General features: G+C 43.3%; 1 protein-coding gene across 1 annotated transcript; it reads right to left on the bottom strand.

Annotated features, from left to right (window-relative positions):
• Positions 1-9,832: 9,832 nt before the first annotated feature.
• Positions 9,833-51,927, bottom strand: LOC139556969 (cadherin-like protein 26). Its single transcript, XM_071371179.1, has 19 exons — positions 51,530-51,927; positions 41,878-41,949; positions 41,688-41,780; positions 41,311-41,469; positions 41,060-41,207; positions 40,687-40,859; positions 40,409-40,537; positions 40,070-40,255; positions 39,477-39,757; positions 37,752-37,897; positions 35,766-35,993; positions 35,312-35,533; positions 33,223-33,353; positions 32,204-32,296; positions 28,931-28,999; positions 26,911-27,018; positions 12,931-12,969; positions 12,706-12,777; positions 9,833-11,542 (listed from the first exon to the last, which is right to left on the bottom strand). Exons 1-19 carry the CDS (start codon positions 51,557-51,559, stop codon positions 11,357-11,359), a joined length of 2,565 nt encoding a protein of 854 aa, XP_071227280.1. The 5' UTR covers positions 51,560-51,927; the 3' UTR covers positions 9,833-11,356.
• Positions 51,928-69,974: the final 18,047 nt, after the last annotated feature.

Below are 69,974 nucleotides of genomic sequence, written 5' to 3'. Positions count from 1 at the left end.
AACGAAACGGGAATGAACATACCTGAATTTGTCCAATAGAAACTTTCTTGCAACTGTTGGCCTAAGCTAGATGCAGGTGAGAGTCTGCAAGGCGGTATTGAATGTGTCATTGTCTGTCACCTTGACTATTAAAAATTCTCTCGACCTGTGCAACTACATTGTAGACTTTCATTCATAGGCTAGGTTGTAGCAACCTCATGATGGGAACAGGAAAAATGTTAGTATCATGTAGGAGCCTAAACCTATCGACGTTACATTGAGCTGGATGAATGGAATATGAATGACAGTCATCCAATATGCTGTAATAGAAATAAGGCCATGTTCATAAAAATAGTGATCATCCTCCCTCATCTTAACCGGCACTGAACTCCACTGATCTCAACAACTCACCAGTGCTATTCGGTATTCTTGGGATGTCCTCACCTTAAACCCTAACCCTAATCTTAACCCCTTACCTAACTTTAACCCTAACCTGAACCTAACTCTAACCTTACTCTTACCTTAACCATTTAAAATGTCAACTTCAATGGGGTAGTGACGTCCCTAGGATCTGAATAGCATGGACCACAACATATTTCAAACTGTACAAACCACTGTGATAAGTGTTAGCCAATTGAAAACTGACCACCTCATTGACATAACTCATTGACATAAAAAAGGGCTCTGGAGTCTGATGCCCAGGCCTAATGGCAAAGACGGGTTTACAAACGGTTCACTTAAAAAAAATATTTTAAATTGTTAAAAACATTTTAACGGTGCATTTGACAATTGGTCAATTACTTTAACCATCAATAAAAAAAATTGACACATTAATAAACAGTTATGGTTAAAAGTTTGAGATAATCATTCCTGTTTGCCAAATTGTGAGCCTATTAAGCTTGGTTAAGTAATGGTTTAAAATGATAAGCCAAACTCTTATTCCATCATGTAACCTTGCAAGGGTTTAACTGTTGAGGAAAATTTGCACTTTTGGATGGGATGCATTGGGGCAATTATTTACTTATATCAGGGATTAAGGCATCATGTCAAGATCTGCACAACACCCTCTAAATAAGGACGACCTCGAATGTGCCCAAGTCTTAACACTGACGTCATGTGACAGTGCACAAAGAACAAGGTTGTGAACATCAGTGTGCAAAGTGTTGGTCAAAAAGGTCAACACAGTAGAGAGAAAGTATGTTTTTCATGCAATTTGATTAGCTTTTTTGGATACATCTGCTGGACAATTTTGCATAGGTATAGCTAGCTAGCATTTGCTAGCTAGCTAGCCTACAGTGTTGGCTAGCCAGTTGACTGTAGCTAGCTAGCAAACTTTAGCTGGCATTTTTGATCTGCCTACCAACTAGGCTAGCTTAGTTTACTAACCACAGAATAGACTTTCTATGCAATCTGTTGAGTTGTTTGGGATTAGCTAACAATAAGGTGACCAGATTTCTGAAATGAAAACCGGGGACATTTCCAGTTCGGTGGTCAATATATAATTAAAATAGCCAATGTTATATTATCTATGAAATAAAAAAGGGGGTTTCATGTATTTAGTCTAACAGGCACACTGTGATAGAGAAAACAGCTATATTACAGAAACACTACAGACAAGACAGAACTGTCTGATCTGAACAGCCATTCAGTGGTCCTGGTAGAATTAGAGCAGAAGAGAACATGAGCAAAATTGAAAAAACAGACAACAGTATATGTGAAATACTTAACATAATAAAGAAATAATAGGCTGATGAGATTGGTAACTACGTAATATACTTATACCAACCTAATCTGTATATTTCTCAGAAGAATGTATCTTCTTCAGGATTGCTCTGTCTTTGGCCAGCTACTCCATGAACTCCTGGCAGGGGAGGTTGAAGTTTATCTTCACAATAAGCATGGCCTTGATGGTAGGAACAGTGAACCTATTTCTTGCTGCTGTCCATATATCATTAATTTGGGAGAACACTCTCTCGACTGGTGTATTACTTCCAGGTAAGCACATGACAACAGACGCTAATCTAGCCAGGTTAGTGTGTGGGATGTCGTTCTCTTTGAAGTGGGTAACTCCATCTCTGACTAAGCGGTGTCTCCAATGTTTTCCATTCTTCAAGCGATCCCCCCCTTTAGGAACTCTTGCAGGCCAGTAACCTCGTCAAACAATGCATCCTCATTGATGGTCACATGGGGGCATTTTTCCTGCAGTGTGGCTGCTACCTTCTGGTTCTCTTCACGCTGAGGTTGCCTTTTTAAAAGGAGACAATGTACATTTTTTAGATTATCTGCGTGCTTTCCCAATGCCTGCAAGTAGTTCACAGCCGTAGTGAAGAATGATTGTGATGTTTTGAGAAAGCTCTCTTTAGACATTGCACCATTTCCCTCTAGCTCTCTCAGAAGTCCTCTGACCAAAACTGGAATGATGTTGTCATCACGTCTTGCAGTCAATTTTGCATCAATGTTTCTCAGAATTGCAGCGGACTCCACAGCACAGCGGTCCTGGCCTTCAAGCATCTTGATCGTGTCTCTGAATACGGTCAAGTTTCCATGGACAAAGTCCAGCCAAAGTTCAGTCAGTGGATCTTCGAACATTGTTTGCAGGACAACAGGGCATTTGTCTTCAGAAAGAAAAAAGGATTTCAATGGCACATACATTTTCAGCACTCTTTCTAGAGCAGGGAGCATGGACAGCCAGCAAACATTGCTGTGTCCAAAAATGTTATGGTACTCCTGGCCAACAAACTCACAAAAGCTCTTCAGTCTTTCTACTCTGACGGTGAAAATATTAACATATCTTTGTGAGCAGGTACTCAACATCAAGGGGAATCATATCCAAAGCTGTTCTGGCCATGTTATGAATGATGTGGGCAGGACAACCTAAGCCAATCACCTCCCGCTGCAGAGCATTTTTAACTTTGGTATGGACATTGACCTTCCCCAGCCTATTCAGTCCTCCAAAGTTGGTATTTGTGTTGTCGGCAGAGAATGCCACGACTTTGTTTTGCAGGTTACAATTTTGGATGACCACCAGGACCTCAGCTGCAATCTCCTCTGCTGTTTCTCCTTTCAATTCAACAAAATCAAGCAGTTTTGTTTCCACATATATCTGACTACTATTGGCAGCAGCTTTACATGTCCATGATTGGACACATCAATGGCCAGGGACACAAATTCAACCTGGTCTAGGTCCTGTGTTACCAAAGTAGTTGCCCATGGTGCTAACACGTTACTCACTGTGGCGTCACATTTTGTCCTAGCACATGTAAACTTCGGCTCACAAAGCTTCCGTGTCAGTTGTGCTGTGCAGCCCAGAGATCTGTAACTATGATTGTGTCGCATAGTGTGGTATGCAAAGACACCCTCCTGCACAGCTAAACCATATTCTTCTTGGGAAGGCTCTACCCTCTTGAAGAATGTGGTGACAGAGGGCATACCAACACGGGCAATCAGAGGCTTTATGCTTTTTTGTCTGCTGATGTTCTACCACTGCCATTCTTCTCCGGCTGCCAATTGAATAAGAGGAATTACAAAGGGTGCAGTTAACCATTCTATCGTCTTGACCTGAGCGTATAAATGGAAATTCTCTCATCATGTTGTCATTAAAATGGCATTTCCGTTTCTTGGAAAGAGCCATTGTATCTCCTCTGTCTGTTCTTCTTCACTCTCCTTGTGTCACTCTTCTTACTCTCTTAACTTTTTCTTCTCCTCAAATCTTTCTCCTTCTCTTTTCTTCACTCGTCTTCCTTTCCTTCACCTCTCCATCTCACTCTTCTACACTCTCCTTGCTTCACTCTTTTTACTCCCTTCATTTTTCCTTCTCCTTCCTCTCCAATCTGTATTAATAAACAGCATACTATTAGATAAAATACTTTGGTTAACAGATTCCCATTGCTCGCCTCATTTTTGTATTTGATCTCAAAAACATTGTTTGGAATAATAAATTGGCAGGCTCTGTAACCATATATTTACCTTTCCTCCTCTGTCTCCTTCACTCTTCTTCCTCCTCTCCTTTCTCTCCACTACTAATGTTATCCATGAACATTTCTAAATATATTTTCACACTACTTATTATAAATGCCAAACCATTACAATTGTAATCTCCAAAAATATTCTCCGAATTAATTGTGCATTCATTTAATATAATCATATTTTCAAAACAGCCCGCCCACTGCATGTTTACATGTGAACGTTTTTTAACCTAGCTACCTTAACAGTAGCTAGCTAACTTAGTCTACATAGCTAACGTTAGCTAGCATAACCTATTTAAAACCTTATAGAGCAGATCATCTATCTATATAATAAATTGTGACATAACATCATTAGCTAGTATCTCAAGCGATGGTAACTTACCTGGCTTGAAAAATACGTTTCTGGTGATGTTGTGGATTCACTTGACACTTGCTAGCTTCTGGCCGAGTTTTCCACAGCAGTTTTCTCTAAAACTATCACGAGCAAGTAGTTAGTAGAAGAAGAGTGAATGAAGCTGCTAATGCGAGCAGCCCCCTCTGCTGGAAAAAACAAGCACAACGCGATTGAGACGTCAACCGGTAGGCTCTGCTGCCCGGTCTTTCTTGCCAAGTAACATATTTCACTTTGTTCTGTTTTTAACGCACAGTTAAAAACGGGACATTTCCGGGGACAGCTCTAGCCGGGGACAGGCCACCAACAACGGGGACGTCTGGTCACCCTACAAGCTACCTGAAGCTGGCAATTATGCTATGGTCGCTACTAGCTAGCTAACGTTAACTGGGCCCGATGGTCTTATCTTCCCTGAAACTTGTTTACAGGGTATCCGTACCCCAAGGGTTATACGTGAGACACACCCAGCATGTTAACATTAGCTAGCTACTTGTGTCAACACACTACGCGTAACATTCCTTTTCAATGTAGCTAAACGCTAGGTAAGCACTATTATTGCTAGTGGGATAACACAACAACTAGCTAGGTATGCCTAAACTATAGAAATCATGATGATGAGTGTCTATGCAAAATTGTCATATATAATATTTCTCTACCACAGACTTTCTACAAGGTCTCAGTCTCCAGGATGGGGAAATTCAAGAAAGAAACAGATGAAGACAGAGACAGTTGTAGATTTCCATTTTGTAAGATCAATGTCTGCTGAAATTTAATTTGCATAATGCAAAAATCCCCATAAAAATCTGTCAGTTTAAGCTAAAGATCTCAGTTTTGCATTGGATGCGTCTTAATCCACCTCATCCACCTATGTAACACTTCCTCATCTGCGGTGAAAGGCAACAAAGCTAAAGCAGTGTTTGTCAGTGTAACGGTCGTCTTGTGGTGAATGAGCGGACCAAGGCGCAGCGGGTGATGAATACGTAATGAAATTTATTAACAGAACGACGAAACACGAAAACTCTTTAACAAACTACAAAACAAATAAACGACGTAGACTGACCTAAAACATGAGAACTTACAAATACACGAAGAACGCACGAACAGGTACAGACTACAAACAAACGCTACAGTCCCGTGTGGTACGAACATACATACAGACACGGAAGACAATCACCCACAAACAAACAGTGTGAAACAGCCTACCTATATATGATTCTCAATCAGAGGAAATGAATAACACCTGTCCCTGATTGAGAACCATATAAGGCATAGAAACATAGAAACACATAACAAAGAATGCCCACCCCAACTCACGCCCTGACCAACTAAACACATACAAAAACAAGAGAAAACAGGTCAGGAACGTGACAGTCAGACCATGAGACGAAAATCAGTCTCCTCCCAAATCCTCTGGTAGGGTGACCAGACGTCCCCGTTTTCCGGGGACAGTCCCCGTTTTTAGTGGCCTGTCCCCGGCTGGAGCTGTCCCCGGAAATGTCCCCGTTTTTAACTGTGCGTTAAAAACAGACTGCAAAGTGAAATAATATTTTACGTGGCAAGAAAGACCGGTTATCAGAGTCTACCGGTTGACGTCTCAATCTTGTTGTGCTTGTTTTGTCCAGCAGAGGGGGCCGCTCGCTATATCAGCTTCATTCACTCTTCTACTTCTTCTAACTACCTGCTCGCGCTAGTTTTAGAGAAAACTGCTGTGGAAAACTCGGCCAGAAGCTAGCAAGTGTCAACTGAATCCATAACATCACCACAAACGTATTTTCAAGCCAGGTAAATTACACTGATTTGAGATACTAGCTAATGATGTTCTTTCACAACTTATTTTATAGTTAAATGGTCTGCGTTATATGGTTTTAAATAGGTTATGCTAGCTAACATTAGCTATGTCGACTAAGTTATCTAGCTAGGTTAGCCAGCTACTGTCATGGTAGCTAGGTTAAAAAACGTTCACATGTAAACATGCAATGGACGGGCTATTTTGAAAATATGATTATTTTAAATGAATGCACAATTATGAGAATATTTATTTGTAGATTACAATTTTAATGGTTTGGCATTATATGTAGTGTGAAAATATATTTTGACATTTTCATGGATAACATTAGCATAATGTTTTCTGTTAAGAGAGTTGAGAGGAAGGAGAGGAGGAAGACTGGATAGGAAGAAGAGTGAGATAGAGGAGGAAAGGTAAATATATGATTACAGAGCCTGCCAATTTATTATTCCAAACAATGTTTTTGAGATAAATTAAAAAATGAGGCAAGCAATGGGAATCTGTTAACCAAAGTATTTTATCTAATAGTGTACTATTTATTATTAAAGATTGGAGAAGGAAAAATTAAGGGAGTAAAAAGAGTGAAGCGAGGAGAGTGTGGAAGAGTGAGGTGGAAAGGTAAAGAGAAGGAAAGGAAGAAAGATCAGGAAGATGATTGGAGGAGAAGAAAAAGTTAAGAGAGTAAGAAGAGTGACACAAGGCGAGTGAAGAAGAGCAGACAGAGGAGGTACAATGGCTCTTTCCAAGAAACAGAAATGCCATTTTAATAACATGATGAGAGAATTGTTCACTGCACCCTTTGTAATTCCTCTTTTTCAAATGGCAGCGGGGGAAGAACGGCAGTGGTAGAACATCAACAGACAAAAAAAGCATAAAACCTCTCTGATTGCCCGTGTTGATATGCCCTCTGTCACCACATTCTTCAAGAAGGTAGAGCCTTCCCAAGAAGAATATGGTTTAGCTGTGCATGAGGGTGTCTTTGCATAACACACTATGCGACACAATCATAGTTACAGATCTATGGACTGCACAGCACAACTGACACGGAAGCTTTGTGAGCCAAAGTCTACATGTGCTAGGACAAAATGTGACGCCACAGTGAGTAACGTGTTAGCACCATGGGCAACTACTTTGGTAACACAGGACCTAGACCAGGTAGAATTTGTGTCCCTGGCCATTGATGCGTCCAATCATGGACATGTAAAGCTGCTGCCAATAGTAGTCAGATATATGTGGAAACAAAACTGCTTGATTTTGTTGAATTGAAAGGAGAAACAGCAGAGGAGGTTGCAGCTGAGGTCCTGGTGGTCATCCAAAAATGTAACCTGCAAAACAAAGTCGTGGCATTCTCTGCCGACAACACAAATACCAACTTTGGAGGACTGAATAGGCTGGGGAGGGTCAATGTCCATACCAAAGTTAAAAATGCTCACCGTCAGAGTAGAAAGACTGAAGAGCTTTTGTGAGTTTGTTGGCCAGGAGTACCATAACATTTTTGGACACAGCAATGTTTGCTGGCTGTCCATGCTCCCTGCTCTAGAAAGAGTGCTGAAAATTGTATGTGCCATTTAAATCATTTTTTCTTTCTGAAGACAAATGCCCTGTTGTCCTGCGAACAAAGTTCGAAGATCCACTGACTGAACTTTGGCTGGACTTTGTCCATGGAAACTTGACCGTATTCAGTGACACGATCAAGATGCTTGAAGGCCAGGACCGCTGTGCTGTGGAGTCCGCTGCAATTCTGAGAAACATTGATGCAAAATTGACTGCAAGACGTGATGACAACTTCATTCCAGTTTTGGTCAGAGGACTTCTGAGAGAGCTAGAGGAAAATGGAGCAATGTCTAAAGAGTGCTTTCTCAAAACATCCCAATCATTCTTCACTACGGCTGTGAACTACTTGCAGGCATTGGGGAAAGCACACAGATAATCTAAAAAATGTACATTGTCTCCTTTTAAAAAGGCAACCTCAGCGTAAAGAGATCCAGAAGGCAGCAGGCACACTGCAGGAAAAATGCCCCCATGTGACCATCAATGAGGATGCATTGTGTGACGAGGTTACTGGCCTGCAAGAGTTCCTAAAGGGGGGGATCGCTTGAAGAATGGAAAACATTGGAGACACCGCTTAGTCAGAGATGGGGCACGGTGGTTACCCACTTCAAAGAGAACGACATCCCACACACTAACCTGGCTAGATTAGCGTCTGTTGTCATGTGCTTACCTGGAAGTAATGCACCAGCCGAGAGAGTGTTCTCCCAAATGAATGATATATGGGCAGCAGCAAGAAATAGGTTCACTGTTCCTGCCATCAAGGCCATGCTTATTGTGAAGATAAACTTCAACCTCCCCTGCCAGGAGTTCATGGAGAAGCTGGCCAAAGACAGAGCAATCCTGAATAAAATACATTCTTCTGAGAAATATACAGATTAGGTTGGCATAAGTGGTAACTACATAATATAATTTCATCACCGTCTTTTTTCTTTATTATGTTCAGTATTTCACATAGACTATTGTCTGTTTTTTCAAATTTTCTCATGTTCTCTTCTGATCTTGTTCTACCCAGACTACCAGGACCACTGACTGGCTGTTCAGATCGGACAGTTCTGTCTTGTCTGTAGTGTTTCTGTAATATAGTTGTTTTCTCTATCACAGTGTGCCTGTTAGACTAAATACATGAAACTGGAATTGTCACCCTTTTTTATTTCATAGATAATAACATTGGCTATTTTAATTATTTATTGACCGCCGAACTGGAAATGTCCCCGGTTTTCATTTCAGAAATCTGGTCACCTTACTGTAGCGTCTACAAACTATTATTACCCCTCTATGGAAAGATAAGACTCCCGAGCACGATGGTGTTGTCCGTTTTGCACTATGTGACAGTGCACAAAGAACAGGGTAACCTCCACAAGCGTCTTGGGACCAACTTCTGTCTGTAGCGTCCGAACAGTTTGGACAACACAATAATATGACCCATCTATGTAAAGGTGAGACTCTCACGAACACTTACATGTTTTGCTCTATGATGCCCACAGGCCTAACAAGACTCGTTTGAAAGTTCCACAGTATCAGTTGAAAAAAATGAATGGAAGTACAGTATACTGTATATGGAGACTGCTTAGATACAAAGAATAACTAATGTGTCCCGCCCTGACCATAGTTTGCTTTGTATGTTTATATGTTTTGTTTGGTCAGGGTGTGATCTGAGTGGGCATTCTATGTTGTATGTCTAGTTTGTCTGTTTCTGTGTTTGGCCTGATATGGTTCTCAATCAGAGGCAGGTGTTAGTCGTTGTCTCTGATTGGGAACCATATTTAGGTAGCCTGTTTTGTCATTGTGGGTTGTGGGTGATTGTCTATGTTAGTTGCTTGTGTCAGCACATTTCTCATATAGCTTCACGTTCGTTGTTCGTTTATTGTTTTGTATAGTTTGTTCAGTGTTCTCTGTTTATTAAATTCATGATAAACACATACCACGCTGCATTTTGGTCCTCCGATCCTTCCAACTACTCCTCCTCAGACGAGGAGGACGAAGAACGTGACATAATGTTTCCTGATCATTCTTTATATCTCTCAGATATAGGACAGACAATTCAGAACAAACTTCATTTTGATTTTTTTGGGGGGGACTGTTGTTCCGTGTAGTGAATCTGTTATTCAATGTGTTTGTATGGGATAATAGCACAATAGGAATAAGACCCAAACATTTTTTTCATCAAATAATGTATTTATTTATATTTTTGATACATCAAATGGTCTTAAAATTCAAAATCAAAAAGCTTCGTAAATGATCCTTGGTATGACCTCCCCCCCTTAGACTCTTAAGGGTTATTCAAAAGCGAAGAAAAATACAATCATGTTGTTCTAACTTAACTATCTAGGTCAGTGTTTCCCAACTCCAGTTCTCGAGTATCCCAAACAGTACACATTTTTATTAAAGCCCCAGGCAAACACTACCTGATTCAACTTGCCAACTAATCGTCAAGCCCTCTGAGTTGAGTCAGGTTTCTCCAGGGCTACAACACATGTTTAATGTTGGGGATAGTCCAGGACTGGAGTTGGGCAACAATGATCTAAGCTACTCACCAAACTGTAGGCCACATATTTATGTTATTGAGGAGGCCTATATGTTTGTTTCATCTAATTAATCAATTTATTAACAATATAAATCCTTATTATTTGGTAGGAAATGTAAGGTATTTTTTTTAGATGTTGCAATAAAGTTAACTAAAGTAGAAGCTCATATGTTTGTAGGTATTTTCACTTGGTAATGAGTAGTAAGTAATTACATTAAAATACACTTCACTTAAACTAGCTAAATCCGGTGTAACGCCTATTAATTAATTGTACTTATGCAGATATTGCATGTACTCTGTGGCATACTAATGTGTTTATTTTCTCACTTAGGTGGGGCTTCCAGAAGCTTTAAATTGAGGGCCAGGTTGTCAGGATGGGTAATGTACTATATAAGTACACATTAATTACAAGTAAGTACCCCTCATGATACACTTCATTTTAACTAGCTAAATTCTGTGTAACACCTAGTAATTACATTGTACTTATGTAGATATTACATCTACTCTGTGGTGGGTTGTCATAATGGCTAATGTACACATTAATTCCAGGAATGTTTTTGTAATTAATATTTTAAGCAACTTGGGTAAATCCATATCCATAACCTAAGCAGAAAAAGGCCATAAAAAGTATGATACACACAATGCTAATGTTCCCACAGAAGTGATGTTGACATTTCGACATTTCTATCGAATCCCATTCTGGCATAACCAGTAGATCAAGAGATTATACAATTCTGTTGAAAATACTGCGAAGCGTGGCGATGATAAAAAAACACATAACATAACAAAACAAATTGCCATATAAACACAACCCAGCCCTGTCAAAACCAAAGTCCATAAAGCCATCCGAGCATGATACAAACCGTATCAGTACAGTAAGTTCATCATTCATTGTGTCAGACAAAAATATCAGACAAAAATATCAGAATATCAGTCCTTCTTCTGGGTAAAAGCCAATCCAAAACAGTTTCGGTCTGTAAGAAAATGCCCCACTTATGTCGATAATGCAAAGCTTGTTCTAAAATCAAAATGGAGGAAGTTTGGTGTAGCTGTGTCCTTTTCTCCAACTGATAGGTCATCCCCCCCAGTCTAATGTGGCTAATAAGCACCATTTCCCAGTCCAGCCAGGTGTGTGTGTCTACACCCTAAATGTTCCTCTCCTACATGTCCTGGTGACAGATGCCCCCCAGGGTGTTGAACTTTGACCCCAGGTCCTCTAGGAACTTCAAGTCATCCCCCAGGTTACTTAGCGATAGCTCATCCAGCGACTGGCACGTGCTGCCTCTCCCCTCGTATCTGTACTCGTAGGGTTGGTCGTCCACCTCATCTCCAATCATATACACCCTCTGGGGAACCAATACGCCAACGTTAGAGGATGTTAACTATTAAACTTTTCAAGAATTACACTTCTACAAGATCTTAAAAAACTCTCAATACTAGTAACTAATTAAGTCTTTATAATATATCCAACTGGGGGATATTTCTTACATTAAAGAATGTACACTGCTCAAAAAAATAAAGGGACCATATGCTGACACATGCACATTTGTGGCCTGCTGGAGGTCATTTTGCAGGGCTCTGGCAGTGCACCTCCTTGCACAAAGGCGGAGGTAGCGGTCCTGCTGCTGGGTTGTTGCCCTCCTACGGCCTCCTCCACGTCTCCTGATGTACTGGCCTGTCTCCTGGTAGCGCCTTCATGCTCTGGACACTACGCTGACAGACACAGCAAACCTTTTTGCCACAGCTCGCATTGATGTGCCATCCTGGATGAACTGCACTACCTGAGCCACTTGTGTGGGTTGTAGACTCCGTCTCATGCTACCACTAGAGTGAAAGCACCGCCAGCATTCAAAAGTGACCAAAACATCAGCCAGGAAGCATAGGAACTGAGAAGTGGTCTGTGGTCACCACCTGCAGAATCACTCCTTTTTTGGGGGTGTCTTGCTAATTGCCTATAATTTCCACCTTTTGTCTATTCCATTTGCACAACAGCATGTGAAATTTATTGTCAATCAGTGTTGCTTCCTAAGTGGACAGTTTGATTTCACAGAAGTGTGATTGACTTGGAGTTACATTGTGTTGTTTAAGTGTTCCCTTTATTTTTTTGAGCAGTGTATATAGTAGTGAAAAGACATATCACCACCAGAGTTATTGTTTTCAAGACCACATGGTGCATCATTTACATCTTGACGTAATTGTCAGTCTCTGTTTTCACAGCACAGGCTATTTGTGACATTTTCTACATGTCACATACGTGTCAGGTCTGACGTTTTAAGCCCTCGTACTGTACAAACACCTGGTGTTACACAGTACTCTACCACGCTAATACAAAGGAGTTGTGCTAAAATGCCTCTTAGTGAGGATTACGGGTCTCATTATGTGATTACACAGGGGCTGGCCTGAGGTGGTTCCCCCTCTGGGACCCACAGTTCCCTCTCTGGGGCCCTTGGGCCAGTGTCCACACAACCGGTTCTGTAATAGCTGCTTTGCTTGGGGACAGGTATCTTACCCGGTCTATGTGCTCTGAAATGTGCTGGTCCGACAGCAGGCCGAAGGAGCGGGAGTACTTCGAAGAGTTACTCTAAGGAGAGAGCAGAGGAGCCGTGAAAACACAGGAAAACAAACATGAAGGCTTGATGGAGGAAACAACATTTTATGTAGTGCGTATGTGTCAATGGTGTGGTGTGGTGTCAAGTAGACACGATTCTGATAGTTAGTGCACAGCAACACTTACCCTCATGGTATTGTTCCTGCTTATAGTCCACGCCTGGTACTGCAATTGGAAAATTCATATTCACATTGTTGATATGAGAATGATCGACTGCATTAACGCACCCACTTCACTGTATAAAACCTTGATCATCTGTAGTTAAATATGTAATAACCTGTCATAGATTGCATCTATACAACTGTCGAATCATATACAGGGCCTCCAGAAAGTTTTCACACCTCTTGACTTGTTCCACATTTTGTTGTATTACAGCCTGAATTTAAAAACTCATTTAAAAACAAAATCAATTCTCACCAGTCTATACACAATACCCCATAATGACAAAGTGAAAACATATCGAGAATTTCTTGCAAATTTCTTGATAGTGAAATACAGAAATATCTCAATTACATTAGTATCCACAACCTGAGTCAATACATGCTATAATCACCTTTGGCAGCGATCACAGCGGTGAGTCTTTCTGGGTCTCTAAGCTTTGCACATCTAGATTGTACAATATTTGCACAACCAACAACTTCCGTCAAGTTGGTTGTGGATCATTGCTAGGCAGCCATTTTCAAGTCTTGCCATAGATTTTCAAGGAGGTTCAAGTAAAAACTGTAACTAGGCCACTCAGGAACATTCCATGTCGTCTTGATAAGAGACTCCAAGCTCATCATTAAGCTCTGGGCCCTGGGTCGGAAGACTGCCCTGTGCAACTGGATCCTGGACTTCCTGACAGGCTGCCCCCAGGTGGTGAAGGTAGGAAACAACACCTCCACTACACTGTTCCTCAACACAGGGGCCCCACAAGGGTGCATGCTCAGCCTCCTCCTGTACTCCCTGTCCAACCATGACTGCGCGGCCACGCACGCCTCCAACTCAGTCATCAAGTTTGCAGACGACACAACAGTAGTAGGCCTGATTACCAGCAATGACGAGAGCCTACAGGGAGGAGGTGAGGGCCCTGGCGGTGTGATGCCAGGAAAATAACCACCCTCAACGTCAACAAAACAAAGGAGATGATCGTGGACTGAGAGCAGAGGGAGCACGCCCCTATCGACATTGACGGGACCATAGTGGAGAAGGTGAAAAGCTTCAAATTCCTCTGCGTACATATCAATGATAATCTGAAATGGTTCACTCACACAGACAGTGTGGTGAAGAAGGTGCAACAACGCCTCTTCAACCATAGGAGGCTAAAGAAATTTGTCTTGGCCCCTAAGATCCTCACAAACCTCTACAGATGCACAATTGAGAGCAGGGCTCTCCAGAAGGTGGTGCAGTCTGCCCAACGCTTCACCAAGGGATCACTGCCTGCCCTCCGGGACACCTACAGCAGTTGACTTCACAGGAACGTCACAGGAAGGACAAAAAGATAATTAAGGACATCAACTACCCGAGCCACCCCACTATCGTCCAGAAAGCGAGGTCAGTACAGGTGCATCCACGCTTGGACTGAGAGACTGAAAAAAGCCATCAGACTGTTAAATAGCCATCAATAGCCGGCTACCACCCAGCTACTCAACCCTGCACCTGAGAGGCTGCTGACCCATATACATAGACATGGAATCACTGGTTACTTTAACAATGGAACTCTAGTCATTTTAATAATTTTTACATAATGTTTTACAAATTTCAAATGTATATACTGCATATTACAAATAGGGCTATCTTCTGTATACTACCCCTACCTTGTCACAACACAACTGATTGGCTCAAACTCATTAAGAAGCAAAGACATTCCACAAATTAACTTGTAACAAAGCACACCTGTTAATAATTGAAATGCATTCCAGGTGACTACCTCATGAAGCTGGTTGAGAAACTGCCAAGAGTGTGCAAAGCTGTCATCAAGGCAAAGATTGGCTACTTTAAAGACTCAAATATAAAATATATTTTGATTTATTCACTTTTTTTGTTACTACATGATTCCAAATGTGTTATTTCATAGTTTTAAAATCTTCACTATTATTCTACAATGTAGAAAAAACCCTTGTCCAAAATTGTGACTGGTACTGTGTATACAGTTGAAGTTGGAAGTTTACATACACCTTAGCCAAATACATTTAAACTCACAATTCATGACATTTAATCCTAGTAAAAATTCCCTGTCTTATGTCAGTTAGAATCACCACTTTATTTTAAGAATGTGAAATGTCAGAATTATAGAGAGAATGATTTATTTCAGCTTTTATTTCTTTCATCACATTCCCAGTGGGTCAGAAGTTTACATACACTCAATTATTTGGTAGCATTGCCTTTAAATTGTTTACCTGGGGACAAACGTTTTTGGTAGCCTTCCACAAGCTTCCCACAATAAGTTGGGTGAATTTTGGCCCATTCCTCCTGACAGAGCTGGTGTAACGGAGTCCGGTTTGTAGGCCTCCTTGCTCGCACACGCTATTTCAGTTCTGCCCACACATTTTCTATGGGATTGAGGTCAGGGCTTTGTGATGGCCACTCCAATACCTTGACTTTGTTGTCCTTAAGCCATTTTGCCACAACTTTGGAAGTATGCTTGGGGTCATTGTCCATTTGGAAGACACATTTGCGACCAAGCTTTAACTTCCTGACTGATGTCTTGAGATGTTGCCTCAATATATCCACATCATTTTCCTCCCTCATGATGTCATGTATTTTGTGTCATGCACCAGTCCCTCCTGCAGCAAAGCACCCCCACAACATGATGCTGCCACCCCCGTGCTTCACGGTTGGGATGGTGTTCATCGGCTTGCAAGCATCCCCCTTTTGTGCCTGTTTCCCCCAGCATCTTCACAAGGTCCTTTGCTGTTGTTCTGGGATTGATTTGCACTTTTCACACCAAAGTACGTTCATCTCTAGGAGAGACAGAACGCGTCTCCTTCCTGAGCGGTATGACGACTGCGTGGTCCCATGGTGTTCATACTTGCATACTATTGTTTGTACAGATGAGATACCTTCAGGAGTTTGGAAATTGCTCCCAAGGATGAACCAGACTTGTGGAGGTCTACAATTTTTTCTGAGGTCTTGGCTGATTTATTTAGATTTTCCCATGATGTCAAGCAAAGAGGTAATTTGAGTTTGAAGGTAGGCCTTGAAATACATCCACAGGTACACCTCCAATTGACTCAAATTATGTCAATTAGCCTATCAGAAGCTTCTAAAGCCGTGACATCATTTTCTGGAATTTACCAAGCTGTTTAAAGGCAGTCAACTTAGTGTATGTAAACTTCTGACCCACTGGAATTGTGATACAGTGAGTGAATACTATAATAGATACTTATAGATACTACTGCACTAGATACTATAAGTGAAATAATCTGTCTGTAAACAATTGTTGGAAAAATGACTTGTGTCGTGCACAATGTAGATGTCCTAACCGACTTGCCAAAACTATAGTTTGTTAACAAGAAATTTGTGGTGGTTGAAAAACGAGTTTTAATGACTCCAACCTAAGTGTATGTAAACTTCTGACTTCAACTGTACGTATACACACTCCGGTCTCCGACATTGCTCGTCCTAATATTTATATATTTCTTATGTCCATTCTTTACTTTTAGAATTGTGTGTATTGTTGTGAATTGTTAGATACTACTGCACTGTTGGAACTAGGAACACAAGCATGTCGCTACACCCGCAATAACATCTGCTAAATATTTGTATGCGACAAGAACAGTTTACAGACAATTGTATGTGCGGTATAGAGATGACGTAGTCATTAAAAAAATAATGTTAAACACTATTATTGCACACAGAGTGAGCCCACGCAACTTATTATTTGACTTAAGCACATTTTTACTCCTGAACTTATTTAGGCTTGCCTTATCAAAGGGGGTTTATTTTTATTGAGTTTATTTTTAAAGGGATAGTGCATATTAATCAACGTTTCAGTAAAAGTGCCGTCTGTTGCCATTTCTTCTTGTCCCGTCAAGTCCCACCAGCGTGTTCCCATGTTTCCTGTGCTCTAGTTTTTGTTTTTCTTAGTCTTCCCAGTTCTGACCTTTCTGCCTGTCCTGACCCTGATCCTGCCCGCTGTCCTGTACCTGCCTGACTCTGATTTGTATTACGACTCTTTGCCTGCCTTGACTTACATTTTGCCTGCCTCTTGTACTAAAATAAACTCTGAGACTCGTACTATCCGCCTCCTGTGTCTGCATCTGGGTCTTAGCCTGAGTCCTGATACAAAATACATAGAAGAAACAAAGTGTTTCTACACCTCACAAGCTACACAACAACAGATTACATGGAAAGTGGCAATACACAGCTAGGGATTATGTTCACAAGTCTGATAGTCTTTTAGCCATGTCTTTATGTTTTATTTTGTGAATGTGCAATAGGTGGTGCAAATATGTATGTCTGATGGCAGTGTGTTCCAGACATGGGAAGCTCTTACAGAGAAAGCAGTTTGAATAATGGTGCTTTTCCTTAATGGGACTATACAGTCACCTCTCATGGCAGACCAGGCCATTTAGGATCTTGAATACAAGACATGCGTCTGTGCATTGCCCAAGATTTTCCCAAATTAGGAGCTCATGCTTTCTGAGGATGTAACGGTGATGATGCCTATTGGGCTTTCTACCAAGCACTTTGAGAGCCTGTTTACATACTGAATGGGGTTTAATGTTGTACTGCAAGCTTGGGCCCAACTTGTCAAGCAGTTTGTTAAGGTAGGGAGTATCATAGCATTGAATAACAGTTTTTCTGCCTCTGTAGTCAATTAAACATTTTTTGGGGGACATTAGCTAGGTTGAATTTGGTCACTTGAGTAAACCTTTCCACCTGCTTTTTAAAAGATAGTTTGGAATCAAGTATGATACCAAGCTACCACCGGGAGCTTCTCCATTGACACATAGACATCTGGCCCAGTAGCATCAGTTGCCCTCTTTGTGAAGAACATGCAGACTGTTTATTCACATTGAGATGCAAACATGAGACACTGAGCCACTTTGTAACCTGGACCATTACAGTAGTGAGTTATTTTGAAGCTTGTTGTTTGCTCTTTGCATGCACATATATCACTGTATCGTCTCCCTACATTTGTACTTCAGACCCAGAACAGACAGAAGGCCGATCATTAATTTACAGGCTGAACAGGAGGGGCCTCAGTATTGACCCTTGGGGCACACCCACATCATAGCTGAGGGTCGGCGACATCTCATTGCTTACTGACACACTGGGTTCAGCCTTCAAGGTACAGTATGATTTCATCCTTCTCAAGGCATCAGGGGAAAAGTTGAACTTGGACAATTTTGTGATGAGAACCTCATGGATAACAGTATCAAAGGCTTTTCTAGAAACACAGTCCCACCATCATCTTGGACTTCACATTTTACAGAAGAAAGCAGTTGGCCGTTTCTGTGGAGTTGTTTGCTCTGAAGCCAAACTGCATGGAGTGTAATGTGAAGGGGATTTTGTTGAGGTGGGCAATCAGTTGCTCTGCTACACACTTTTTTAGTAAAGTCAACACCACAGGTAGTATACTAATGGGCCTGTAGTTACTCACGTCAGCAGAGTCACCTGATTTAAAGATGTTATTATGGCTGACTTCCAGACACTTGGAAACACCCCCTGACCAATACATGTGTTGGTGACCTAAGTAATGGGGCCAGTGAGTGATTTTTGTAGTTTTAAGAAAGGTAGAGTCCAGCCAAAACACATATTTGTCTTTAGATTTCTTTAGTGAGCTAATCACCTTGTTCACCTCTGACTCAGAAACCTCCTTTATGGTGAAGACAGGTTGAGTCTCATTCACTGGCGCTGAGCCCAAGAAACTAGTTATGTGTGAGTACCTTGACAGAGACAACAAAGTATGAGTTGAAGGCTGTTGCTATTTCGACTGCATCCTGTGTTAGACTGACATTCACATTGATTTCTAGTATTTTTACAGTGTTACTATGGTCTTTCCCTGTCAGCTTCTTTAGATTCTCCCAGATCAATTTAGAATTTTCCTTAGCTTCACCAATTATGTTAATAAAATAAGTTTGCCTTGGCCTGTCTGATTTCTTTCATTGTCTTATTTCTCTTAACATGGTAAACCTACATCCATGATGTTCTAATTTGGACTTCAGGGCTGTTTTCTGGTGCATGATCTCGTTCATTCACACAAATTATCAAGGAACCCACCAGGTACAACCCTAAACCCCGTTAACATGGGCACCCTCATAGAAATTATCCTGACCAACTTGCCCTCCAAATACACCTCTGCTGTTTTCAATCAGGATCTCAGCGATCACTGCCTCATTGCCTGCATCCGCTATGGGTCTGCGACCAAACGACCACCCCTCGTCACTGTCAAACGCTCCCTGAAACACTTCTGCGCGCAGGCCTTTCTAAATCGACCTGGCCTAGGTATCCTGGGATCTCATCCCGTCAGTTGAGGATGCCTGGTTGTTCTTTAAAAGTCATTTCCTCACCATCTTAAATAAGCATGGCCCTTTCAAAAAATGTAGAACTAAGAATAGATATAGCCCTTGGTTCACTCCAGACCTGACTGCCCTCGACCAGCACAAAAACATCCTGTGGCGTACTGCACTAGCATCGAATAGTCCCCGGGATATGCAATTTTTCAGGGAAGTCAGGAACCAATACACACACAGTCAGTTAGGAAAGCAAAGGATAGCTTTTTCAAACAGAAATTTGCATCCTGTAGCTCTAACTCTCAAAGGTTCTGGGACACTGTAAAGTCCATGGAGAATAAGAGCACCTCCTCCCAGCTGCCCACTGCACTGAGGCTAGGAAGCACTGTCACCACCTATAAATCCACAATAATCGAGAATTTCAATAAGCATTTCTCTACGGCTGGCCATGCTTTCCTCCTGGCTACCCCGACCCCGGCCAAAAGCTCCGCATCCCCCACAGCTACCTGCCCAAGGCTCCCCAGCTTCTCCTTCACCCAAATCCAGATAGCAGATGTTCTGAAAGAGCTGCAAAACCTGGACCCGTACAAATCAGCTGGGCTAGACAATCTGGACCCTCTCTTTCTAAAATTATCTGCCACCATTGTTGCAACCCCTATTACTAGTCTGTTCAACCTCTCTTTTGTATCGTCCGAGATTCCTAAAGATTGGAAAGCTGCCGTAGTCATCATCCTCTTCAAAGGGGGAGACACTCTAGACCCAAACTGTTATAGACCTATATCCATCCTGCCCTGCCTTTTTAAAGTCTTCGAAAGCCAAGTTAACAAACAGATCACTGACCATTTAGAATCACACCGTACCTTCTCCGCTGTGCAATACGGTTTCCGAGCTGGTCACGGGTGCACCTCAGCCATGCTCAAGGTACTAAACAATATCATAACCGCCATCGATAAAAGACAGTACTGTGCAGCCGTTTTCATCGACCTGGCCAAGGCTTTCGACTCTGTCAATCACCGTATTCTTATCGGCAGACTCAACAGCCTTGGTTTCTCAAATGACTGCCTTCGCCTGGTTCACCAACTACTTCTCAGATTGAGTTCAGTGTGTCAAATCGGAGGGCCTGTTGTCCGGACCTCTGGTAGTCTCTATGGGGGTACCACAGGGTTCAATTCTCGGCCGACTCTTTTCTCTGTATAGGTCAATGATGTTGCTCTCTTTGCGGGTGATTCCTTGATCCACCTCTACGCAGACGACACCATTCTGTATACATCTGGCCCTTCTTTTGACACTGTGTTAACAAACCTCCAAACGACCTTCAATGCCACACAACACTCCTTACGTGGCCTCCAACTGCTCTTAAACGCTAGTAAAACTAAATGCATGCTCTTCAACCGATCGCTGCCCGCACCCGCCCTCCCGCCGAGCATCACTACTCTGGACGGTTCTGACTTAGAATATGTGGACAACTACAAGTACCTAGGTGTCTGGCTAGACTGTAAACTCTCCTTCCAGACTCATATTAAGCATCTCCAATCCAAAATCTAGAATCGGCTTCCTATTTCGCAACAAAGCCTCCTTCACTCACGCTGCCAAACATACCCTGGTATAAGTGACTATCCTACCGATCCTCAACTTCAGCGATGTCATTTACAAAATAGCCTCCAACACTCTAATCAGCAAACTGGATGCAGTCTATCACAGTGCCATCCGTTTTGTCACCAAAGCCCCATATACCACCCACCACTGCGACCTGTATGCTCTCGTCGGCTGGCCCTCGCTACATATTCATCGCCAGACCCACTGGCTCCAGGTCATCTATAAGTCTTTGCTAGGTAAAGCTCCGCCTTATCTCAGCTCGCTGGTCACCATAACAACACCCACCTGTATCACACGCTCCAGCAGGTATATCTCACTGGTTATACCCAAAGCTAACACCCACTTTGGCTGCCTTTCCTTCCAGTTCTCTGCTGCCAATGACTGGAACGAATTGCAAAAATCGCTGAAGTTGGAGACTTATATCTCCCTCACTAACTTTAAGCATCAGCTGTCAGAGCAGCTTACCGATCGCTGCAGCTGTACATAGCCCACCTGTAAATAGCCCACCCAACTATCTACCTCATCCCCATATTGTTTTTATTGACTTTTTTGCTCTTTTGCACACCAGTATTTCTACTTGCACATCATCTGCACATCTATCACTTCAGTGTTAATTTGCTAAATTGTGATTACTTCGCTACTATGGCCTATTTATTGCCTTACTTCCTTACTGCGTTTGCACACATTGTATATAGATTTTTCTATTGTGTTATTGACTGTACTTTTGTTTATCCTATGTTTAACTCTGTGTTGTTTTTTGTCGCACTGCTTTGCTTTATCTTGGCCAGGTCGCAGTTGTAAATGAGAACTTGTTCTCAACTGGCCTACCTGGTGAAATAAAAAAATATAACATTTTCATCAGTTTTCAGATTTCTCCATTTAGCCAAGGAAGAGTGCTCTTTTGGCCAGGTTTCGATTTCCTTGTAGCCATTTGTAGTCTGAATTGTGGATAGAAAAACCTGACTGTCAGCTTCCACATTTTTATAGGACAGAAGATCATTCCAGTTAATTTCCGTAATTGCTTTTTTCAAAATCATTTAACTCACCCTTAGGTGTTCTGAGCTGATCAGGCTTGCAGTGCATTGCAAAAGTATTCATCCCCCTTTGGCATTTTTCCTATTTTGTGCATTACAACCTGTAATTTAAATTCATGTAATGGAAATGGACAAAATTGTCTATATTGGTGAAGTGAAATGAAAAAAATTACTTTTTTAAATTACATTAATTTAAAATGGAAAAGTGGTGCGTGCATATATATTCACCCTTTTTGCTATGAAGCCCCTAAATAAGATCCGGTGCAACCAATTACCACCAGAAGTCACATAATTAGTTAAATAAAGTCCACCTGTATGCAATCTAAGTGTCACATGATCTGTCACATGATCACACCTGTTCTAAAGGCCCCAGAGTCTGCAACACCACTAAGCAAGGGGCAACACCAAGCAAGCGGCAGCATGAATACCAAGGAGCTCTCCAAACAGGTCAGGGACAAAGGGCTGGAGAAGTACAGATCAGGGTTGGGTTATATAAAAAAAATCGGAAACTTTGAACATCCCACGGAGAACCAATAAATAATTGTTTTTAAATGGAAAGAATATGGCACCACAACAAACCTGCCAATAGAGGGCTTCCCACCAAAACTCACGGACCAGGCAAGAAGGGCATTAATCAGAGAGGCAACAAAGAGACAAAAGAGACCCCTGAAGTAGCTGCAAAGCTCCACAGCGGAGATTGGAGTATCTGTCCATAGGACCACTTTAAGCTGTACACTCCACAGAGTGAAGAGTGGCCAGAAAAAAAGGCATTGCTTAAAGAAAGAAATAAGCAAACACGTTTGGTGTTCGCAAAAAGGCATGTGGGAGACTCCCCAAACATATGGAAGAAGGTACTCTGGTCAGATAAGACTTTTTGGCCATCAAGGAAAATGCTATGTCTGGCGCAAACCCGACACCTCATCACCCCGAGAACGCCATCCCCCCATGTTTTTCACCAGCAGGGACTGGGAAACTGGTCAGAATTGAAAGAATGATGGATGGTGCTAAATACATGGACATTTTTGAGGGAAACCTGTTTCCGTCTTCCAGAGATTTGAGACTGGGATGGAGGTTCACCTTCCAGCAGGACAATGACCCTAAGCATACTGCTAAAACAACACTTGAGTGGTTTAAGGGGAAACATTTACATGTCTTGGAATGGCCTAGTCAAAGCCCAGACCTCAATCCAATTGAGAATATGTGGTGTGAGTTAAAGATTGCTGTACACCAGCGGATCTCATCCAACTTGAAGGAGCTGGAGCTGGAGCAGAATAGGCAACAATACCAGTGGCTAGATGTGCCAAGCTTGTAGAGACATACCCCAAGAGACTTGAAGCTGTAATTGCTGCAAAAGGTGACTCTACAAAGTATTGACTTTGGGTGGGTGAATAGTTATGCACGTTTTCAGTTTTTTTAATTTCTTGTTTGTTCACAATAAAAAATATTTTGTATCTTCAAAGTGGTAGGTATGTTGTGTAAATCAAATGATACAACCCCCCCCCAAAAAATCTATTTTAATTCCAGGTTGTAAGGCAACAAAATAAGAAAAATGCCAAGGGGGTGAATACTTTCGCAAGTCACTGTGAACAAAGATAAACAATCCATCATTACTGTAAGACATGAAGCTCAGTCAATCCTTTAAAATTTCAAGAACTTTGAAAGTTTCTTCAAGTGCAGTCACAAAACCCCTCAAGCTCTGATGTAACTGGCTCTCATGAGGACCGCCACAGGAAAGGAAGACCTAGAGTTTACTCATTTTTTGTCTTTCTTTTATGTGACCTTTATTTAACTAGGCAAGTCAGCAGACGATAAGTTCATTAGAGTTACCAGCCTCAGAAAATGCAGCCCGAATAAATGCTTCACAGAGTTCAAGTAATAGACACATCTCAACATCAACTGTTCAGAGGAGACCGCGTGAATCAGGCCTTCATGGTCGAATTGCTTCAAAGAAACCACTACTAAAGAGCACCAATAAGAAGAGACATGATTGGGCCAAGAAACACGAGCAACGAACATTAGACCAGTGGAAATCTGTCCATTGGTATGATTAGTCCAAATTTGCGATTTTTGGTTCCAACCACAGTGTCTTTGTGAGATGCAGAGTAGGTGAACGGATGATCTCGCAAGTGTGGTTCCCACCGTGAAGCAAGGAGGAGGTGTGATGGTGTGGGGGTGCTTTGCTTGTGATACTTTCTTTGATTTATTTAGAATTCAAGGCACACTTAACCAGCATGGCTACCACAGCATTCTGCAGCGATACGCCATCCCATCTAGTTTGCGCTTAGTGGGACTATCATTTGTTTTTCAACAGGACAAAGACCTAACACACCTCCAGGCTGTGTAAGGGCTATTTTACCAAGAAGGAGAGTGATGGCGTGCTCCATCAGATGACCTGGCCTCCACAATCGCCTGACCTCAACCCAATTGAGATGGTTTGGGATGATTTGGACCGCAGAGTAAAGGAAAAGCAACCAACAAGTGCTCAGCATATGTGGGAACTCCTTCAAGAATGCTGAAAAAACCATTCCAGGTGAAACTGGTTGATAGAATGCCAAGAGTGTTCAAAGCTGTCGTCAAGGCAAAAGGTGGCTAATCTGAAGATTCTAAAATATATTTTGATTTGTTTAACACTTTTTTGGTTACTACATGATTCCTTATGTGTTATTTCATAGTTTTGATGTCTGTCTTCACTATTATTCTACAATGTAGAATATAGAAAAAAATTAAGAAAACCCCATGAATGAGTAGGTGTGTCCAAACTTTTGACTGGTACTGTAAATCAATGGTTTTTTGTATTCCGAAAATGTCTGAAACATTAACTTTCTTGACCATGCTATAGGTCATGTAACTGTTTGTTACACGCAATATGCTTTGTGGACTTCACCAGACAGATGTTGAATTTGAGAACTTTTTGGAATGACACTGCAAATGTTCTAGTACCCCCCCTAGTAGTCCCTTGGGCTTAGCTCGTGGGTTCCAGATGACTCGAGAGTGATATATATATTTTCGGTGTTTTCTGACTGCTGGGTTTAGGCTGTTTAGTTTTGATTGGGGGATCGATCGGTAGTGCAATTAACTATCCCTCGTGCTTGCACTGGATGCGAGGAACTAATTAAAAACAGCTTGCGTGCCAGAAGCAGAGTTGGTTGTCACGTATTGGGACTTGTATGCACTATGTTTGGACAGTCATAGTTCATCTTGGAGACGGACGACTCAAGAGAAATCATGGGACCACTGCCATCCACTGCTTTCCACTCCGGTGAGTTTTTTAGCTTGGTGGTGTTAGGCCCAGGGTTGAAGTGTCCGTCCCTGGAGAGCAGGAGGGTAGTCAACAGGTAGCTTAGCAGTTTCCGATAGGTGTTGAAGGACTTGTTTGTTACTCCCAAGTGTTTCAGTCAAGTAGGAAGCGAGGTAGACTTGGCCATTAATCAGGACATCATGCTGTGTCCTGTCCAGAGATGGCATTCCCCAACGCCGACAGTAGATTCATTGTGTCATCCCAGCAAGGATGCACTGAAATTATCAATAGAACAGAGCTACATAGCTGACAATTTTACTAGAGATAAAATGCATAATTGCGCTTTAAATCTTTGTGAGTTATTTAGCTATGGTCGGCGTACACAACCTGGTCTCAGAGCATTTCGTATTATTCTGTATCTAAAGCCGAGACACTCTACTGTGGTTACTTAAGGCAAAAACGAAAGGTGGATAGTTGGTCGGAGTGGGCGTAAGACGCGAATGTCTAGCAACCTAACGGTTGTGAGTTCGAATGTCAATAACGGACAACTTTAGCATTTTAGCTAATTAACAACTTTTCAACTACTTACTACTTTTTAGTTACTTTGCAACTACTTCGAATGATAGCTAACCTTTCCCCTAACCTTAACCGTTTTAGCTAACCCTTCCCCGAACCTTAATCATTTAACCTAACTCCTAAGCTTAACCCTAACCTTAATCCTAACCCTAGCCTAGCTAATGTTAGTGAGCTAGCTCACATTAGCTACCTAGCTATAATTCTTAAAATATCATACATTTTGCAAATTCGTAACATATTGTACGTTTTGCAAATTTACATTTTGTAGGTTTGCAAATTCACAACATATAATATGATTTGTAATTCGTAATATATCAGACAAAATGGGTGATGGACATCCACAAATTAATGCATATCATACGAAACATAACATATCAAACTAAAAGCTTGTTTCAGATTTTGTCACACCCTGATCTGTTTCACCCCCCTCCAGGTGTCGCCCATCTTCCCCATTATCCCCTGTGTATTTATACCTGTGTTCTCTGTTTGTCTGTTGCCAGTTAATCTTGTTTGTTCAAGTCAACCAGCGTTTTGTCCAAGCTCCTGCTTTTCCAGTTTCTCGCCCTCCTGGTTTTGACCCTTGCCTGTCCTGACTACGAGCCCGCCTGCCTGACCACTCTGCCTACCCCTGACCCTGAGCCTGCCTGCCGACCTGTACCTTTGCCCCCCACTGGTTTACTGACCCCTGCCTGCCTTGACCTGTCTATCGCCTGCCCCTGTTGGAATATTAAACCATTGTTTATTCGATGTGGTCTGTATCTGGGTCTTACCTTCATCCCTGATAGATTTACGTGCAGAATAATATGAACTGCTCTGAGACCAGGTTGGCATACACCTGATCTTTTAGATAAAATAACAGAATATGGAGGAGAAGCAGCACCTGCCGTACCACCCGCCCTTTGATCTGCTATCTTTCTTTACAGTATTAGTAGAACCAATGCGTTGAATATGTATTGACTCAAGACATTTCAGCTTTTCCTTTTTTATTAACTTGTACATTATTTCTGCAAACATAATTCCACTTTGACATTATGGGGTATTGTGTGTAGGCCAGTGACACAAAATGTCAATATAATCAATTCCGGTAGTAACACAACAAATGTGGAAAAAGTCAAGGGGTGTGACGTGTGAACACTTTCTGAAGGCACTGTATGCAGCGCTAAGGTAGAAAAAGGAGGGTTATGTTGCCCACTTGTGGCTGCCTGGAGCAGATGTCACTTACCTTGCCTTGCCCATCCTGGCTTCTCAGAGTTCCGTTGGCTTCGCTCATTCTCTGGAATGTTCCCCCTCCTGAGAACCCTCCCCCTCCTGAGGAGGACAGCTTGGTGACCTGGGGAGAGATGGAGGATGAGTACTGAGATAATGGGCACAACTGCCATTATACATGATATACCTTATAATGTACACTATATATACACAAAAGTATATGGTTTTGCCTACTTCAGCCACACCAGTTGCTGACAGGTGTATAAAATCAATCTCCATAGACAAACATTGGCAGTAGAATGGCCATACTGAAGAGGTCAGTGACTTTCAACATGGCGACGTCATAGGATGCCACCTCTCCAACAAGTCAGTTCGTCAAATTTCTGCCCTGCAAGAACTGCCCCGATCAACTGTAAATGCTGTTATTGAGAAGTGAAAATGTCTAGGAGCAACAATGGCCCAGCCACGAAGTGGTAGCCACACGAGCTCACAGAACAGGACCACTGAGTGCTGAAGCGCATAGCGAGCAAAAATGATCTGTCCTCGGTTACAACACTCACTACCGAGTTCCAAACTGCCTCTGGAAGCCACAGCAGCACAAGAACTGTTCGTCGGGAGCTTCGTGAAATGGGTTTCCATGGCCGAGCAGCCGCACACAAACCTAAGATCACAATGTGCAATGCCAACCGTCGGTTGGAGTGGTGTAAAGCTCGCCACCATTGGACTCTGGAGCAGTGGAAACACGTTCTCTGGAGTGATGAATCACAGTTCACCATCTGGCAGTCTGATGGACGAATCTGGGTTTGGTGGATGCCAGGATAACGCTACCTGCCCGAATGCATTGTGCCAACTGTAAAGTGTGTTGGAGGAATAATGGTCTGGAGCCCCTTAGTTCCAGTAAAGGAAAATCTTAACGCTACAGTATATAATGAATGACATTCTAGACGATTCTGTAGTACTTCCAACTTTGTGGCAACAGTTTGGGGAAGGCCCTTTCTTGTTTCAGAATGACAATCCCCCCTTGCACAAAGCGAGGTCCATGACTGGCCAGAACAGAGCCCTGACCTCAACCTCATCAAACACCTTTGGGATGAATTGGAACGCCGACTACGAGCCAGGCCTAATCGCCCAACGTCAGTGCCTGACCTCACCAATGCTCTCGTGGCTGAATGGAAGCAAGTCCCCGCAGCAATGTTCGAACATCTAGTGGAAAACCTTCCCAGAAGAGTGGAGGCTGTTATAGAAGCAAATGGGGGGACCCAACTCCATATTAATGCCCATGATTTTGAAATGAGATGTCCGACAAGCATGTAGTGTACACTGATGTCCTACTCCATCAGCTAGGAGTATCCTCCATCAGAATTGTGTACCACTGTTGTCACCACTATTTTGTTGAGCTAAGTAAGGCCATGATATGCGCATGTTAGATAATGACAGGGTAATAGTGTAAATGCACAAAGTGCTAAAGGAAACTATAACTAAGGACTACAAAGAGTTAAATTGTGTTTTGCACACTGTGATGTAGTACCACTCAACATAGAACTATGAGACGTACACTACTGAGACAGGTAGAAAGAACATGTAATGCTCTTTGATTACATCTCTCATAAATAGATGACACGGGTCAAAGACAATGCTATTCAGTGCAATTGAACAGTCAGGGATAGTACAACTGGTCCAAGCTGTAGTAGATAAAACATTGGCAATTTACAAAGTTCCCCAAACTTCAGAATGAGCTAGAGCAGGGCACTTCAACCCTGTTCCTGGAGAACTACCCTCCTATAGGTTTTCACTCCAACCCCAGTTGTAACTAACCGGATTCAGCTGATCAACCAGGTGATTGTTAGAATCAGGTGCACTTGATTAGGGTTGGAGTGAAAACCAACAGGACAGTAGCTCTCCAGGGAAAAGTAGTTCAAAGGTATTTTAAAACACAACAAGTTTTAAAACATATACTTGATGTTTCCATTATGCTGAATTTAGGCTGAAACTTCAACGCTTGAGAAATCAGGTTGGTCAGCAAGGCTGTCACTTACCACGGACCTCCCTGTGGTTCTGTACATCTCCTTGGTCTCTTGGGTCATCCCATTGGTCTCCTGAGTAAGCTGTCCGATCAGAGCAGAGAGTCAAGCACAGCATAAAAAGCCTCTGCCGAGTAGCCAAAAACCGGATGTTACGGTTTTCAGGGGATATGGAAAGAGAGCTTTTGGACGTTAACAAGGTTACACTTAACTTTACTGGATTGGTTGAACAGTTCAGAAGAGAACTTCCCCCAACAGTTTTTTTCCCTTCTCGTCAAGACCAGTATGTAGAGGAAGGGTCTCCAACCCTGTTCCTGGAGATCTACCCTCCTGTAGGTTTTTACTCTAACCCCAGTTTTAACTAACCTGGTTCAGTTTATCAACCAGCTAATTAGAATCAGGTGTGCTAGATTACGGGTTGGATTGAAAACCTAAAGGACGGTAGCTCTCCAAGAACAGGGTTGGAGGGCCCTGATGTGGGGGATCTAGTTTCAGGCGTTTCCTTTAAACAACAGGGATTTAGACTGTGATCACTGTGTTGTAGTGAAATGGTGGAAGAGTGGAGTACAGATGTAGGATCTTAATTTGATCACCCCTTTTGCAGTAGAAATGCAGGAAATGTAAAACTTTTAGTGCATTTGAGCGTTAAAAAGGCTTCTGAAGTTTGTAATTTCCACTTTTACATTTCAGACTTAATTTTCCCTTACGAAATCTGATAGCACTTTATAATACCTTCAAATAACAAAGCATTTATAATGGATTAGTAAATAGTTTATTCATAATTTATTCATCCTTACTCCAGTCATGAGATGTTTAATATAGGTCCTCATAAACCATTTACTAATCATTAGTGAAGTCTTTTTGCGTGGCCTCATCTAAAGTGTGGGCTAATGTTTCGCTAATGTTTTGCAACCTTTCAAACCCGAACTAATCATAAAACAGGGAAAGGTATTCTACACACAACAGCTGGCAGGACCAGACAGCTTTTGTCGAGTGGGTTTGTATTCTTTCCTTACTACTGATATGTGATTGAGGAAGAAATGTTACAAGTATGATTTACAGGTAGACATGTTACATCATGACCTTTAAATGCTTCCATTGCTTCACTCTTTAAACAGCAGACAATTTTCACACATGGCTTTGCTTGGCTGGACCTTTACTGGGCAGGTAGTAACTATTTAAATGTAATAGGATAGTTCAGCAAAAAATAAATATTCCGATATTTCTTTCCTTACCTCGTAAGCAATCTACGGACTGCTCTTAAAACCTCTAGTGGACAGACTGTAATAGCTCTGTAATAGCTACTGTAAATTGGACAGTGCAGTTAGATTAACAAGAATTTATCCTTTCTGCCGATATAAGACATGTCTATGTCCTGGAAAGTTTGCTGTTACTTACAATGTCATGCTAATCACATTAGTGCACGTTAGCTCAACCGTCCCGGTATAGGGACACCGATCCGGTAGAGGTTAGAATGTCTACCAATGGCATGTCCATCTTTTGGAGAAAAATTACACTGGTCACTCAAAACATTTCTATAGTATTTATAAAGTAAAAATAGCCCACACTTTAGACGAGGCCATGCAAAAAGACAACTAATGATTAGTAAATATATGTTACTAACATTTACAAACGTGTGAGTAATGATTAATAAATTATGAATAAACAATTTACTATTGCATTGGAATTATGTGACGTTATTATAAAGTGCTACCTGAAAATGTATCAACGCCTACAAAAATGTCCATTAATTATAATCCACATAATAATTCACATTTCCTGTTGCTGCAGGATTATTTTCCTGCTGTAGCAAACTGGCTCAGATTAAGCTACCACATCTGTATATAGTAACTAGTCTTGTTGTTGTTGGTGAAAGATTTAATAATATGATATATGAAGAGGTGTAGCGTAGCAGATAGAGCCGTAAGGTAGATAGTAGGTAGCTCTGTTCAACAGTAGGGCTATCTTACTGTTTGGAGACTTGGCTCGAACTCATTCTCCATTGACAAGCTGATTGCATGCTTGTACCAACAAGTCCATTATTTTTAGGAAACCATCATAAAAGATTATGCACTATATAACTTAGCCCCCTCATAAATCTTCTAAATCTCACGAATGTTCTCCCCCCATCCTACTTTACTATGCCCTCTAGTGCACACTGTGCCCTACACAGTCCACTATTTTAAATATCTTAGTTCACATTACTTCACTCCATTTTATCCCGTACACTCCAATAATGTCTAGTACTACTATGATATGCCTTTTTTTCTTCTGGTTTTTGTACTTTTACCCCTTTTTCTCCCCAATTGGTAGTTACAGTCTTGTCCCATCGCTGCAACTCCCCTACGGACTCGGGAGAGGCGAAGGTCGAGAGCCATGCGTCCTCCGAAACACGATCCTGCCAAGCCGCACTGCATCTTGACACACTGCTCACTTAACCCGGAAGCCAGCCGCACCAATGTGTCAGAGGAAACACCGTCCAACCGGCGACCGTAGTCAGCTTGCAAGCTCCCGGCCCGCCACAAGGAGTCGCTAGAGCGCGACGGGACAAGGAAACCCTACCGGCCAAACCCTCCCCTAACCTGGGTTTCCATGTCGTGATGCAGTGCCTTAGACGGCTGCGCCACTCGGGAGGCCGCTGTCTGTACTGTATTCTATACTTAATACAAAAGACAAGTCATCCAAGCCGATCAACTAGGCCTACAGCTATTTACAAGCAAGTGTAACTGGCACCATTTCCGGGGCCACCAACACATTCTATTAGCAGACTGGTTCGTCTTCCCTGCCCAGTCAAACTAGACATGGATGTGTGGTTTGGAGAATGTGGTCAGTGTTGTAAGCCTACTCACTCTGCATGTGGCACATGTGCTCATGAGTCACAAGCCACGAGTCACACCCAAATCATGTATGTGAGCTATTTTACTCTCTCTCATTGGTACAATAGCAAATAAATGATGCTAGTGGTGACAGAACCTGCTTCAGTTCGTGCTTTCCATACTTATAGTACATATTAGAGGGAAACACACACCCTACACAGAAACTACTAATCAGCTGTAGCTGTCATTGTATTAATGACTTCTATTAACTCTGTTCCTCCATCACGGTACATCTCATACACTCTCTCCACCTAACCGTGCAGAACACACACACACACACAGCATTGAAAAACCTCAAACCCTGTTGTGACCATAGACCATTTATTAATAAGGGTTGTGAAGCAGAAAGAGATAAGTTAAAGACAAAATTAAGAAGAAGAAGAGAGGAAAGTAAGAATAGGGGCCAGTTTACCTTTATGTCTGTGGTGGCCTGCTTCATTCCATCTACCACGTCCACGGCTACATGGTTGGGAGTGGGGCGAGTCAAGATCAACATGGGCTCACCCTAAGAGAGAGGGACAGGAGGAGAGAGAGAGGAGGGAGGGAAAGAAGGAGGATAGGGGAGGATAGGGGCATGAGAGACGGGGAGTGGAGGCAGGAGAGAGGAAGAGTGGAGGCAGGAGAGAGGAGGAGTGGTGGCAGGAGAGAGGAGGAGTGGTGGCAGGAGAGAGGAGGAGTGGAGGCAGGAGAGAGGAGGAGTGGTGGCAGGAGAGAGGAGGAGTGGAGGAGTGGAGGCAGGAGAGAGGAAGAGTGGAGGCAGGAGAGAGGAGGAGTGGTGGCAGGAGAGAGGAGGAGTGGTGGCAGGAGAGAGGAGGAGTGGTGGAGAGAGGAGGAGTGGTGGCAGGAGAGAGGAGGAGTGGAGGCAGGAGAGACGAGGAGTGGAGGCAGGAGAGAGGAGGAGTGGAGGCAGGAGAGAGGAGGAGTGGAGGCAGGAGAGAGGAGTGGAGGCAGGAGAGAGGAGGAGTGGAGGCAGGAGAGGAAAGCAGAGAGGATTGGAAAAGAAGAGTTTAAGAAAGCAGTGGCGTAATGAGAAGGAGAAAAGGGGTGAGGAGAGAAGAGAACATTAAAAGAGGAAATGACAAGAACAATTAAACGTTATTACAACATGAAACATGTCAGAATAAATACAGAGCCATTCGCATACCAGAGGGAGAACACCTGTCTTGCCATGAGTACATGCCAGTAAAGACCTGTCATACCCAGACCTGCCACACGCAGTCTCAATAACCACAATGATGTAAGCACATCACAACCCGGTAAGGGATTGTATTGTACACTCCTGCCTGTGTGCTGAACACCCCAAACATTGCACATTGTGTACAATGAATAGCTAATAAACCTATATTATTACTACACACACACACACACACACGGATGCACACATGAGCACACATTTGCACGGGTGACCCACATGCACACACCCACACGCACCTTGCACGCGGAGCTCCCTCCCTCCTCGTTGTAGTTGATGAGAGTCTGGTTCCCCTCGTCTTGCAGGTTGAGGGGGAGGTGTGTGAACGTCTTACCGCCACACTCACAGAGCAGGAGGAAAAGCAGTAGCACTGGGAGAGGGACACAACCACATTGTCACTACTAACAGTCATACGTATCACATCGCATGTTACCGTACAAACAACTCACGGGTGTCAGTTTATTAATTTGCATGTATTCTATTGGTCGACATGCACTGCATATGCCTTCCCCTGGATGTCAGCAAGCAGTGAGAATTGGAATGGTGTTGCTAGGCAGATCTGAGGCCATATAAAGGGTTTTGGAACGTGGGGTGCACTCTTTTCAACGTTCGCCATGACGCAAGACAGACCTCAGGAATGCATTCTGAAAAGCTCTCGTTATAGGAGTTAGATATATCCGGCTCTGATTTTATTCGATATAGGTGTTAAAGACATCCTAATGTAGTTATTTTAAACCGAGTTATATCAGTTTATATCAGTATATTGCGATTTTCGGATATTTCTTTGTGCTGCGTTATGAAGAGTTGGGCACGTCTGGGCCACATAGCTAATGTTTGCTGCTAATTCCTAAGTTGAAGACGGCAATCTACAACCGAGCAACGATGATTCTGGACAAAGGACAACTTGCCCAAGATTCTGATGGAAGCTCATCAAAAAGTAAGAACTATTTATGAAGTTAATTCGTTGTTCTGTTGAAAAATCTTGACCTACTATTCCGCCATTAATTTCGGTGCGGTCTCGCTTTAACGCACGCTGTATGTCGTAGTAACGTTAATTTAAAAAATCTAACACAGCGGTTGCATTAAGAACTAATGTATCTTTCATTTGCTGTCCAACCTGTATTTTTTAGTCAAGTTTATGATTAGTTATCGATTAGATTAGGTGCCTCTCCCAAGATTTCTCCCGACATTTTGTTTGCAGCTTGGCTACTATTCTCATTGTATAACCACGATTTGTGCCGCTAAATATGCACATTTTCGAACAAACTCTATATGTATTGTGTAATATGATGTTATAGGACTGTCATCTAAAGAAGTTTGAGAAGGTTAGTGAAAAAATGTATATATTTTGCTGGTTTATTCGTTATCGCTATTGTTGGCTTGAATCAATGCTGTTGTGTGGTTGGCTATTGTAGTAAGCTAATATAATGCTATATTGTGTTTTCGCTGTAACTTTAAAAATCTGAAATATTGGCTGGATTCACAAGATCTTTGTCTTTCATTTGCTGTACGCTGTGTATTTTTCATAAATGTTTTATGATGAGTATTTAGGTAATTCACGTTGGTCTCTGTAGTTATTCTAGTTGCTTTGGTGAGAGTTGTGATGGTGGCTGCAATGTAAAACTATGATTTATACCTGAAATATGCCCATTTTTCTAACAAAACATATGCTATACAATAAATATGTTATCAGACTGTCATCTGATGAAGTTGTTTCTTGGTTAGTGACTATTTATATCTTTATTTGGTCGAATTTGTGATAGCTACCTATGCAGTAAAAAAATGGTGGGAAAAAAAAGTTGTGTCTTTTGCTATCGTGGTTAGCTAATAGAAATACATATTGTGGCCTTCCCTGTAAAACATTTTAAAAATCAGAAATGATGGCTGGATTCACAAGATGTGTATCTTTCATCTGGTGTCTTGGACTTGTGATTTCATGATATTTAGATGCTAGTATTTACTTGTGGCGCTATGCTAGGCTATGCTAGTCAGCTTTTTTACTGATGAGGGTGCTCCCGGATCCGGGATTGTGTGCAAGTAGAAGTTAAAGCCATGTTTGTATAACACTTCATAGCGTGTCATTGCTATATTACTGCTGTCTGTCAACATGTTTTAGCAATATTGCGTCACAAATCTGATCTCAATTCGATAGATGTGATTTGGGTTAGACTGAATTGGTATCTTTCAAATCTTTCTCCACTCCAGATTTCAGGCTATAAGCACTATGGTTAGTTCTAAGACTGTCTGAGTAACTGACTTAGTGACTATCCATCTAACTATCCCTTATCTCTATCTACAGTAATCCCTACCTATTCCCTTCTAACTCACGTAAGAGGAGAAGCAGTCCAGCCAGCAGTAGTCCTATAGCGGCCAAGCCCAGGCTGGAGGTCCGGGGTAGAGAGGCCCTACACTTGTCCCCTCCCCCACAGTCACACACCATAACCTGGACAGTGTCATTTGCAACCATCCCTTGCTGGTCCTGGATCACCAGAGGCACTGTGTAGTTACCGTACGGCAGACTCTTCAAACTGACCAGACTCGCCTCCACACCTGACCACCAGGGAGAAAGAGAGAGTGGGGTGGAGGGAGAGGAAAATAAGGTAGGGGGTTAATTATATTCAATTCTAGGTTAGCAGGTTGTGTTGAGATTGGCTGAAATGTCCATGTATATTTATGGACTTTGGAAGAGGTCTGTGACTGCGGAAATAGTAGATTACTATATTATCAGGATAAATGCAGAGCTTTGGTGTGTGTGTATATGGACGTGTGTGATTCTGCTAACCAGTGGCAGGGTCCAGTTTCCAGCGGCTCTTCAGTGCTTTGTCTCCGTTGTCCACTCCCAGGGAGAGGAAACAGGGACATCCAAAGGGAGACTGGTCCTTGTCTGCTACCGGCACAATCACCGTGTTACCACACATCACCAGCTTCTTCTCCACCACATAGGGCGTGTTGTCATTGATATCCCCCAGGTGGACCAGAATGGTGCCTGTAGCCGTGGCAGTGGGCTCCCCTGAGAAACGAAGACAGAGACTTTGAATACTTTATTATGCTCAATACCATACACATATGCATATGTACAGTTGAAGTTGGATGTTTACATATACCTTAGCCAAATATATTTAAACTCAGTTTTTCACAATTCCTGACATTTAGGTCAGTTAGGATCACCACTTTATTTTAAGAATGTGAAATGTCAGAATAATAGCAGAGAGAATGATTTATTTCAGCTTTTATTTCTTTCATCACATTCCCAGTGGGTCTGAAGCTTACATACACTCAATTAGTATTTGGTAGCATTGCCTTTAAATTGTTTTAACTTCGGTCAAACATTTTGGGTAGCCTTCCACAAGCTTCCCACAATAAGTTGTGTGATTTTTGGCCCATTCCTCCTGACAGAGCTGTTGTAACTGAGTCAGGTTTGTAGGCCTCCTTGGACAGAGCTGTTGTAACTGAGTCAGGTTTGTAGGCCTCCTTGCTCGCACACGCTATTTCAGTTCTGCCCACACATTTTCTATGGGATTGAGGTCATGGCTTTGTGATGGTCACTCCAATACCTTGACTTAGTTATCCTTAAGCCATTTTGCCACAACTTTGGAAGTATGCTTGGGGTCATTGTCCATTTGGAAGACCCATTTGCGACCAAGCTTGGAGTTCCTGACTGATTCAATATAACCAGACAATTTGCATTCCTCATGATGCCATGTATTTTGTGAAGTGCACCAGTCCCTCCTGCAGCAAAGCACCCCCACAACATGATGCTGCCACCCCCGTGCTTTACGGTTGGGATGGAGTTCTTCGGCTTGCAAGCCTCCCCCTTTTCCCTCCAAACATAACGATGGTTATTATGGCCAAAACAGTTCTATTTTTGTTTCATCAGACCAGAGGATATTTCTCCAAAAAGTACAATCTTTGTCCATATGTGCAGTTGCAAACCGTAGTCTGGCTTCTTTATGGTGGTTTTGGAGCAGTGGCTTCTTCCTGCTGAGCGGCCTTTCAGGTTATGTCGATATAGGATTAATTTTACTGTGGATATAGATACTTTTGTACCTGTTTCCTCCAGCATCTTCACATGGACCTTTGCCGTTGTTCTGGAATTGATTTGCACTTTTCGCACCAAAGTACGTTCATCTCTAGGAGACAGAACGCGTCTCCTTCCTGAGCGGTATGACGGCTGCGTGGTCAAATGGTCTTTACACTTACGTACTATTGTTTGTACAGATGAACGTGGTACCTTCAGGCATTTGGAAATTGCTTCCAAGGTTTAACCAGACTTGTAGAGGTCTACAATGTTTTTTCTGAGGTCTTGGCTGATTTATTTTGATTTTCCCATGATGTCAAGCAAAGAGGCACTGAGTTTGAAGGTAGATCTTGAAATACATCCACAGGTACACCTCCAATTGACTGAAATCATGTCAATTAGCCTATCAGAAGCTTCTAAAGCCATGACATCAATTTCTGTAATCTTCCAAGCTGTCTAAAGGCACAGTCAACTTAGTGTATGTAAACTTCTGACCCACTGGAATTGTGATACAGTGAATTATAAGTAAACAATTGTTGGAAAAATTACTCATGCACAAAGTAGATGTCCTAACCCACTTGCCAAAACTATAGTTTGTTAATTAACAAGAAATTTGTAGAGTGGTGAAAAACAAGTTTTAATAACTCCAACCTAAGTGTATGTAAACTTCCGACTTCAACTGTACATACACACACAGCTGCATGCAAGCACACACACAAACACATCCACACATACACACTACACACTAACCGTTGTCTATGGCTTGGATTAGAATAGTGTAGATGTTGTCTTTGTTGACATAAGGTGATTCCCGGTCCATCTTCTTTACTGTAGTCACCTCTCCTGTCTTGGGATCTATGGTGAACCAGCTTGCTGGGTCCTCAACTAACTCATACCTGGTCAGGACATGGAGAGGACAGACGGACAGGCAGACAAGACAGACAGACAAGACAAGACAAGACAGACAGACAGACAGACAGACAGACAGACAGACAGACAGACAGACAGACAGACAGACAGACAGACAGACAGACAGACAGACAGGTCAACACATGGCTTTTCTATACTGTCATAAGTAATAATGGTGAAACCAACTTAAACAAAGGCTTCAAATAAAGTGCAGATGCTTAATGTGAACACACAATTTCAATATACACTACATGACCAAAAGTATGTGGACACCTGCTCCTCAATCATCTCATTCCAAAATCATGGGCATTAATATGGATTTGGTTCCCCTTTGCTGCTATAACAGTCTCCACTCTTCTGGCAAGGCTTTCCACTAAATGTTGGAACATTGCTGCGGGGACTTGCTTCCATTCAGCCACAAGAGCATTATTAGTGAGCTCATTAGTGAGGTCGGCACTGATGTTGGGCGTTTAGGCCTGGCTCGCAGTCACGGTTTTAATTACTCCCAAAGGTGTTTGATGGGGTTGAGGTCAGGGCGCTGTGCAGACCAGTCAAGTTCTTCCACACCAATCTCAACAGACCATTTCTGTATGGACCTCACTTTGTGCATGGGGGCATTGTCATGCTGAAACAGGAAAGAGCCTTCCCCAAACTGTTGCCTCAAAGTTGGAAGCACATAATCGTCTAGAATGTCATTGTTTGCTGTAGGGTTAAGATTTCCCTTCACTGGAACTAAGGGGCCTAGCCCGAACCATGAAAAACAGTCCCAGGCCATTATTATCCTCCACCAAACATTACAGTTTGCACTACGCATTGGGGCAGGTAGCGTTCTCCTGGAATCCGCCAAACCCAGATTTGTCCGTCGGAGTGCCAGATGGTGAAGCGTTATTCATCACTCCAGAGAGCACGTTTCCATTGCTCCAGAGTCCAATGGAGAGCTTTACACCACTCCAGCCGATGCTTGGCATTGTGTATAGTGATCTTAGGCTTATGTGCGGCAGCTCGGCCATGGAAACCCCTTTCATGAAGCTCCCGACGAACTGTTCTTGTGCTGACATTGCTTCCAGAGACGGTTTGGAACTCGGTAGTGAGTGCTGCAGCCGAGAACAGATGATTTTTATGCGCTACGCGCTTCAGCACTCAGTGGTCCCGTTCTGTGAGCTTTTGTGGCCTACCACTTCGTGGCTGAGCTGTTGTTGCTCCAAGATGATTCTACTTCACAATAATAGCACTTACAGTGCTGGGGCAGCTCTAGCAGGGCAGAAATTTGATGAACTGACTTGTTGGAAAGGTGGCATCCTATGACAGTGCCTCGTTGAAAGGCACTGTGCTCTTCAGTAAGGCCATTCTACTGCCAGTGTTTGTCTATGGAGATTGCATGGCTGTGTGCTCAATTGTATACACCTGTCTGCAACGGGCATGGCTGAAATAGCCGAATCCACTCATTTAAAGGGGTGTCCACAAACTTTTGTATATATATTGTAAGTTGTGGGAATCAATATTACAACCTAGGTAAATGAAGAATCATCATGATGTTTCTGAGGCACAACATGTTATGCCACCCACCTGATTTTGTCCACATCTGAGTCAACGTCGGTGACTATGGGTTTGTACAGCACCTTTCCCACCTCCTGCTCTTCCTTTCCATACACGTCTGTCACTTTATTGTCAAACACCGGGGGGTCGTTCACGTCAATCACCTTCACAGTCACGTTGACCGTCTGGGGGGGCACGGTCAGGGTCTTACCAGAGGACACGGCCCCGCCGGCGCTACAGACAAACAAAGGCTCCTCGTTCTCCACGGCGATCTGCACATTGGTTAATGTTGTCTTCTCAAAATCCTTCCCCTGAGAAAAACAGTCAAATCATCACGTTAACTGTTCAATCACAACACTACAAAAACGGGGTGCACAATTCTAACCAATTACTGCGCTTCTCTTATATAAAATAGATCAATCAAGTATCAAAAATGTTTTCCCTTGTCAGCACATTTTCGTGACATTTTTTTATTTATTGCTGCAGCAAAATCAAGCATTTTGGAATGCAACTACTGTATCACAAAAGAAAACTGCGAAATCCTGGAGGGACTGACTAAGTGATGCTCATGCTCAGGACGTTGTTGGCCTACTCATGTAAGGTCATAAGGTCACCAGACTCACCTTGATGACAGTCAGTATACCCTCGTTGGTCTTGGGGTCGGTCTCGATCTTATAGTTTCCTTCCTCGTTCCCCATCACAATGGAGTAAACGGCTCGCCATGCGGGGGTGTTGGGGGTGTCTGCATCAGTCACAGCCACTCGGAGTATCTCTTTATTGGATTCCATCTCCATCATGTGAGTATTGTACTGCAAAGAAAGACGGTAAAGTAAGCATTTGTGCTTCAAAAATCAATAAAGACATTTTCAATCAATCGATCAATTGATCAAACAACCAACCAACCAACAAATCATTGAACCAATCAATCAACCAGTCAATCAATCGATCAACTTGGAACTTACGGTCTTGTCTTTGAACACTGGCTGGTGAGTGTTGGAGTCCGTTATGTGGAGGTTGACCACCGCAGTTGAGGACAGGGCTGGTATCCCATGATCCTTAGCTTCAACAACCACTTTATACATCTTTACTTTCTACGTGAACAACAAAAGAAGTGAAATATTGATCCACCATTTTACATACAGTTATTGATTGTGTGTGCGTGAGAGAGTTTGTGCGTCAATTGTGTGTGTTTGCACAATTGTGTGTGTGTGTGTGTGTGTGTGTCATAGTGGAGCCTTACGTCATAGTCAAAGCAGCCGGTGAAGGTGAGCTGGCTCATCTTGGTGCCCTCCACCTGCTTCAGCTTGATCTTGGGCTCGGCTGGCTCCTGAGACAACACCCTTATACTGATGTTAGAGTTCTGTGTGTTCACCTGATCCATGTCCCTGGCTGTCAGAGGCACTGGCAGATACCCTGATACAGGGGAAGAGGGAAGGAGGAGAGGGGGGGTGAGAAGGAAAACAGGAATAGGAGGAGGAGAAGAGGGGAAATGAGTTCCCCTTTACATGTTCTCTATGATCAAGAAAGAGGAACCACTTGTTCTCGGGCGAACAGTCTAGCTAAGTATACTTTATATACAGGCACATGATTTACAGCCCTTTGTGTGTACTGACCCTCTGGCATGTTCTCTTTTACACTTGCTTTCATGACAGGGTGCTCAAAGTAAGGGGCGTTGTCATTGATGTCCGTAATTGCCACGTCGAACGCGAGAGTCTTGTCTACCGGCGTACCAGTCTCCGTGTCAATGATGTCAAACACAATCTGTGGGAAAGAATGTATTACTGTTGTGGTTAGATATTCCGTTTGTCTGTCTGTTTAGATTGTCTGTCCGTCCATCCGTCGGTCTTTATCTGTTGATGCTTACATGAAATAAGGGGTACGTCTCCCTGTCGATCGGCTTGTGTACGTACACCACTCCGTCATTGTCGTCGATGGAGAACACGCCCACCGGTTCCTCGTTCACTCCAGTTCCAGATAAACGGAACTGATGTCTTTTGAAAACAGCCGTTCTATCGTTGAACATCTGGAAAGATGACCAGTTTTCAGGGCTATGTACACTGGGTCTGGTTTAGGAGAAGCCCGAGAGCGGTAGAGGGTTCACAGTACAGCTTACTACAGAGTTATGTTGGAACTGTTCTTCTCTTGAACGATTATATACTATTTATGTGGTGGTTTTCTACATTTACTGAGGTAGCATGTGTAGACAGATGTGTCTTGTTTGTTGCCGTATGATGTTTTTACCTGTGTGGCGAATTTAGGGTAAGGTCCAGGGTCCTCCTCCACTAGCTCAATTGTGGATAGGACCCACCTTCTTTTGGAACGCAGCAGCAGCTCCTTTAGGAGATCAGAGAAGGTGAGGGGAAGAGGGTCACTGTACCTGTGTTTTTAAACTCAAATGTATTTTCATTTTTAGTAAATACTCATGACATACCCTCTTTTCCCGCTTGTTCAGTGTATAGTTGCCAGGGTCATGTGCCAGTGCTAATGCAACCGCCATGGAGACCTGATGACATAAGAGTGCAAACATGCAATTAGAGAGAATGTATTCACAGGTGTGTGTGTAGTAAAAAAAGACATAAAGATGAAGGTATGAATCATTGCAGGTGACAGACCTGTGGAAGCCATAATGATAGTGGGAGAGTTTGGGTGTACTGTATAATGGCGTGCGTGTGTGTGTGCGTGCATGATGGGTAATGATGATGGTGGGAAGTAGATTATATGCAGCAGGGGATGATTGTATGGAGCCGTGTTGCCATTTCCATTCTGTGTATTGTCTGTATTAGTCTCACATGCCAGAAAGTTGCAATGCAAACACATTGCATGATTAACTGAACACTGTAACTATTATTGTAAAAAAGGCCACCCTGCTCCTCTCCTCTACCTAACTTCCCCTCAAGGTCCCTTCAGTTTCTCTTAAGTCCCATTAGTTTGGCTGCTCAGCCTACTTTTTTTTAAATGTGATTTTATTTCACCTTTATTTAACCCACATATCCCTCACCAATCATAGCCCTGCCATTCCCAACCAATCAGAACACTTGGAAATTCTCATCTGGACACTGCACCCGCCCACTGCACCGGCCCACTCAGGTCAGAGTGTTACCGTAGTCCGGAGGGAGAAGAAGCATGTTTCGGAGAACTTAGTATTGTCGACAGTAACACACATGTCTGAATTTAGGGTCGTGCATCGATATGTAAGTTGCAGGGGGGTTTTATTGGGGATTTTACATGCTGTGTAATAATAGGTCATTCACTTCATGTTACTTTGATACATTTCAGCCATATGTCCTACTATAGTATTACTAAGTATTACTAAGAGCTGCCAATACTGCTTTGCGTACTGTTTATCGTATGTAGTATTATTCCGTACTGCCATACGTGTCATTATTGCGTTGCACAAGTACTTTTGCAGAAGTGGTTTTATTTTTTATTTTGACGTATTGGTAAACATAGTATTTTGCATGCGAACGCTAACACAGCGTTTTCCATAGTGGCCTTATTAAGGTGTTTTATTGCGCTGCCATGGGCGAGCTTCTAGAGTCATCCCAGACAGCTCTTCAGCATGCACAGATTCATTTACGACCCTGTGGCGCCAGGCCAGATCTGATATGGCCTCAGCCTGGCTGATTCTCACACAAGGCTGGAGAAGAGGGTGCCATAAATCTAGACCCTTTGTCAATCTAAGTAATTAGTTTCTCTCTCCCTCCAAGAACTGAATGTTTAAGTGTATGTTTATATTGATGTTAATGTTTATAAGCCTTTAAAGACATGTTTTACATATAATGCCATTTGCCATTTATACATTTATACACTACTGTTCAAAAGTTTGAGGTCACTTAGAAATGTCCTTGTTTTCGAAAGAAAAGCAACATTTATGTCCGTTAAAATAACATCAAACTGATCAGAAATACGGTGTAGACATGGTTAATGTTGTAAATGACTATTGAAGCTGGAAACAGCATATTTTTTCATGGAATATCTACATATGCATACAGAGGACCATTATCAGCAGCTAGTGTTAGCTAATCCAAGTTGATCATTTTAAAAGGCTATTTGATCATCAGAAAACCCTTTTGCAATTATGTTAGCATAGCTGAAAACTGTTGTCCTGATTAAAGAAGCAATACAACTGGCCTTGTTTAGACTAGTTGAGTATCTGGAGCATCAGCATTTGTGGGTTCGATTACAGACTCAAAATGGCCAGAAACAAAGAACTTCCTTCTGAAACTCGTCAGTCTATTCTTGTCCTGAGAAAGGGGGGCACCGGTATCGAGTCAGTGTGCAGGGGTACAGGCTAGTTGAGGTAATCTGTACATGTAGGTGGGGGCGAAGGGACTATGCATAGGTAACAAACAAACATCGAGTAGCAGCAGTGTACAAGGGGGGGGGGGGTGCCTTATGGTCAGATGTAGCGCCTTAGCAGTTGCCATACCAGGCGGTGATGCAACCGGTCAGGATGCTTTCGATGGTGCAGCTGTAGAACCTTTTGAGGATCTGGGGACCCATGCCAAATCTTTTCAGTCTCCCGAGTGGGAAAAGGTTTTGTCGTGCCCTCTTCACAACTGTCTTGGTATTTTTGGACCATGATAGTTTGATGGTGATGTGGACACTAAGGAACTTGAAACCCTCAACCCGCTCCACTACAGCCCCGTCGATGTTAATGTGGGCCTGTTCGGCTCGCCTTTTCCTGTAGTCCACGATCAGCTCCTTTGTCTTGATCACATTAAGGGAGAGGTTGTTGTCCTGGGTCTTACCTGGATACTTACGATAATGGATAATACGAACTGGCCATGACTGACCCAGCAGACCCGGGCCCGCTGCACAACGCCATCTCCTCCCAGGGAGCCACCATAGGTATGCATGAGGAATTGATTTGTGGCCTTGCGGAGGGGGTACAAACGTTAGCTGAACGCCATGACCGAGCGTTGGACAGTTTGCTTGAGCAATTCCACAGGTTGTCGGGGAGGCCGCCTACCATGGTGGTAACCCCACAGCTTCTCAGCAATTCAGCTGCTAGCAGCGCCGGCTCATTGGTCACTCCACCTTCTCTGGAGTCCCGCTTACCTCCTCCGGAACGATTCCATGGAGAGCCGAGCACCTGTCAGGCATTCCTAGCTCAGTGTGCCCTCGTATTCGAGCTTCCATCCCCTTGGACCGCTCCAAGATAGCCTACCTCATCACGCTGATATCCGGCACGGCTCTCACCTGGGCTACTGCCGGCCATATGCATTAGTCTGGAGGGATTCGTGGCAGAGATGAAGAAGGCTTTTCGCGCCCTGTTCTCTGGGAGAGAAGCAGCCCGGAGGCGATTACGGGAACGACGGAGGGAGAGGAAATTTGATTTTGCTTGCACGCCCAGGGATCCCACCTTGCCAACCCGGAAGCGCCCGACGGTCTCTTTGCCGAGAGGACCAGAGGCTTCCCGACCCTCCACGAAGGCTGCCGAAGACGGCCGAGTCACTGCTTCCTAAGCCTATGCCACTAGGCAGAGCTGGGCTATTGCCAGCAGAACGGTACTATGGAATTGACACGAAGAGTTGTCTGTATTGCGGGACTCTTGTCCATTTTGTGTCCTCTTGTCTTTAAAGAAGCCAGGCTCACCGGTAAGAGCAAGGATTTGGAGAATGTTCCTGCTTCCCCTGCTCACACCCCTTTTCATGGCATTCTGCTGTGGGGAGACCGTTCCAAATCTCTCCAGGTTCTCATTGACTCTAGGGCCGACAATAATTCTTTGGACGCTACCCTGGCGTCCGAGCTGAACAACCCCACTCAGACCCTCTCCACTCCCATCGACGTTAGAGCGTTGGACGGGCGCTCTGAAGGCCGAGTCACCCACAACACCACTCCCATCCACCTACGGGTGTCAGGGAACCAGTCTATCCAGTTCTTGCTCATCAAGTCCCCTCTGATTCCCGTGGTATTGGGTTGGAGCCCGTTCTGCCACGCCATCTCCCTAGCACCACGCCGCCCCGAGGACGTCTGTACTCTCTGTTGGGACGGGAGACTAAGGCTATGGATACCTAAATTGGGGACTCCCTAGCTGCTGGATTTATCCATCTCTCTTCCTCTCTCGCCGGCTCAGGCTTCTTCTTCGTGGAGAAAAAGACAAGCCCCTGCGCCCGTGCATTGACTACCTGGGACTCAGCGACATTACGGTTAAGAACCGTTACCCGCTACCACTCATCTCCTCAGCCTTCGAGCCGCTCCAGGGGGCAACTGTGTTTTCCAAGCTGGATCTCCGGAACGCCTACCACCTGGTGTGGATACGAGAGGGGGATGAGTGGAAGACCGTCTTCAACACGGCCAGTGGCCACTGCGAGTATCTGGTCATGCCCTTTGGCCTCACCAACGCCCCTGCTGTGTTCCAGGCTCTGGTGAATGATGTTCTCTTTGACATGTTGAACTGGTTCATCATCTACTTTGATGACATCCTCATCTTCTCCCGCTCTCCTCGAGAACACGTGCTCCGTGTCCGGCAGGTCCTTCAACACCTTCTGGAGAATCAGCTGTTTGTGTAGGGGAGTGCGAGTTCCATCGCCTCACCATCTCCTTTCTGGGTTACATCAATTCAGCTGGGAGTGTCCAGATGGATCCCGGGAAGGTAAGAGCTGTGTTGGACTGGCCTCAGCCTACATCCAGGGTGCAGCTGCAACGTTTCCTGGGGTTCGCTACTTTCTATCGCCACTTTATGTGCGGTTACAGCACCCTGTCTTCCCCTCTGTCAGCACTCACCTCGCCCAAGGTTCCGTTCACGTGGTCCCCAGCGTTCCGGGATCTCAAACATCACTTCACCACAGCTCCCATCCTGGTTCATCCGGACCCATCTTGGTGGAAGCCAATGTTTCGGACGTCGGAGTGGGGGCTTCCCTCGACCTCAAGATCCTTCTTCTTCCATCGCCTCAACGCAATGGAAAGAAACTACGATGTGGGGAATCAGAAGCTTCTCACGGTGATGATGGCATTGGAGGAATGGAGGCACTGGCTGGAGGGGGCGGAACATCCGCTCATCATGTGGACTGACCACAAGAACCTGGAGTATCTCCGCACCGCCAAGAGCCTCAACTCCAGGCAAGCCAGATGAGCCCTGCTGTTCACACGGTTAAACTTTTCCCTCTCGTACCGCTCGGGATCCAAGAATGTCAAGCCGGATGCCCTGTTCCGCTGCTACAGCCCCAGGACTACTACCTTGGAACACGAGACCATCTTCCCACCTCATGCCTGGCGACAACACTAAGCTGGGGAATAGGGAAGCAGGTCCGTGAGGCGCAGCGTTCCCAGTAAAAAAACGGATGTTGGTTCCTGACACCGTCCGCTATGCGGTCCTGGAGTGGGCCCACTCCTCCAGGCTGGTCTGCCACCCGGGCGCCCGTCGGACCCGGACCATGGCCTACCATGATCCCGGACGTGTTCGCATTCGTCGCCGCTTGCACAGTTTGTGCACAGAACAAGACTACTCGGCAAGCTCCGGCTGGTCTCCTCCAACCTCTGCTTGTCCCCCACCGTCCCTGTTCCCAAAATCTCCCTGAACTTTGTCACGGGTCTACACCCGTCTGATGGCAACATCTCCATCCTGACCATGGTGGACCAGTTCTCCAAAGCCGCCCACTTCATTCCTCTCCCCAAATGACCCTCTGCCAAGGAGATGGCCCAGGTCATGGTGCAGCACATCTTCCGGATCCATGGACTGCCCCTGGACATGGTCTCCGACCGGGGTCCTCAGTTCTCGTACCAGTTCTGGAAGGAGTTATGCACCCTCATTGGGTCGTCGGCAAACCTATCCTACGGGTTCCACCAGCAGTTCAACGGCTAGCCGGAGTGAGCCAACCAGGACCTGGAAACCACCCTGCGCTGCCTGGTCTCCGCCAACCCCACCCACCACCTGGAGTCAGCAGCTGGTCTGGGTGGAATACGCCCGCAACACCCTTTCCTGCTCTGCCACGGGCCTATCACTGTTCGAGTGTTCCCTGGGGTATCAGCCCCCGCTCTTCCCTGAGCAGGAAGAGGTCGGCATATCTTCTGCCCAGATGTTTGTCCGCCGCTGTTGTCATACCTGGAGGCGAGCCTGGTCGGTCTTCCTCAAGACCACCTACAGGTATTGACGACAAGCGGATCGCCGGTATCATCAAGGCTCCCCGGTATCGTTATGGGCTAGGTATGGCTATGGCTATCCACCCGGGATCTGCCCCTCCTGGTGGAAACCCGCAAGCTCTCCCCCCGGTTTATTGGCCCATTTCCCATCTCTAGAATTATTAGTCCCTCTGCTGTTCATCTTCTGTTGCCCCGTACCCTTCCCACCTTTCATGTATCCCGTATTAAGCCCGTGTCTCACAGTCCTTTGTCTTCCATTTCCAGGCCCACCCCTCCTCCCCGTGTCATTGATGGCCATCCGGCATACACGGTGAGACGTGTCCTGACGGTTCGACCACAGGGCAGGGTTTTTCAGTACCTGGTTGACTGGGAGGGTTATGGCCCGGAGGAGAGGTGCTCATCGCCGACTTCTACTGGAACCCCGGTCAACCAGGTATGCGCCCAGGTAGGATGCCAGGTGGCGCCCCTAGATCTGTTTCACCGGTATTTGTGCTTGTGTCCACCCCCTCCAGGTGACGCCCATCTCCCGATTATCCCCTGTGTACTTATACCTGTGTTTTCTGTTTGTCTGTTGCCTGTTCATCTTGTTTGTCAAGCTTAACAGTGTTTTGTCCTGTCAGCTCCTGTCTTTTCCCAGCCTCTCTTTTTCTCGCCCCCCTGGTTTTTTACCCTTATCCGTCCTGATCCTGAACCCGCCCACCTGAGCACTCTGCCTGCCCCTGACCCTGAGCCTGTCTGCTGTCCGGTACCTCTGCCCCTATCTGGAATTCCGACCTTTGCCTGACCTGGCCCTGAGCCTGCCTACCCTGTACCTTTGCCTCTGTTTGCTGCAAAAAACATAGCTATTTCAACATGGTCTGCACTTGGGTCTTGGATACTTGATAGATGCTCCAGATACTCAACTAGTCTAAAGAAGGCAAGTTTTATTGCTTCTTTAATCAGAACAACAGGTTTCAGCTGTGCTAACATAATTGCAAAAGGGTTTTCTAATGATCAATTAGTCTTTTAAAATGATCAACTTGGATTAGCTAACACAACGTGTCATTTGGAACACAGGAGTGATGGTTGCTGATAATGGGCCTCTGTACGCCTATGCAGATATTCCCTAAAGAATCAGCCATTTCCACTTACAATAGTCATTTACAATATTAACAATGTCTACACTGTATTTCTGATCAATTTGATGTTATTTTAATGGACAAAAATATGTGATTTTCTTTCAAAAACAAGGACATTTCTAAGTGACCCCAAACTTTTGAACGGCAGTGTGTATGTATATTATATAGTTATGACCCTTAACTGGTACTGTTTACATGTGTGCATATCTTTGTCTTATAGAACCACAACAATAAGATTCCAAGTCATTCGGATTACCGCAATCATATCCTCAAATAGAAACAGCTGTGTCTGCTTGTGTGTGTTTGAGCATGTGGTGTTGACAAAGTGTTAAGTATGGGCCTCAACATCATGTTCTAACCGGACAGCACTATAGTGGGCAGAACCAAACCAATCAGTTATAAGTATATAATGGTTGAGGTTATTCACAGCCGACCGCTCAGACGGGTGAGGGCATTCCAGCCAACCGTTTTTACATGGTCCTTCGAGTCAGATTTAGTAACCAACTGTTTTTTACGTGGTCTGTCATTTCTCCGGATTTAGCCACCAATAGTTTTTTAATTAGTCAGAATTTTTTTACTTTGCATTGTGGGAATGGTTTCATAAGTAACTATTTCACTGTAAAGTCTACACCTGTTGTATTCGGCACATATAATCAATAGAATTTCATTTGATCATAAACCTGTGATATTGAAACAATCAGACAACAATGCCCAAATTGCAAGCCATGAAATGGTAATGAAACTACATACATTTGATCTTTTACACTCTTGGAAAAAAGGGTTCTTTGGCTGTCCCCATAGAGTACCACAGTATGATTCATAATACCCATAAAACCTAGCAGTCAAACAGGAAAATGGTTCCAATCATTTTTGCACCATTCTTTTTTCCCATATGAGTTTTTAGAAACACTTCAAATAAGGGCTGTGTTTTCGTGTAGGCTTACCCTGGCGTGACGTTTTGATAACCGTGTAAATAGCTCTAGGACAAGGTGACTTTTATCAATATATCCACCTGTAATTACCCCCCCCAAAAAGAAATGCTAATTTGGGAAAAATGAATGGTGGAGTAGCGATTGGAACCTTTTTACTTTGACTAGCGGTCAATACACTTTTAGGTTCCATGTAGAAACCTCTGTGAGATCTACCTGGAACCAAAAAGGATTCTTTAAAGGGTTCTTTGAAGGGGACAGCTGAAGAACCCATTTAGATTCCAGACAGTGTACCACAGCAAACAGAGAGCAACAATGCACGAGACACCTTCACTTTGTATACAGCACAGAAAATATGCCATGCAAAGTTGCATTCCATACATATGTGTCATGGACACCAAACATTTCATATACATTTTTTTATAGACAACAAATAAAAAAATATAAAAGCTTGAAGACCAACTAAGGGATAGTCACCTTGGGTTGGTAAACTTGGTAAAGGGATGGTCAAATTGAAAATGAATAAACAACTTAAAGTATGTTTATTCAGAGTCAGGCTTTAGATTCAATGGGGTGTGTGTTATGAGGATTTAAAGCAGCAATCAGCAGTAGAAAAAATAACAACGTTTACCCGTTTCGGTAAAAAGCTGAGGGATGGGACTGGAGAAATGTAACCACTCTCAAATTCATAGACAGAGCTACGGATGCAAGGACTCCATGATATAAAAATGAGAGTTTTAACCATGTTTTGGTTGTTTACATCTACTTTGTTTGCTAACATTGGAGTAAAACAAGCTTATATTTTGAGTTCAGATGGGGTACAATTTTTTTTATATCATATCATATCATTCATTTATTTAAGTCCAAAGCTGTTATGGTTGAACGCAAGGTGAGGTTTATAACAATTGGGTTGGGATCATATTTACTGCAACCAATTGACATGTATAATACATACAAATAAATTTGTTAGAGACCACAAAAGAAAAAAAGCTTGAAGACCAAGATACCCGATGAATGATCCAATAATTATAAGGAACGCTAATAATTATTGAATAAATGAGCCAGTTGATTTTTACAGCTTTTTTCTCCCAAATTTCATGATATCCAATCTCATCACTGCAACTCCCCAACAGGCTCGGGAGAAGCGAAGGTCAAGTCACGCATCCTCCGAAACATGACCTGCCAAACCGCACTTCTTAACACCTGCCCGCTTAACCCGGAAGCACCAATGTGTCAGAGGAAACATTGTTCAACTGACGACCGAAGTCAGCCTGCAGGCACCCGGCCCGCCACAAAAGCACAATGAGCCAAGTAAAGCCCCCCCAGCCAAACCCTACCCTAACAACGCTGAGCCAATTGTGGGACTCCTGGTCACGGAAGCATTTGGGATCGAACCCGGGTCTGTAGTGACTCCTCAAGCACTGTGATGCAGTGCCTTATACCGCTGCGCCAACCGGGAGACACCCTTTAATACATTATTTGACTTTAATAAAAAATATAGCCAGTGAGATGCCTCTGCGGGTCGGGGGCTATACTTAAGAAGACCAGAGTGGCTCAGCTCCAATCAGAAAAAGGGAGTGGCTTGTTTAGCTTTCTCTACCGTCTCTGACTGAACATCATTAAAACCACTGGCAGCCATTTTGTGCTATTGTTTATAAGGTAGGCTAGATAGACTCATAACCTTTCAGCGTTCAGAGAGAAAAAACTCAAAGAATTGCAACGTGTCATACTAATATTATGACATGATATACTGCACCCACATGACACTTCCGTGATCTATATTTCAGTACAACATATAGTATGAAAAAGTATTTTAAAAAGTATGCACTCACATTCTCTAGATAAGAGCGTCTGCTAAATTACTAGAAGGTCAAATGTATGTGTGTTTACGTTTATGCAAATGTACCTATTGTGTCAAAGCTAATTGTGCAGAAGCTGGTTTTGTACTCACCATCAGCAGAAGAAAGGACACCTTCGCCATTTTGGACCGTTCCTCTTGATATCCTTTGCGTAAGTGTCAAGAACTCAAATGTGGTAGAGGTACTTGAGACAGTTGGTACAGGCAGCATGTGAGGGACGGCCCACTATCCCTCCAGGCTCACTGAACATCTGACACAGTCGTTTTTTCCCCTTTGTCCTAGATATGTGTCCTCACCAAGTATGTGTGTGTGCGTGAGAAAGAGAGATTGTGTATGTGTGAGAGAGTGTGCGTGTGAGTGTAGGTGTTTAGTATATACGCGTGTACATGTGTGTTTGTGTGTGCATGCATGCATGTGTTAGTGTGTGCGTGTATAGGTGTGCCACTAATAACCTGTTGCTGCTATGTGACACATCTCAGGTCCCCAGGGTTTTAGTGAGGGGCGTAGTTTGTGAGGTCAGAGTAAGACCCTCTCTGCCGGTCTCAGGTTCTCATATTTTATTAATGCTCGTCCTACAGGACGAGATGACTCATCCTAGACACTACCCAGATTTCTAGGGTTATGTCTAAATCAGGATTTTATAGGCCTGCAGACAATACAGATACTGTTGTTGGAATTTTGTATTGTATTCGAGGTTTAGGTCAATAAAGTGTAGTAGGTTGAGTGTCCAGGTTTAATCAGAATTGCATATGGCAGAGGGTTGGCGCAGTGCACATTATAAACACAATTCAAACAAATATTATCCCAGCCTATCCCTCTCCTCACGACCCAACCCTTTGCAACGCAAGTATTTCTCAGAACACAACCCAATAATCTGCTTTGTGTCCTGGGGGTGTGAGAAGATGCCAGAATTTACGACAAGGTGCTCTATGCTCTAGGCAGCTGAGCTGTGTCTAGAAGTGAAGAGGTATGGATTTGACTTAAATTGTACATTTTATTTCCGACAAAATTTATTTTTTGCTATGGTTGACTGACAGATTGTATTTCATGTCGACTCAGTGCTATGGTTGGCAGCTAAGGATAATACGTCTACATACTTACATAACACTAAGATGGATAGATGACAAGACCACACTCTTGTTAGAATCTCCATTGGCACTACTTCTGACAGAGACATATACTTTTTTCCAGGAGCACTTGTAGGTTAAGGTATCCATTTACAATGTAATATTTAACATCAATGTTTAATTTACAACTTCCTGCATGGACAGATAACAGTGTAGGTCTACAGTGAACATATAGGGACTGAATTAACCTGACCACCTTCTTAGTGTCTTGATAGTGTGGGAATCAATGGATTAATCCAAATGCTACTTATCAAGTTTACTTTGACGTCTCTTACGCAAAGAGTCATTTGGCGAGAGGTACTTAACAAATTCCTCCCTGCTAAATTACCCCGAACCTTCCTTCTTGTGTTTCCTTGTAAGAGAGAGTAAAAGTACCTGTCTGGCACAACCAGTTACTATCTCGCTCTCATCATCAGCTCCGCTAGTGCCCCTGGGCTTTAAAACATACCAGGGATTAACAGATCTATTTTCCACCCAACCTCAACTCCAAGGAAGAGACTCCTGAAGGTTGAATGCAAACTGAAAATTGTTTGGTTCTCCGGCTCTTTTTGGTTTTTGAATGTATGTGTATTTATTATGGATCCCGAGTAGCTGCTCCCAAAGCAGTAGCTACTCTTCCTGGGGTCCAGCAAAATTAAGGAAGTTTATACAATGCATTCACAGATTTCACAACACACTGTGTGCCCTCAGGCCCCTACGCCACCACTACCACATATCTACAGTACTAAATCCATGTGTATGTATTAGAGGTCGACCGATTAATTGGAATGGCCGATTAATTGGGGCCGACTTTCAAGTTTTCATAACATTTTTTTTATTTTTTTTTACACCTTTATTTAACTAGGCAAGTCAGTTAAGAACACATTCTTATTTTCAATGATGGCCTAGGAACGGTGGGTTAACTGCCTTGTTCAGGGGCAGAGCGACAGATTTTTACCTTGTCAGCTCGGGGATTCAATCTGGCAACCTTACGGTTAACTAGTCCAACGCTCTACCCACCTGCCTTATATTGCACTCCACGAGGAGCCTGCCTGTTACGCAAATGCAGTAAGAAGCCTAGGTAAGTTGCTAGCTAGCATTAAACTTATCTTAGAAAAAACAATCATTCAATCAATCTTAACATAATCACTAGTTAACTACACATGGTTGATGATATTACTAGTTTATCTAGCGTGTCCTGCGTTGCATATAATCGATGTGGTGCGCATTCGCAAAACAGGACTGTGTTGCTCCAACATGTACCTAACCATAAACATCAATGCCTTTCTTAAAATCAATACACAGAAGTATATATTTGAAACCTGCATATTTAGTTAAAAGAAATCCAGGTTAGCAGGCAATATTAACCAGGTGAAATTGAGTCACTTCTCTTGCGTTCATTGCACGCAGAGTCAGGGTACATACAACAGTTTGGACCGCCTGGCTTGTTGCGGACTAATTTGCCAGAATTTTACGTAATTATGACATAACATTGAAGGTAGTGCAACCGTTCGTATTTCACTGAAAGAATAAACGTTTTGTTTTTGAGATGATAGTTTCCGGATTCGACCATATTAATGACCTCAAGCTCGTATTTCTGTGTGTTATTATGTTATAATTAAGTCTATGATTTGATAGAGCAGTCTGACTGAGCGATGGTGGGCACCAGCAGCTCGTAAGCATTCATTCAAACAGCACTTTCGTGCGTTTTGCCAGCAGCTCGTCGCTGTGCTTCAAGCATTGCGCTGTTCATGACTTCAAGCCTATCAACTCCCGAGATTAGGCTGGTGTAACCGATATGAAATGGCTAGCTAGTTAGCGGGGTGCGCGCTAATAGCGTTTCAATCGGTGACGTCACTCGCTTTGAGACTTGGAGTAGTTGTTCCCCTTGCTCTGCATGGGTAACGCTGCTTCGAGGGTGGCTGTTGTCGATGTGTTCCTGGTTCGAGCCCAGGTAGGAGCGAGGAGAGGGACGGAAGCTATACTGTTACACTGGCAATACTAAAGTGCCTATAAGAACATCCAATATATGAAATACAAATGGTATAGAGAGAAATAGTCCTATAATTCCTATAGTAACTACAACCTAAAACTTCTTACCTGGGAATATTGAAGACTCATGTTAAAAGGAACCACCAGCTTTCATATGTTCTCATGTTCTGAACAAGGAACTTAAACGTTAGCTTTCTTACATGGCACATATTGCACTTTTACTTTCTTCTCCAACACTTTGTTTTTGCATTATTTAAACTAAATTGAACATGTTTCATTATTTATTTGAGGCTAAATTGATTTTATTGATGTATCATATTAAGTTAAAATAAGTGTTCATTCAGTATTGTTGTAATTGTCATTATTACAAATAAAATAAAATAAATAGTCCGATTAATTGGTATCGGCTTTTTTTGGTCCTCCAATAATCGGTATCGGCGGTGAAAAATCATAATCGGTCGACCTCTAGTATGTATAGTGTGGATGTTATCGTATCTGTGTGTTTGTGTGTATGCATGTGTCTGTGCCAATGTTTGTGTTGCTTCACAGTCCCCGTCTGTTTTTTTAATCTAATTTTACTGCTTGCGTCAGTTACTTGATGTGGAATAGAGTTCCATGTAGTCATGGCTCTATGTAATACTGTGTGCCTCCCAAAGTCTGTTCTGGACTTGGGGACTGTGAAGAGAACTCTTGTGGCATGTCTTGTAGGGTATGCATGGGTGACGTGGGGTGTTGTAGGGTGTGCATCTCTGCCATGAAATCCTCCAGATGATGACAAATGGCAAATTGTTGCTCTCAAACTGCCGTAGCCCTAGAGAGCGCCCTTCCTGACTTTAGTGTAATAATATATGCTATCTTTGATCAGTCCGAAGGAAATGAAGATGGCTGTAGCTCAAAAATAAGGGAGCACTGAGGAAGAAAACCCAGGTACCAGGATCCCCAGAATATCGCTCCAGAGGAGGTAAGCGGGGTTCTCAGGGAGCCGGGGTAGCCTGTACAAACTCACCGGTAAAAAGTTACTAGGTGGTTGGGGGTTCTCTAAGGTGGCAGGCTGCCTATGAGCTAACTCCCTGATTTGCTCCGTAATAGCAGCTCCTCATGTCTCCCAATGGTGGTTCCCTGCATTAGAACAGCGTGGCGGAGCTGGTCCTAGTCTGCTGGGGCCGTCATGGCCAGTTCGTGTCACACCCTGGTCTGTTTCACCTGTCCTTGTTATTGTCTCCACCCCTTCCAGGTATCGCTTGTTTTCCCCAGTGTATTTATCCTTGTGTTTCCTGTCTCTCTGTACCAGTTCGTCTTGTACGTTTCCAAGTCAACCAGCGTTGTTTCCCATTCTCCTGCCTTTGCTATTCTCCTTTTTCTAGTCCTCCCGGTTTTGACCTTTGCCTATTTCTAGACTCTGTATCCACCTGCCTGACCATTCTGCCTGCCCTGACCTCGAGCCTGCCTGCCACACTGTTCCTCCTTGACTCTGAACTGGTTTTGACCTTTCAGGGTTGCTTGATTGTTTTTAATGCTTTACTGGGGAGCTTATCAGAGGTAATCTTACTCATGTTGTTTACATTGGAGCTGATAGTGCAGGGTGAGCTGCATAAAGTGGTCTGCCTACTATTGCACACCGCCTCAGTGCTAACAGTGTAACTCTGGTTTATAGGTTCATGATTACTGCTTACAATAGCTGTAGGATAAACAGATGTATTCGGTGCAATTAGGGGTACATAAATTAAATTACTTACATTGTGTTTGCCAATGCCTCTAAGATCATGTACATTTGATGCAGCATTATGACAACTCATTGTCACAATGGTAGGGATTAACTGAGCTGGTCTTGGATAATTTACCAGTCATTGTTTCAGCGCAGCCTTGAAATGCGTTAGGCTATGCTAGTCAGCTTTTTTGATGAGGATGCTCCCGGATCCGGGATGGGTAGCAATGAAAGGTTAACCAAACTTGATAACTTAAAACTTCTTATGGCTGAAGTCCCGTTAACGGGATCGATATGACAACAGCCAGTCGAAGTGCAGGGCGCCAAATTCAAAAAACAGAAATCTCATAATTAAAATTCCTCAGACATTCATGTGTCTTATATCATTTTAAATGTAATCTTGTTGTTAATCCCACCAAAGTGTCCGATTTCAAATAGGCTTTTCAGCGAAAGCACTACAAACGATTATGTTAGGTCACCACAAAACCACAATAATCACAGCCATTTTTTCCAGCTAAAGATAGCTTCACAAAAACCAGAATAGAGATAAAATGAATCACTAACCTTCGATTATTTTCATCAGATGACACTCATATGACTTCATGTTACACAATACATGCATGTTTTGTTTGATTAAATTCATATTTATATAAAAAAATCTGAGTTTACATTGAGGCGACTAGATTCACTAGTGGCAAAAACATCAAGTGACTTTGCATAGCCACATCGTTTCAACAGAAATACTCATAAATATAGATGATAATACAAGTTATACATATGGAATTATAGATATACCTTTCCTTAATGCAACCGCTGTGTCAGATTACAAAAAAACTTTACGGAAAAAGAAACCCACGCTATAATCTGAGATGGCGCTCAAAAGTAAAACACCACAGCCGCAAAGATGGCGTCAAGATAAACAAGAAAATATATGATAAATATTCCCTTACCTTTGATGGTCTACATCAGAAATCACACCAGGAATCCAAGGTCCACAATAAATGTTTGTTTTGTTTGAAAAAATCCGTTATTTATGTCCAAATACCTTCTTTTGTTAGCGCGTCTGGTTTACATATCCAAACGCTAATTCTGGTCAGCGTTATATCGGACAAAAACTTCAAAAAGTGATATTACCGGTCGAAGAAACATTTCAAACTAAGTACAGAATCAATCATTAGGATGTTTTTAACATATAGCTTCAATAAAGTTCCAACCGGAGTATTCTTTCTTGTCTTCGTGAGCAATGCAACGTAAGTGACTTCCACGAGGAAAAAGCATGATCAGAAAATGGCTGATTGATGGACACCTGACTGATTCTGCTATCATTCTCTCCCACAACATCATAGAAGTCTGATTATAATTTCTATTGATGGTTGACATCTAGTGGAACCCCTAGGCAGTGCACAATCATTCATAACTCAAGGGGATTTCATTGGGGACTCTGGTGAATACATACAAGCTCAGATTTCTGACTTCCTGTTTTGATTTCAACTCAGGATTTTGCCTGCCAATATGAGTTCTGTTAATCTCACAGACATAATTCAAACAGTTTTAGAAACTTTAGAGTGTTTTCTATCCAATACTAATAATAATATGCAAATATGAGCAACTATGACTGAGGAGCAGGCCATTTGATATGGGCACCTTTCATCCAAGCTACTCAATACTGCCCCTTCAGCCATAAGACGTTTTTAACTAAACAGAGGCATATGTGGAGTCAATGGAATTAACCTCAACCTATAACAACATCAGTCAATTTTCTTAGAGGATAAGAATGACGGTAGTGTTCCAACATTTCATACAGGTACTTACATGGTTTGTAATTTAGCAGCAACCTATGTAACAAGCTTAGAATTGTTCAAAAAGCCATTCCAATTTACTTGGTTGTATGACCTTTAAAGGTTTCATCTAGAGAGCTTGAGGTAACAAACACAACCAACATGCTTGCATTTTACTCTGAAAAAAGGACGCAAAAGGTTGTACTTATTTATTGAATAATTCTATTCATAATTGTATTCTTGATCTTGACTCAGAAAAAGAGAGAGAGAAATTATACACATACACAAAGTTTTTCCACTGTCAAAAAGGACCATCTTAAAAGCAGATGCACACTCACAAACTTAGCATGAGGATTCCTATACCCATGCAATCATCACACGCATGCACACACGCTCACTGAAGCACACACAAACAGACACACCATTCCAGCTTGTTGATAGACTCTTAAACCTGTAGAGCTGCGTAAACCACTTTGGTTGTAGCGCTCAACACTCATCTCAGGAGGAGGATACAGGGAGGAAAGACAGTCTGTTTGTACACACAACTCTTGTTTCATGCATCGATAAGCCTACAACAGGGTTTCCCAAACTCGGTCCTGGGTTTTGGGTTTTGCCCTAGCACTACACAGCTGATTCAAATAAGTAACTCATCATCAAGCTTTAATTATTTGAACCAACTGTGTAGTGCTAAGGCAAAAACCAAAACCCGGACCGAGTTTGGGAAACCTTGTTGCAGGAATAAGTTTGGGAAACCCTGGTCCACAACGTAATCTGAAATGTCAGGGAAAACACTTGATATGATACACTTCATTGCAGAATTATCAAAGCAATATAGAGGCCTTTACCAAGGTGTTGTTCTGGTGAGGTGTTGACCTGGTAAATTCCTAACTCATAGGCCTATTTACTTGGGAGAATGCCACACTGGGTTGTTTCTGTTAATGTTGAACTACCACTCTTTGATCTTTCTCCCCCTCTTTCTCACCCTCTCAAGTTCAAAGAAAATGGGTGTGATCAAGGTGTGCTGAGCTGGAGGTAATAGTAATAGCAGAAACCAAATCAGAAAATCCAGTCTACATGTAGAGTGTGAGTGACTGATGTATTACGTTGCTACATATTTATCCCCTTTCAACTGTTACATGAAGGGAGGTAAATGCCTTGACTGAGAACAAATGAAACCAAACTGCTTAAAAACTTCTTACGGCTAGGGGTTCTGCTAGCGAAATTCAAATATAAGTGCAATACACCAAATTAAAGCTTAACTTCTTGTTAATCTACCCATCGTGTCCGATTTCAAAAAGGCTTTACAGCGAAAGCACACCATATGATTATGTTAGGTCAGAGCCTAGTCACAAAAAAACATACAGCCATTTTCCAGCCAAAGAGAGGAGTCACAAAAAGCAGAAATAGAGATAAAATGAATCACTAACCTTTGATTATCTTGGGGCGGCAGCGTAGCCTAGTGGTTAGAACGTTGGACTAGTAGCCGAAAGGTTGCAAGATCAAATCCCCGAGCTGACAAGGTACAAATCTGTTGTTCTGCCCCTGAACCCACTGTTCCTAGGCCAACATTGAAAATAAGAATTTGTTCTTAACTGACTTGCCTAGTTAAATAACGATAAAATATATATATTTTTTAAAAGATGGCATTCATAGGACTTCATGTTACACAATACATTAATGTTTTGTTCGATAACGTTCATATTTATTTCCAAAAATCTCAGTTTACATTGGCCCATTATGTTCAGTAATGTTGTGCCTCGAAAACATCCGGCGAATTTTCAGAGAGCCACATCAATTTACAGAAATACTCATCATAAACTTTGATAAAAGTTACAAGTGTTATGCACAGAATTAAAGATATACTTCTCCTTAATGCAACCGCTGTGTCAGATTTCAAAAAAGCTTTACGAAAAAGCACACCATGCAATAATCTGAGTACGGCGCTCAGACACAAAAACAAGTCATACAGGTACCCGCCATGTTGTGGAGTCAACAGAAGTCTGAAATAGCATTATAAATATTAAATTACCTTTGATGATCTTCATCAGAATGCACTCCCAGGAATCCCAGTTCCACAATAAATGTTTGTTAATGTTCGATAAAGTCCATCATTTATGTCCAAATACCTCCTTTTTGTTCGCGCGTTTAGTTCACACATCCAAACTCAGGAGGCGCGGGCAAGTCCAGGCGAAAGTTCAGACGAAAAGTCCCAAAAGTTATATAACAGTTCGTAGAAACATGTTAAACGATGTATAGAATCAATCTTTAGGATGTTTTTAACATAAATCTTCAATAATGTTTCAACCGGAGAATTCCTTTGTCTTTAGAAATGCAATGTCATGGCACTCTGCCAGACATCTGTTTGAAACAGCTCTCATTCTCTCCCCCTTCACAGTAGAAGCCTCAAACAAGGTTCTAAAGACTGTTGACATCTAGTGGAAGCCTTAGGAAGTGCAATATGACCCCATAGACACTGTATATTAGAAAGGCAATGAGTTGAAAAACTACAAACCTCAGATTTCCCACTTCCTGGAGGATTTTTCTCAGGTTTTCGCCAGCCATATGAGTTCTGTTATACTCACAGACATCATTCAAACAGTTTAAGAAACTTCAGAGTGTTTTCTATCCAAATCTACTACTAATATGCATATATTCGCTTCTGGGCCTGAGTAGCAGGCAGTTTACTCTGGGGACGCTTTTCATCTGAACGTGAAAATGCTGCCCCCTATCCCAAACAGGTTATTAACACTACCACTAACTGAACCCAATCATGCTGCAAAGAGACTCATCTATCAGAATTCAGTGTTTAATAGCAGCATCAAGGAATGGATACGATTGGATCTAGGATGTAGTCTCTCAATGTTCACAGATTCTTATGACAGACATCTGGATCAGTCTTAATTTCTCCCTCTGACAATTATATTCTTTGTATGACAAATATGACAAACACATTATTGGCAACTTGATAATGGTTAAACAAAATATGAGTATAATACTCTGAAGCAACAGAAAAAACACCCAGTGAAAACTGAGTGTTCAGTACAATAGAGCTAAGTTGAAATGATGAGACGTCATCAATAAGTCGTTTTCATAGTTACGCAACAACACACTACAAGAGGTGTCCATGCTAGGTGTTTCCAGTGGCATTTATTTTATTTTATTTATTTAACCAGGTATGCAAGTTCAGAACAAGTTCTCATTTGCAACTGCCACCTAGCCAAGATAAAGCAAAGCAATTCTACACATACAACAACACAGAGTTACACATGGAATAAACAAAACATACAGTCAACAATACAGTAGAACAAAAGAAAACAAAACGTCTACATACATTGAGTGCAAATGAGGTAAGATAAGGGAGTTAAGGCAATAATATAGGCCATGGTAGCGAAGTAATTAATTACAATATAGCAATTAAACACTGGAATGGTAGATGTGCAGAAGATGAATTTGCAAGTAGAGATACTGGGGTGCAAAGGAGCAACATAAACAAATAAATACAGTATGGGGATGAGGTAGGTAGATAGATGGGCTGTTTACAGATGGGCTATGTACAGGTGCAGTGATCGGTGAGCTGCTCTGACAGCTGGTGCTTAAAGCTAGTGAGGGAGATATGAGTCTCCAGTTTCAGAGATTTTTGCAGTTCATTCCAGTCATTGGCAGCAGAGAACTGGAAGGAAAGACGACCAAAGGAGGAATTGGCTTTGGGGGTGACCAGTGAGATATACCTGCTGGAGCGCGTGCTACAAGTGGGTGCTGCTATGGTGTCCAGTGAGCTGAGATAAGGCGGGGCTTTACCTAGCAGAGACTTGTAACCTGTAGCCAGTGGGTTTGGCGACGAGTATGAAGCGAGGGCCAACCAACGAGAGCGTACAGGTCGCAATGGTGGGTAGTGTATGGAGCTTTGGTGACAAAACGGATGGCACTGTGATAGACTGCATCCAGTTTGTTGAGTAGAGTGTTGGATGCTATTTTATAGATGACATCACCGAAGTCGAGGATCGGTAGGATGGTCAGTTTTACGAGGGTATGTTTGGCAGCATGAGTGAAGGATGCTTTGTTGCGATATAGGAAGCCAATTCTAGATTTAATTTTGGATTGGAGATGCTTAATGTGAGTCTGGAAGGAGAGTTTACAGTCTAACCAGACACCTAGGTATTTGTAGTTGTCCACGTATTCTAGGTCAGAGCCGTCCAGAGTAGTGATGCTGGACGGGCGAGCAGGTACGAGCAGTGATCGGTTGAATAGCATGCATTTAGTTTTACTTGTATTTAAGAGCAGTTGGAGGCCACGGAAGGAGAGTTGTATGGCATTGAAGCTCGTCTAGAGGTTAGTTAACACAGTATCCAAAGAGGGGCCAGAGGTATGCAGAATGGTGTCGTCTGCGTAGAGGTGGATCAGAGACTCACCAATAACAAGAGCAACATCATTGATGTATATAGAGAAGAGAGTCGGCCCAAGGATTGAACCCTGTGGCACCTCCATAGAGACTGCCAGAGGTCCGGACAACAGGCCCTCTGATTTGACACACTGAACTTTATCAGAGAAGTAGTTGGTAAACCAGGCGAGGCAATCATTTGAGAAACCAAGGCTGTCGAGTCTGCCAATATGAATGTGGTGATTGACAGAGTCGAAAGCCTTGGCCAGGTCGATGAATACGGCTGCAGTAATGTCTCTTATCGATGGCGGTTATGATGTCGTTTAGGACCTTGAGCGGGGCTGAGGTGCACCCATGACCAGCTCTGAAACCAGATTGCATAGCGGAGAAGGTACGGTGGGATTCGAAATGGTCGGTAATCTGTTTGTTAACTTGGCTTTCGAAGACCTTAGAAAGACAGGGTAGGATAGATATAGGTCTGTAGCAGTTTGGGTCTAGAGTGTCACCCCCTTTGAAGAGGGGGATGACCGCGGCAGCTTCCCAATCTTTGGGAATCTCAGACGATACGAACGAGAGGTTGAACAGGCTAGTAATAGGGGTTGCAACAATTTCGGCAGATAATTTTAGAAAGAGAGGGTCCAGATTGTCTAGCCTGACTGATTTGTAGGGGTCCAGATTTTGCAGCTCTTTCAGAAAATCAGCTATCTGGATTTGGGTGAAGGAGAAATGGTGGGGGCTTTGGCGGGTTGCTGTGGAGGGTGCCGGGCAGTTGACCGGGGTAGGGGTCGCCAGGTGGAAAGCATGGCCAGCCGTAGAGAAATGCTTATTGAAATTCTCAAATATAGTGGATTTATCGGTGGTGACAGTGTTTCCTAGCCTCAGAGCAGTGGGCAGCTGGGAGGAGGTGCTCTTATTCTCCATGGACTTTACAGTGTCCCAGAACATTTTTGAGTTAGTACTACAGGATGCAAATTTCTGTTTGAAAAAGCGAGCCTTAGCTTTCCTAACTGCCTACGTATATTTGTTCCTAACTTCCCTGAAAAGTTGCATATCACGGGGGCTATTCGATGCTAATGCAGAACGCCACAGGATGTTTTTGTGCTGGTCAAGGGCAGACAGGTCTGGAGTGAACCAAGGACTACATCTATTCCTAGTTCTACATTTTTTGAATGGGGCATGCTTATTTATGATGGTGAGGAAGACACTTTTAAAGAATAGCCAGTCGTCATCTACTGACGGGATGAGGTCAATGTCATTCCAGGATACCCCGGCCAGGGTAACATGGAAAGATACAGTGATGGTACTGTGTATGTATCGATCTCTGAGTTAGTCTGTTTACCCTTTCCTTGTCAGAACAGCTGATTGACTTGTGTCTCTAAGATGGAGTGGATAAGCTCCTCTTCCTCTCCTGTCTCTTCATCTTTCATTCGGGGCACGGAGGTCAGCAGGAGGGTGTCGGCGTGCACCTCCTCTTCATCTGATTGGACCACATTGTCGGTTCCGCCCCCGCTGGCGTCACTCGAACCAGAGGAGGTGGAGAACATACGAGATTCTGACCCCCAGCGACCGTCGATATGCCGACAAAATTGGCACACGCTCCCGGTAGACAACCTCTTTGCTCTCATCTTCCTCGTCTTCCTCTTCATTGTCTAAATCTGATGTGGGCGAGAGGAGCAGACAGGAGAGATGAGTAGGAAGGAATAGGAAAAGGAACCAAACATCATGACAGTGACGTTCAAGGTATAAAAATTGTTAAAAGAATAAGACTACATTTACCACTGATAGAAATTTGTATCAAACCCTAGTTGGGGTCATTTGAAATATAATTGACAGTTTACCATCCTTTCTCAGTGCCTCATCATTTTCTCAGTATTGTGTAAACAACAGGATGTCCTCAGTTGCACTGCCATGACATTTGAGATTAAAAGTGTTAATTCTGTAATTAAATAAATAAACTGGTGGAAAGGTGGAATGGACTGATGAGCTAAGTCCCTTGATGATAGATGGGGCATATACCTTTTTTCCAGGAGCACTTGTCGGATAAGGTACGCATTTACAATGTAATATTTAACATAAATGTTTAATTTACAACTTCCTGCATGTACAGATAACAGTGTAGGTCTACAGTGAACATATAGGGACTGAATTAACCTGACCACCTTCTTAGTGTCTTGATAGTGTGGGAATCAATGGATTAATCCAAATGCTACTTATCAAGTTTACTTTGACGTCTCTTAGGCAAAGAGACATTTGGCGAGAGGTACTTAACAAATTCCTGCCTGCTAAATTACCCATGTACCTGTCTGGCACAACCAGTTACTATCTCGCTCTCATATCTCCAATACGTCGTCCATGTTAAAAACCTGCCTGATCAGGATGAACAATATCTGGTAAAACCTTTTTTATTCTATGTGCTATGCATTTCGCCAGGATTTTTCCATCGCAACATTGAAGTGTTAGAAGCCTCCAGTTTTGAAACTCTACCATTTGTATAAGAGTAATTAAAACATGCTAATGATGGATATTTGAGTACATGTCAATCCCTGGTGTATTTCCAGACTGAAAATATTTTATTGCCTGTCACGGATCGCTAGGAGTGGTGGGTGTGGAGTCAGACGCAGAGAGCAGTGCTTTCAATTATGTAATGCCCGGGGTGTAGTGGATGAAGGAGTCAGACGCAGGAGACAGAGAGTTCAGAGTAGCGTTCCAATTTAATTCCCAACACGGGTGAAACACGACGCTACTCTAAAAGTAATGCTCCACCACATAAAGTGAGAACACGAAATCACAAGATACAATGTACACGAACCGTGACACACATGAATGTACTACCTGTACACACAACAATCCCGCACACCCAGCAGGCCGGGCTGCTGGGTAATAAAGCCCCACTAATCACCGTAACCACAAACAGGTGTAACCACTAAACAAAAAGGGAGGGGGAGGAAAAGTCAGTAGCAGCTAGTAGGCCGGTGACGACGACCGCCGAGCGCCACCCGAACAGAAAGGGGAGCCGCCTTCGGTGGGAGTCGTTACAGTACCCCCCCCTGACACGCGGCTCCCGCAGCGCGCCGACACCGGCCTCGAGGACGACCCGGAGGGCGAGGCGCAGGGCGATCCGGATGGTGGCGATGGTAATCCCTCAACATCGATGGATCCAAAATGTCCCCCACCGGTACCCAGCACCTCTCCTCCGGACCGTACCCCTCCCAGTCCACGAGGTACTGCAGGGAACCCTCGATGTCTAGAGGGGGAGGAGGGACCTCCGGTACCTCACCGTCCTGCAGGGGACCAGCTACCACCGGCCTGAGGAGAGACACATGAAACGAGGGGTTAATACGATAATAGGAAGGGAGTTGTAATCGATAACACACCTCGTTTATTCTCCTCAGGACTTTGAAGGGCCCTACACACTGCGGACCCAGCTTCCGGCAGGGCAAGCGGAGGGGCAGGTTTCGGGTCGAGAGCCAGACCCTGTCCCCCGGTACAAACACGGGGGCCTCACTGCGGTGGCGGTCAGCACTCCTCTTCTGCCGTCCACTAGCTTGTTGAAGTGATTCCTGGACGGCCCTCCATGTCTCCTTGGAGCGCTGCACCCATTCCTCCACCGCAGGAGCCTCGGTCTGGCTCGGATGCCATGGTGCCAGGACCGGCTGGTACCCCAATACACACTGAAAGGGGGACATGTTAGTAGAGGAGTGGCGTAGTGAGTTCTGGGCCATTTCTGCCCAGGGGATGTATCTCGCCCACTCCCCTGGCCGGTCCTGGCAATACGACCGCAGAAACCTACCCACCTCCTGGTTCACTCTCTCCACCTGCCCATTACTCTCAGGGTGATAACCGGAGGTAAGGCTGACCGAGACCCCCAAACGCTCCATAAACGCCCTCCATACTCTGGACGTGAACTGGGGGCCCCGATCAGAAACGATGTCCTCCGGCACCCCGTAGTGCCGGAAGACGTGGGTGAATAATGCCTCCGCAGTCTGCAGGGCTGTAGGGATACCGGGCAACGGGAGGAGACGGCAGGACATAGATAACTGATCCTCAATCACCAGTACCGTAGTGTTCCCCTGAGACGGGGGAAGATCGGTCAGAAAATCTACGGATAGATGTGACCAAGGCCGTTGTGGAACGGGGAGGGGTTGTAACTTCCCTCTAGGAAGGTGCCTAGGAGCCTTACTCTGGGCGCATACCGAACAGGAGGAGACATAAAACCCAGCGTCCCTAGCCAAAGTAGGCCACCAATACCTCCCCCGAAGTCTCCCCACTGTCCTCCTCACCCCAGGGTGACCCGAGGAGGCTAGAACGTGAGCCCACCGAATCAATTTGTCCCGGACACCAAGCGGCACGTACTTCCGCCCCGCCGGACACTGAGGAGGAGCGGGTTCCGCCCGTAACGCTCGCTACAAATGAATACGTTTTATTTCAGCTGGGTCCAGCCAACAACCAGGCAAAACTGACCAATGAACCGATAAGTCCCCCAACCAGGGAAAACAACAGACAGCAAACACGTAAGAGCAAAACAATAATACACCACTGACATAAAGGATAAGCCCGCACAAAAGCAGGCGGGACCTGGGAGTTTAAATAGCCCCTAATTAACAACAAATAAGATACAGGTGAAAACAATCAAGACAAAACCAACAGAAAATAAAAAGGAATCGGTGGCAGCTAGTAGACTGGTGACGACGACCGCCGAGCGCCACCCGAACAGGGAGAGGAGCCACCTTCGGTGGAAGTCGTGGCATTGCCTCAAAAAGTTCCTCTCCTGTAAGTTGGCCTTCACACAGGTATTTCTGTAAATTTGTTAATTTTACATTATTATTAGGAAAGAAATCCTAACAGTTAACATCATTCGGTGGAAATGGAGGAGACTGGAAAGAAAACATGCTTAAAATATTTTGCTTCCTCTTTCAAAATATAATTTGGTGAATCATGGGTAACTGCATCATTTGTAACGAGGTTCTGTAAATTCTGTAAATTTCTTTGTTGAAAATTCAAGAAAAATGCATTTTCCATCCATTTTGATTCATTTTTGTAATACATTACACTTGATCGTTCTTGAATAAGTACCTCCGATTCCTTTTGTTTTTCCTCTAACCTATTTTGTGCCCCTGTAGTACAGTTTCCATTACCATCTGCCTGCACTGTTGCTTCCTCTATTTCCTTTATAAGTCTAATCTTTTTTGACCTAAACTGCTTTTGTTTAATGATGAGCATTGTATTGAATGGCCTCTAAAAGTACATTTGAAAATGTCCCGTACAATAAGGGGATCTGCTGTACCTACAGTGGGGCAAAAAAGTATTTAGTCAGCCACCAATTGTGCAAGTTCTCCCTCTTAAAAAGATGAGAGAGGCCTGTATTTTTCATCATAGGTACACTTCAACTATGACAGACAAAATGAGGGAAAAAAATCCAGAAAATCACATTGTAGGATTTTTAATGAATTTATTTGCAAATTATGGTGGAAAATAAGTATTTGGTCAATAACAAAAGTTTATCTCAATACTTTGTTATATACCCTTTGTTGGCAATGACAGAGGTCAAACGTTTTCTGTAAGTCTTCACAAGGTTTTCACACACTGTTGCTGGTATTTTGGCCCATTTCTCCATGCAGATCTCCTCTAGAGCAGTGATGTTTTGGGGCTGTTGCTGGGCAACACGGACTTTCAACTCCCTCCAAAGATTTTCTATGGGGTTGAGATCTGGAGACTGGCTATGCCACTCCAGGACCTTGAAATGCTTCTTACGAAGCCACTCCTTCGTTGCCCGGGCGGTGTGTTTGGGATCATTGTCATGCTGAAAGACCCAACCACGTCTCATCTTCAATGCCCTTGCTGATGGAAGGAGGTTTTCACTCAAAATCTCACGATACATGGCCCCATTCATTCTTTCCTTTACACGGATCAGTCGTCCTGGTCCCTTTGCAGAAAAACAGCCCCAAATCATGATGTTTCCACCCCCATGCTTCACAGTAGGTATGGTGTTCTTTGGATGCAACTCAGCATTCTTTGTCCTCTAAACACGACAAGTTGAGTTTTTACCAAAAAGTTATATTTTGGTTTCATCTGACCAAATGACATTCTCCCAATCTTCTTCTGGATCATCCAAATGCTCTCTAGCAAACTTCAGACGGGCCTGGACATGTACTGGCTTAAGCAGGGGGACACGTCTGGCACTGCAGGATTTGAGTCCCTGGTGGCGTAGTGTGTTACTGATGGTAGGCTTTGTTACTTTGGTCCCAGCTCTCTGCAGGTCATTCACTAGGTCCCCCCGTGTGGTTCTGGGATTTTTGCTCACCGTTCTTGTGATCATTTTGACCCCACGGGGTGAGATCTTGCGTGGAGCCCCAGATCGAGGGAGATTATCAGTGGTCTTGTATGTCTTCCATTTCCTAATAATTGCCCCCACAGTTGATTTCTTCAAACCAAGCTGCTTACCTATTGCAGATTCAGTCTTCCCAGCCTGGTGCAGGTCTACAATTTTGTTTCTGGTGTCCTTTGACAGCTCTTTGGTCTTGGCCATAGTGGAGTTTGGAGTGTGACTGTTTGAGGTTGTGGACAGGTGTCTTTTATACTGATAACAAGTTCAAACAGGTGCCGTTAATACAGGTAACGAGTGGAGGACAGAGGAGCCTCTTAAAGAAGAAGTTACAGGTCTGTGAGAGACAGAAATCAGGCTTGTTTGTAGGTGACCAAATACTTATTTTCCACCATAATTTGCAAATAAATTCATAAAAAATCCTACAATGTGATTTTCTGGATTCTTTTTTCTCATTTTGTCTGTCATAGTTGAAGTGTACCTATGATGAAAATTACAGGCCTCTCTCATCTTTTTAAGTGGGAGAACTTGCACAATTGGTGGCTGACTAAATACTTTTTTGCCCCACTGTATGTTGTACAAAAAAAGTCAGTTATTAATTATTTTGTTATTTAAGAACAAATTGTCATCCAATAGGCTTTGATACATTTCCAATATCCTCGTCCAAAAGGGAATTCTGTAAGAGTTATATGGAGGCCAATAGATGGTGGTCCGATTGCATTCGGTCTCCAATTAATATTTTTTTTAACTTTTGATGTCAGCCAGAACGAGACGAGGAAGTAATCAAGACGGCTAGCTTGATGAAGCCTCCTCCATTTATATCTCACTAGGTCAGGGTTTTTCAACCTCCATATATCCACGAGTTCTAATGTATCCATGATCTTTGTGATCTTTGTGCTTGAGGGTGATAGTTTGTATTAGTAATTTCCTTTACGATCCATTGAGGTACCGTATTATAATATTCCACCATAATAATAGATTATTTCATTGCTTGTGAGCTCAATAGATTATTTTATATATTTTAGAAAAATTGTGGATCATATAGATTAATTAGCCAAATCTGTTTTTGGTCCAATAGCATATTTCAAATAATCCATCTTCCTTGCATATCTGTTTGCACAATCGGATCAACATTTGTATTAATTAGTATAATCACCCCTTTGAGTTTCTTTGCCCATGACAAAAATATATATTTCTCCCTCCCAGTTCTTTTTCCACCCAACCTCATCTATATTTGTAGAATGAGTTTCCTGTAA

Source organism: Salvelinus alpinus, chromosome 28, assembly GCF_045679555.1.
Source record: "Salvelinus alpinus chromosome 28, SLU_Salpinus.1, whole genome shotgun sequence".
Taxonomy (NCBI): domain Eukaryota; kingdom Metazoa; phylum Chordata; class Actinopteri; order Salmoniformes; family Salmonidae; genus Salvelinus; species Salvelinus alpinus.
The sequence above is the reverse complement of the archived record's forward strand: the minus strand, read 5'-3'. Positions and strand labels throughout refer to the sequence as shown.

Bases quoted from the DNA above. Each gene is read 5' to 3' on its own strand.
- LOC139556969 (XM_071371179.1), bottom strand. From the start codon at position 51,559: ATGGCGAAGGTGTCCTTTCTTCTGCTGATG. The intron at 37,898-39,476 runs GTGGGTGGCATA...TGTCCTGACCAG, and splicing joins TCAGATGTGGACAAAATCAG to GTATGAGTTAGTTGAGGACC. The intron at 33,354-35,311 runs GTGAGTTAGAAG...TCCCTCTCCCAG, and splicing joins TGGACTGCTTCTCCTCTTAC to TGCTACTGCTTTTCCTCCTG.